This window comes from Strongylocentrotus purpuratus, unplaced genomic scaffold (genome assembly GCF_000002235.5).
Source record: "Strongylocentrotus purpuratus isolate Spur 01 unplaced genomic scaffold, Spur_5.0 spur5_scaffold_2, whole genome shotgun sequence".
NCBI lineage: Eukaryota > Metazoa > Echinodermata > Echinoidea > Camarodonta > Strongylocentrotidae > Strongylocentrotus > Strongylocentrotus purpuratus.
Genome location: NW_022145605.1, coordinates 9,122,572 through 9,177,491, shown reverse-complemented (window position 1 = coordinate 9,177,491; position 54,920 = coordinate 9,122,572). Strand labels below are relative to the sequence as shown.

General features: G+C 37.5%; 2 protein-coding genes and 1 long non-coding RNA gene across 5 annotated transcripts; 1 reads left to right on the top strand and 2 right to left on the bottom strand.

The window, feature by feature from the left end:
- Positions 1-8,541: 8,541 nt before the first annotated feature.
- Positions 8,542-17,864, bottom strand: LOC592643 (protein GUCD1). Of its 3 annotated transcripts, none has more exons than XM_030991603.1 (9): positions 17,787-17,864; positions 15,219-15,347; positions 14,646-14,720; positions 14,059-14,158; positions 13,561-13,634; positions 12,477-12,577; positions 10,879-10,945; positions 10,242-10,316; positions 8,542-9,016 (listed from the first exon to the last, which is right to left on the bottom strand). In XM_030991603.1, coding segments are annotated over exons 2-9 (576 nt in total). In that variant the 5' UTR covers positions 15,302-15,347; positions 17,787-17,864; the 3' UTR covers positions 8,542-9,015. The 3 variants fall into 3 exon arrangements, with proteins under 3 accessions (XP_030847463.1, XP_797248.4, XP_011670219.2); XM_792155.5 differs by lacking the exon at positions 13,561-13,634 and adding an exon at positions 11,882-11,987; XM_011671917.2 differs by lacking the exon at positions 13,561-13,634 and adding an exon at positions 11,882-11,987 and having other exon boundaries at positions 10,879-10,942.
- A 6,977-nt stretch (positions 17,865-24,841) lies between these two features.
- On the top strand, positions 24,842-33,171 carry LOC592625 (3-oxoacyl-acyl-carrier-protein reductase-like). The gene is made up of 10 exons (XM_011671918.2): positions 24,842-24,918; positions 25,228-25,338; positions 26,014-26,042; positions 26,608-26,700; positions 27,149-27,287; positions 28,245-28,285; positions 28,663-28,732; positions 29,876-29,912; positions 30,614-30,680; positions 32,304-33,171. Exons 1-10 carry the CDS (start codon positions 24,855-24,857, stop codon positions 32,469-32,471), a joined length of 819 nt encoding a protein of 272 aa, XP_011670220.2. The 5' UTR covers positions 24,842-24,854; the 3' UTR covers positions 32,472-33,171.
- A 7,303-nt stretch (positions 33,172-40,474) lies between these two features.
- Positions 40,475-42,728, bottom strand: LOC105441102. The gene is made up of 3 exons (XR_004065054.1): positions 42,666-42,728; positions 41,284-41,320; positions 40,475-40,538 (listed from the first exon to the last, which is right to left on the bottom strand). It is a non-coding gene; the product is annotated as an uncharacterized LOC105441102 (long non-coding RNA).
- Positions 42,729-54,920: the final 12,192 nt, after the last annotated feature.

The following is a 54,920-nucleotide window of genomic DNA, read 5'->3' as shown; positions in this document are numbered from 1 at the left end:
GTATAAGGTGCACGTAGCAACTGTGACAATTGATATTAAAATGGCACTTGGAATAAGTAAGGAAAGGGTGCGCACTACAGCGGCGGATCCAGGATTCGAAAATAGGGGCCGGGCGCAGCCCAAAATTTTGAAAAACGGGGGGGGGGGGCAGGCAATAGTTTTCTGATATTAGGCCTACATGTACGTGAAAATGTACGTGAAATTAGTGGTTTCCAAACAAGGGGGCGCAACAGATCTGCCACTGTATGTAGCGGAATGGGGGGGGGGGGGGGTATATAGACACACTATGCTATGGCTCTGTTTAACACTAACTTTTGTCGGCTAGTACCAAGGGTTGAAAATTCAACAAAATATGTCGGGTTTTTCTTTTATTTCTTTTTTTTTTATTCTGCCGGATCGACACGTCTTTTACTTGAGGAATTTTCTTTCTCTTCTTTTCTTCTTCTTTTTTTTTTATTGGCCCTTCTTAATTATCAGCTCGACCACTCATTTCTTTTTGTGTTGACCCCGCCCCCCCCCCCCCCACCCCACCCCGCATCTCTTTCATTTAAACTACATGTACATCGCGGCATGCAGCCCACATGCATAATTAGATTCTGTGATGAAGCCCGGTAATAGGTGGTTGACGTAACACGATATCATAATTATAAAGCAGCATTCAAACCAAATTAGAAGGCCTGATTAGAAAACACCCCGACATCTGCTTTTACAGGCAAACTAAGCCTATGGCAACAACTGCCCTTTTGCTAGACCACCCAGTCCCCGTCGCTTCCCGACGGCGCTGTCTATAGTTACTGTTTGTGGTCAATCATTGGCCGCAATTATCAACATATTTGAACAACGGGAATCTGCATTTCTATACAAGTTCTCAAATTGGCAATCGTTGGTGTAGCTAATTTGGAGAAGTTTGATTGGTTGCAAAGGCCGACCAGAATAGTTCATTTTGCTTTAGGGGTGTACCATGGCGTGTATTCAATAATACGTGAGCACGCACGCTCTCCGATGAGATTCGGAACGGATCGGCGGCTAAATATCCCGCCGATTGGTTCCACGGAATGAATCGCCTGGCCGGAACCGATCGCCTGTGACTAGCGGAACGAATCTACGAATCCGGAACAAATCGACGGGTACATATCCAGGCGATCGGTTCCGGAGGAACCGATCGCCTGCACGGAACAAATCGCCTATGACACCTGCCGTATCAATAAACGAAATTAACAAAAGACTTAACTCCGTTTCATTGACAATCAGCCGTAGACGAGAGTCTTCATGCATGGCTGATTGTCAACGAAACGGAGTTAAGTCTTTTGTCAAATCTGCTTTTTGCTACGGCAAGCACCCAGTGAAAACGAATTCGTTTGTTAAAATTATGAACATGTAAGGGCTACTTTAAACAAACAGAACTTTGTTATTCCTCGCTCATTTTTCCTGATTGAGGTGTCATATGAAAGGGCAGAAACTCAACTTTCTAGAAATGTGAACTTTTCTTCGAAATTCAGATACCGCCCGCCAAATGTCTTTTTGGTTTCCTTCCTTCAAATTGCTTTTAATCACTCATGCGTGAAATATGCATCATCGGAGTAGCATCAACTGAAAGAGGAGACTCTAAGCTTTCCAAATATGTATCATTCATTCATTATGGTTGTGATTAAGTTATGATAAAACATCGATACTTCTCGGTTTCGCTTTTTCTGGGACGCACTGTATTGTGTGTTATTGTTGCCATGGTTGCAGGTCGGGGCAGGCACAATTGTATTCTAGGCAATACTAATCCTTTTCTTTTTTCAGGGGGACGAGCAAGTGAAAACATTTAATACAAAATAGGCTAGCAAGCAGTTCGCGCCAGCGAAGAGTTTCTAATTTGTTATATCACTTATATTTTCCTATTTTCATTTGTTTTAATTTTTCAGGGCCGTATGCGGAATATTTTTCTGGTGGGGGAGGGGGAAAGATGCGTTAAAAGTTTTCGAAGAATCTCAAAAGCAAAAGGAGTGAAGGGAGTTCGAGCGACCGAACTGGTCAAGAGGGTACTTTTGCATTTTCAAAAGTAGAATTGAAGGATTTGGCGTACGACCATGGTCTTTTTTTAAAAATTTCCCCATTTTTATTCGTTTCCTTTTCTTTTCCCTTTTTCTTTCTTTTCTCTTCTTCTTCCTTTTTTCTCTTTCTTTCCTTTTTTCTTCCCTTTTCCTTTTTTCTTTTTCTTTCCTTTCCTTTCTTTTCTTTTCTTTCCCCTTTTTCTTTTTTCCCCCCTGGAGCCCGTCAGGGGGGGGGGGGGGCACTCTGCCCCCTGCCCCCCATAGGTACGGCAGTGGGCAACAGTTTGAGAAAGTGGGAAGGGTCATACAATATTAAATTCCCATTGGTCAACAGGTCCACTTCCTTTCATGTTCCCCCCGAACTTGAATTCAGGGAAATCCTACCAGTCCTACAGTATAGCCCGAATCATGACTCATAACTTTGATGGATTAGGCCATTTGACCAGTCTGTATTCCTGGCCGAAACCAAAACAATAATAAAATGGTCAAGGGTGTATTCCTCTTTTGTTATGTACATAACAAAAGAGGAATACAGCCATATAATGATACTGAGAATCATGACGCCTACTACTTTGAAAACATTGAGAATGGCTGTGTAGAAAGACATATTGCCCCCAGGGGTAACATAAACTCACCCTTGACCATACGAAATTTGAAAGGAAATGGACATGAGAAAAGCACCTAATTAGGAATAACAAGCACTACGTGCAAAACGAATGCGATTTTCTGACGAAGATAAGAAGAATATTTATGGGGCAGAATGTGAACGAAAACAAGGCAATGACGAAGGTCGTCATTGCAATAACATGCAGCCTTTTCACACACAGCTAAAATTCATCGTATCTAGAGATGATTAGTATAAACGTGTTTAACTCAACAGTTTTAAACATGTTTATAGAAAATTTTCCCTGTGTGAACATCGTTTATACGATGTTGGGATAGATAATAATTTTACCCCCCCCCCCCACCCTGAAAATGATCTCCCCTAAAAATTACCCAACTTATTATCGGGGTTGACTTCCCCTTTAATGAACAGGGGGTATTGTTCTTGGTTGTCCCGGGGGGGGGGGGTCAATGTCCTATAATAGGGGTTAAGTTTCAGAGATGGGGGTAATCGTCATCGGGGGTAATTTTCTGGGCGTAGTTTGAGTCGTCGAGGGGTAATTGTCATTTGGGTAATTATCCTTGGGAGTAGTTTTCTGGGGTGTAATTGTCCTTATTATGATAGGCGAATAAGGTGGGAGGCCGGGATTGAAGCCCCCCCCCCCCCCCCTCCCCCCGAAGAATGTTGCAATGATGTTTGGCCGTTCGTTCGAGCAACCGACAATTTCGGGTAACGATGTGGTCTATTGATTTGTAATTTAATGTAGGCCTACTAGTCATGAAGTTAAATTTTGTGACAAAATTAGATATGATTGATATTAAGAAATGCTTGAAGTTCGGTTCTCCGACAGTGATCCCAATGACAAAAAATAGGTCCGGCTTTTAAAAAAGTTGCCAGGGTTGGTATAGATTTGCAAAAAGTTTGTATTCATGTTGTGTCGCCTTTTAATCCAGCGTCGTGGCTTTGTAGCGAAAAGAGTGCTTGTTTATAATACGATACAGGATGTTTCTTCGATTACACCCCTCCTTTTCCCCATTTTTCTTTCAGTCTCCCTCTTCAATTTTATATCCTTCTTTCTTAATACTTCTATGCTTTAGGCTATAATTATTTTTCAATTTTGTTTTCAATTGTTTGTGTGTTATCTAATTTTACCAACATGACCAACATGAATCATGACATTTTCGCTGCCATAAATTTCCCTCAGTTGACTGTGAATAAAATAAATATAGGGGTAGAAACTAAAATCCCAGTCTGTTGTTTCATGTGAAATAAACCTATATGAATGGCTATCGAAAGAGTAGTATAAATAATACATTAAGGGCATACGCCTGTCAGGCCTTTCAAATTGCTAAGGTGATTCTTACGTTGTTAGTTTTGCGAAAGTTTTATGGCGAATAAAAGGTGAACATTTTTCATCTCTATCCATAACATAAATATCTCTCGGCAATAAAATGAATGAATATTGAATAAATAAATAGATGAATGGATGAATTTAACATGTAGCATTATGTAGAAAATGGGGGGGGGGGGGGGGGGGTGAGGGCAGTGGCGGATCCCGGGGGGCCCGGGCCCCCCCCCCCTTGAGAAAAAAATCATGTAGAATCACGTGATTTTTACCTTTTTGGGGGGTTGGCCCCCCCCCCCCCCTGGCGCTCAAGGGGGGGGGGGGTGCAAATTGAAATTTTTTTGAGGATCAAAAAAAAAAAAATGTGCTCACTACCCCCCCCCCCCCCCACCCCCCCCCCCCCCCCCCCCCCCCCCCCCCCCCCCCCCCCACATGGAAGTGAATCGACGACTTCGTTTTCAAGATCATTTCGGAAAGTTTTATCTTTCAAGTTGAACTATTATTATTGAATGCATAAAATACTGCATAATTTAGAACAACTAGAAAACAAAAAACACAACAACTTGAAGTCTTGAACAAATAATCAAACAGGAAACCACATTTGCGTCACATAGGCCTACCCTAAAATTGTAATGATGATGATTAAGACGATGTCGGCGATGATGATAATTCCTATGACGAAAATGCTATGCTTTTCCAACCAATATCCTAAAAATATACACTAATTTATTTTTTAATCAAGATTTGAGAGATGTCGAGAATAATTTGCAGTTTAAAAAAAAAATTAAAAAAATGAAGTGCCATTACTCTCTTTCCAAAGTGTTTACTTTAATAGTGGTAGTTTTTTTTGGACAAAATGTTGTTATTGTGGATTTTTTTCTTCTTCCCCTCTCCCGGTTAGCGATAGAACACTGAAGATTTGACTGAACACATTATTAAAACATCATAGACAAGTCGCAGGATTTTCCAAAGGCAGTAAAAAATTGTTTTTCCAGATCAGAAACTGATAAATAACAGTGCACTTGCATTAGGCCTACAGAGGCAAGGGAAGAAATAAAGAAAGAAATATCAATTATCAAAATAACATGTAGATCGAATTCTACTGGGAAGCAATTTGATTTGGCCTAACGTGTACCCGAGATGTTTCCTTTTTCTATACTTTTGATGCGCGCCCACCATCGGGCGGAATTAGGGCGGGTCTAGGCGGAATTAGGCAAGGAAAATGCCTCACGCAGACGGCGCGCTACGGACAATCGCTTATGATTTCGGGCGTAAGAATGGCATAGCTAGATTTGCTAGAATTTCGGCAACAAATTGGTATACATTAGCGCCTGTATAATTCATTTTCAGAGAAGTTATCTGAGAAAAACTGCCCATCGGGCGGAAACCGGGCAGGGTACGGTACCGGTATAGCACGCACACAATATCGTCGTACAGATATCCGAGAGTCTTAATACAGAGAATAGCCACTCACTGAACAAAGCACACACGAACATTATTGCCTGATCCGAGAATTAGAGGGATACGTACGGCCTAGTTATAGGTTCCTAGCCCCTTTCTTCTTCCTCTTAATTTAACTTCCTTCGTTTGAAGTAAAGGGTATATACTCGCCAAATGGCGATACAATCGATACAAAATTACGTCCCCTGATCAGATACGAATCAAATATAGCTGCACGATGAAGTGGCAGGGAGGAGAGGGAGGGGCGTCATGTCTTATTATTTCTTTTAATATATATTCCAATTTTGATAACCACACACATTGTTTAAGGAACCGTTTTACTCACACATTTTACTTTACGTGTAACACATTTCTATACACACTCACACTCACTCGCATACACCCACATCATATATTGGATGTTAATCTATAAAATATTCTCCCTGAACTCAATTTTAAATGATTTATAAACTAATGTTCCTATCATATTTATTCATGCATGGGAACCTACCACAAAAAGCTATGCTTTCCAGTAGGTTCCTGTTTCATTTCAAAATTTTGAACCAACTTTGTCAACTATGTTCTTTATTGTGGAAACAATTGATATGAAATGGAATACATTTGAATCAATCAATCAATCAATCAACTCCTCCCAGAGCATCCGACAGGTACCTGTTATAATGAGTAGAGTAATAAACAATTTGTGTCAACTCTCAACACTGGTGTATTGTACTCTTTGGAAGTACATATGTATATCAATTGGTCTTCACCAAAAAAAGTGGGGGGGGGGGGGTGGGCTTAAATATTATCATTTCAATTTCACTTAAACAATAAAAGTTATTTCAATACTATTATTATTAAGTTATTTAGCGTCACCTGTGCCTGGGAGGGGGAAAGCAAATTGAATTACTGAGATTTGCAGGACCTATCAATATCTTAAAGACAAATACCAAAATCATATTAGAATGTCATATTTCTCATCGGTAAGAAGAGGAGTGATGAGATGATAGAAATGGCCTGTTCTATCTAGCATCTCATTGCATTCTTATGATATCAAATACTTCTCTATTAATAAATATTAATTTTTTAGAAATTGGTTCACTTAAATTTAATCTATGTGTAGATTAAATACTATATTTTTGGTTACTGGTATCACAGGTATATAACCCCGCTTAATGGCATGTTGGAAAATATTTGGTAGTTCTTAATCTTGATCAATTGCTGCATAAATGACTCGTACATTGACATAAGTATTAGATTATACAATTTTATTCATATACTATACTATATTCACTACCATAAATGTTCACAGAATTTACAAAATAAGAATGTGTGAATTTCAATTTCACAATTATGTTGAGATCTTGTTGTGATATTGCATTGTAAAAGAAATCGTTCAGAAGTCAAGCTAGGTTAATTATGGAGATCTTGGAATCATCAAACATGTCCACAATGGTGAATAGTGCTAAAAATATTTTAAAAGAAAAAAAAGAAGGAAAAAAAGAAGGAAAAAAAGAAAGTAAAGGTACCTCTACATGTTCAATACTGGATACAAGTTAGTCATAACAAGTTATGTGTGGTTACAGTGCTGTGTCCAAACTCGAACGCTATTAAACCATATTTCTGACCTCAATCCTGGATCAAAAACTATACCTAACCCTAACCCTAACCCTATACCTAACATAAAATCCTATGGCAACCCTCACTCTACATCCTTGATGGATTAAAGCCCAGAGAAATGGTTGCCGCAGGAGATGTCCGATTACCCTCTGCAAATGCAATATCATAGCATTAGCATAAAGTAATCCTTTTCACCTTGCACTGCTGAGATGAAGTATCCACAAGAAAATAAAATTAGTGAAAGACTTGAAATAACAACTACCTTACCCATAGTTACCATAATAACTACCTTACCCACGGTTACCAGTACTTAGAAAAATCATTACTAGTGGTGCCTTTAAGAATGCTTTAAAGGCCCACTGCACTACTTGTAGCTACTTGCGCCCTCTATATAACAAACAATGCCTAATCGGTGACCATTGGTCCCCCATGATCCTCTTTTTCTTATGTTATTTGAGAGCTGAGTTGATGAGATAACCACCTGTCCAGTGACCTTGCAGGCTGGTCTAATCTCTCCTTTACACTAGTACTGATAAGCTTTAATATACCCGTTTATTAATAAATTTCAATTCAAGCTTGTGTCTCTCCCGAACCCTTGGTGACTAACTATTTGATTCACCTGCTATGCAAAATGGCATCTCCACGAATGGAATTCATTTTGCATACACTAGCTTTTCAAATTTTTGGCAAGCCAGTTGCAAGATTTACAGTCAACAATATAAACTATTGTTTAAAAAAGTATGCATAAAATTAGTAAACAAGTCTATTGGAACAGAATTCATGATTGGGGTATCACTTGTTACAAGCATTACGTCTCATTACATTAGAAAATGATAATATAACAAACTCTTATTACAAGAAGGTTATTTTGCTTGGTCCCAAATCTTTGTATTTTTTATTCTATTTTGAGCCCTAAGCCCTGTATTATAAAGAGTCGCGATTGATTCAAATCAATCGCAACCTGATCCTGTAACTTTGTCGCAGATTCTGAAACAAAATCCTGGATTTAGCTTATGCTGCAATGACAGTTATAAACCTTTAGGTCAGTCAGGAACCCCATGACTTTTACAAGCCAATTGCCTGTCTAATTAACAAGATATTTATGATTGGAAATCGAAATCAAATTTTCTGTTTTCCTAACGGTTTTGTTTGTTTGTTTGTTTGATTGATTTTATTTCTGCGTTAAAAAATATACAAATTCAAAGTCAAAGTACAAAATTTCGAACAATAACAAATACAATGAATACAATGTTTACAAAAGTAATTAAATGAAAAATCATGTACAATTATATCATTCGATAAACATGTACGAAGCATACAATAACATAAGAAATATGAAATATTTTCAATAAATTAGAGAGGTAATTCGGAACACAGGAGACCACCATTTTTCATAACAATGGGGAAAATGAGTACCTATGGTGAAACCCGTCACTCAAAGATTTTTATTTTTTGAGGCACTTCTTGATCATTTTGGAGCAAATTTTTTTTAGAGCTCCAATATTACACCATATCATAGACACTGATAAAATGTAGGGCCATGCATCTCAGATTTAACATTGTTTAACGATGCCTTTAAGTACACAGCTGTGATTAATTTCAAGTTGCAAATGATTTGAATCAATCGCAAGTCCTTAAAAGACGGGGCCCTGACATAACAAAGTTTCATAATTTTTACCTAGGTAATTTCCTTGGCTATACAAAATTGGTTATAAAGAGGTGTCACAGTCAGAAGATGTTTTCCTGGTATTGCACAGAAATATACATAGCCTTAGCACACACTTGGGTTCTCTTTCTAGGCAGAAGGTGGCAAGATTCCTCAAGAATTCGAAAGTTCAAAGTTCAAAGTTCAATGATGATATACTGAGCTCATCTCAAGAGGTCATCTATGGATGAAAAGGATATCCTCGTCTGTACCATGTGACTTCCTTGCAGCATCAAAGTTCTCAAATGAGCAACAGCACAGATCTACGAGATGATAAGCAGTCATGAGGTTAAAAAAGAGATTTAAATCAAAATTAGACGATACAAAGAGAAAATTAAAAAGTACAGGTACTACTGGTATACAACTGTGGTTATGTGGAAAATGCAGATTTGTAGGCCATTGTATACACGCAAAAGAAAATCAAACAAAAGCTATGAAGGGCAAGCATTAAACAACTACCAATGGATAACTATTTCCTACTGTAATTGTGTTTACACCTGTATTGATGTATCTCACACAGTAAAAATATAAAAATCTGCACAAGCGTCATGTCAGTATAGGCTATAAACATGGACTTAAGTATCCACTTTGCATGCAAATGTTTTTAAACAGTTTCATTTAACATCTGATTTCCTCTTCAACACAAATACGTTATCCAGTGAACCAAGTTATAACAAAATCATTTCAATACTACTTTATTATGTAAGTAGATAAGCAATATCCAATCCAATCCAAAAGGTATTTGATATATTACTTTTTCCTTGCAGTTACAAAGTGTTGCACACATTGCTCCGTACGTTTGGGCCACAAAAAACAATAACATATCACTTGGATTAAAAAAAGACCAGGTGAGTCGATACAATCCATTGTCCTTGGGCAAAATAAATAAATAAAATAAAATGAAATATTGTGGCAAAACCATGAAAACAGATAAATACTGTCAGAAGACTCCATTCTACCAAATGATGATCGGCTTCCAACTATCTGGGACCTACATGGAACTTGTTCGGACAAGCATGTATCGGATATCATAATACGGGTTCCGTCGGCTTTGTGCCTAGACAAGGGAAATGACAGATGTTGATCCACATGCATTCCCTTGCCGCTCTCCCTACAGGCAGGGTCTGTGTAACTGGTGTACTTGTATATACAGGGGGGGGGGGGGGGGGTGTTTCACAAAGATTCTAAGTCAAACTTAACTCTTAGTTGGACTTGAATATCATGGAGAGCCATTTGTAGCCTTATAATGAAATACATTCAAAAGCGAAAATTCAAGTATTTTAGACTTTTCATGAATTCCACATCAAGAACATAAAATCTCCCATGTTAATAGAAAATATAAATGATTTGAATCAACATTTTATGCATTTCAAAATAAATTTTACAAAATATTTTCAAGGATGCTAACAGCTTTCCATAACTGTTAAGTCCAACTTAGAGATAAGTTCAACTTAGGATCTTTGTGAAACACCCCCCTGGACTACTCACCAACAGGCCTTGCTGGGTTTTTGTAGAAAATTTGCCCCTTCTCCAGATTGCAGCCACAAGCAACTATAAAATGGCCTGTTGGTAAAGAAAGAAGAAATAGTATAACTTTAATCATAAGTAAAGCAATGTAAAGACTACCCATACCATATGATAGTAAGTACATGTTTACATCAATTTGTTAACCTCTTCGTTTAGGTACAGTATAATTGCCAATATTGAACACATCACATAAATGAAGAAATTTATCATATGTTTTTAGGTACTGATTCAGGTGTAAGAGTTACATGTCTACATGTACACAAGTCAGATAACAAGCGGTTCATCACATGAAATTGTGACATTTTTCTTTACAATGAAACACATGGCAATTGGGAATTACTGACCACAAAACATCACAAAAATCATTTATGAAGCCTGTTCATGGTATCATTCAAAGTGCAAATTAAGGTTTGGACCCTTCACTGAAAATATATGATTCAGACTGAAAAGTGTATGTCTAGTTACCAGATTGTTTAATATCAGGGCATGAAAAGGAACTCTACATTGTACAAAAGTTCATTATGGCAAACTATTACAAGGGTTATAATACATCACTACAAATGAAATGCAGGCTTAGAATATTTTCACATTCAATTACCTATATATCCTCTTTCCTCCTCCTCCCTGTCTTTGTGGCAGCACCCCAATTGAAGATATTGTTGCTGCTATATTAACCAGAAAATACAAAAGATGCATATCATAACTTTAGAGTGCACAATATATAATTATTTAGCATTTAGAGGAGTGTAAATGATTTCTACCAACCTAACAGACATTGCTCTATGTATACATTGTGTGCGGGCAAGCCTGAATCCGATGACCGGGGTAATAATATATATCTGTAAAGCACTTAGAGACATCATTGATGTATAAAAGATAAAGACCAGTTATGGTCATGTGATTGCATTGTGAAAGAAACGTGGAATCGATCAGAAAAGGTTGATCATCTAGCATATAAGTATTGGTGTGTACTGCAAGGTTCTAGAATCATCAAAACGATAAGAAATTTGGCCCAGTCTTCGTAAAGTTACAAGCACTGTACACAGAAAGATGTATATGGGACAACGCACACGTGCGTGACACATGCGTTTATCTCTCACAGTCCAATAGATAAACTAATTTACCAAATATATCAATTAGTAGGCGGTTTCCCGGCAAAATTGTTATCATCATGTATTAGTCAAAACATATTCTTTCACATGATTGGTAATAAGAGCTTCCATTTCATTTTTTTAAATTTGGGCGTTTCCAATACTGGTCTTTACCTTTAAGCGCAGTACAAAAACAGAATATTAGTATTATTTTTATTTGCAGCCATGTTCCAATATACGGCAGGTCTTTGTAGTTTGATCATGATTACTGATTCTTTTCTTCAAGTCCACTCTTCTGTGACATTTCTGGGATGATCATTGAATTTCAAATACTATTGCACCAACTGTTGACCAGTCATTAGATTTTTGAGTTGCCCGTCGGAATCGACAGGGTAGTGCATGGCTGCAACCAGGGACTATTTCAATGAAACTGTAAAGGGTCAGTTTTGACCATTGAATTAGTCAAAACCAGGAGGTTGATCAGCTGCAAACAGGCTTTTCTCTACCCACCCTGGTGCCTTCACACATCTGGCAATGAAGAATGCTGGCATCAATGAGGACTATAGCTGGTTGGCCCTCTCTGAGTCGGCTTACGACTTCATCTCGGACAAGTGATCTAAGCAGAAGAAATCATTGGATATGCAGCCTTTGGTGGGGAAACAAAATTAACTAAAAATATACCTAATTTTGAGATCATGATAATAATGAGATCTTTTGACACTCTGTGGGCTCAAGTACACTGTACACTCCTATGAGCGATATTTCTTTTTCACTAGGGGTACTGATGGTAAAAAGGTATACCCAAAAGTCCAAAAAAGAAGAAAAAAAAGAAGAAAAAAAGAAGGATTCTAACTCTTTCAAATAATAATAATAATAATTTATAATCAGTATCAGACCTGGCCCTTGTTAATGAAACGGCCATTGCAGCAATCGGGCGATGGAAGAACTTAATTTAATTTAATTAACTTTTAAATTAAGGAACTTTACATTACTATCTTGATCTAAGGAGACATGAACGAACGAACGAGTACCGGTAAATAAAAAAGGTACATGTTATATATATTTCTATGACACATATATAGGAGACAAAGGTAGTGAAACTTACTTCTTATATGCAATGATACCTTTGTCCTTTGCTTCCTGAAACAGATTATTAATCCTGAACTCTTCTCCAGAAAATTCAAACGTATTACTGTTGTAAAATTCCTGCAAAATGATCAAAGAGGAAAAAAAAATCATGTAATTTTATCAAAGCCTAAATGCCATATATGGGGCCAGTCACCACGAAATGAGTCCAGTGTCACATTAGGCTCAATCGTAGTAATAGCGATGTATATTGTGTATGTACTGAAAATTGACCCACCTACCACATTTAAGATTTTTCCAAAAATCGACTTATTATTTCTTTGTTTGTTGAAAGTTTCATTGAAATCGAATGATGGGAAGTGTGTTGTTGCTATGTTGTTGTTGACCAGACTATAATATGTTACGCATCGTTAACTTTACACCTAATTATCTCAAAACTGGGTAATCCCATTGTTATAAAGTTCAATTAGGTTTTTGTTCATATTTCTGGATATAATTTATCAATTTTAATGTGTGACCCCTTAATTTAAAGCTTACTTAATGTAGATTCATATAATACTTAAAAACAGGAATAAAATTTTTGACCAACTGGACTCGTTTCGTGGTGACAGGCCCCATAAAGATATCAATATAGGCATCCCTATATTTCTTTCTTTCTGTGTGTGTGCGTGTGGGGGGAGGGGCATCTACATTTTTATGTCCAAAAAGTCCTACAATTCATCAGAGTTGACTTTTCACACACTGGAGCAATGGGACGCTTTATACATCTAGTTCCGTAATCGATCTGACATCCCATTGACCAAATGGTGTTCCGGGCTTTATCTCATCACTGGTATAAGATTCAATTGAGTTTAGGGATAGGGTAAGGATTAGGTTTGGACAAAGGTTGGAATTCAAAAATTCACTTTGGTGTAAGTAAATTCTTGGAGAACCAATACCTTATAAGGATTTTTTAGTGAGCAAGGCCAGTGAAGGCATTGGTAGAAAAGTTAGAGCCAAGTTTGTTACATTTTTAAATATGGCTTCATGCATCTGTTCTGATTGAACAGATTTATGAATAATTACATGCACATGTAATACAACAAACTTTCAAATGGACTTACAAGTAATTTTTGATGCCTCCCAGGGAGTGGAGAATATGCCTTGTTACGTGCAGAATAGTAATTAAATCCAGTGACTGAGGGAATAATAATACTGTAAGTGCTTTGGCCAGTTAATGGTGAAGTGTTTTATAAGAAACGGGTATTAATATTAAATCTTTGTTGCATTGACGGCTTTATACACCCGTTTCATACCAATAGATTTATGGTTTACCAATAACAAACTTCCATGGGATAAAATTGAGGTTCCAAAGCTTTGTTTTATTGTTTACTTTATAGCGAATAAACAACTGCTAATTGTACATATATTTTATTTCATTAATGAAAAACAGCTCCAAAATAGAGAAAAGATAGCTACTTATATTACAGTGAGAAAATAACTAGTTGGTAATAATACATGCATTAATATTCTTAGGCAGGGTTTGCTGCCTATGATATGGAATTGGATAGTCACGTGTGACAGGGAAAATTTTGATTTGATTCAACATAGATTTAACTCACCACTGTCGAATATTTTGGATCTACCCCAAATGTGATCGTGTAGAAATCATGTTTAATGTTGAACTTTGACATTAGATGAGCCAAATCTATTGTCCACACACTGCATTACAAAAAGGAGGAAAATTACAGTTATATGTTTTAATGTTTCAATTAATACAATATGAAATATTACATGAATATGCATAATTGCATGCAATGTATTCTTTAAAAAATTCTTACTCTTATAATATAATTGTGGTTGTGGAAGGTAATTCAATATATTTTATTGCTGGTCTGTTTAGCTAAAGACTTTCCCCAAATAGTTTTAGATTAATAGATAAATAGATTAATTGAATTGATGAAAATTAATGCCAATGGTAAAGGATTTGAACATCATTATGGTTATTCCTGTATAAGGTTGACTAGCTGAAATTCTCTCAAAGAAGATGAGCACATGTACTGTAAGTATATTCATTACTTACAAAATACAAATATAAACACTTGGGCATTTACAAACTGTCACTCAATGTGTTCATGATGTGTAATAAAACAAAATTAAAATGGTCCAACATTCATTCTATGAACAGGAAAAACATTGTGTGACTCACGCTTTCTGTATTTCTAAATCTTTGCAGACTCTCGTCAACTCTGTGTCACCTTCACCCAGAGAAATGTTGCAGTATCTATGGGAGGAAATGGAACAACAACATTACGTAGATAGGAAACAGAAAGAACAAACTGGATACACCTTTCCTAGACACTATATACCACAATAAAAAATATAAAATTAGTACCTAATTAAAAACTTCCTTCAATCAAATATGAACATCATTTACATCTCCTTTAAGGAAGGTCTTGCACATTTCTTTCAAGGACAATTACCTTCCTTCATTTATGGTATGCACAAGAAAATTGTATTGAAAACATAACAGTCCCTTCCTACAATCTTTAGGATAAACCTGTACATTATCTACTGGGCTGTTTTCAGAGCACTCCTTCAAAACAGTGCTAGAAAGGAATTTATTCAATTGACAAATGCATCAATCTTTGCATAAAGTTTGCAAATAGCATTGAACACTTTCAAAAGTATGAATATGTTTTGATGATCATTCAATTACTTCTCTCTGTTCACTTTGGCAGTAAATGCAGTGATTGTTTACTCTTTCAGTTTCACTACAAACCTGAAAATCATCCTGGCACAGGCCAAGCCACAGTCCCACTCCTCCTGCTGTAATATATGTTGGACTTCTATTATTTCGCCCATCTTGAATAATGAGTCATCTGTATACCTGCAATTAAGACACTGTAAGCTAAGGGAGAAAAATCAGTAAACTTTCTTGTAACAGGTTCTTTAATATCAATATAACAAATATAAAGGAAAAACTTGTTCTAACTTCTTTTAGTATTGTGTAAAGAAGTCTTGGCCAAGGGCATCAATCTCAGCAAGTTATGCATAAAAATTAAAAAAAAGTACCGTAAACATTTTACACTTTACACTCTACATGGTCTAATATGATGGGTGTCCAAAGTGAGCCGACATTAAAAAAAATAATTAGGAATGTGATATTTGATGATTTTAATCCATGATTTCTTATAGTCCATGTAAATTCATTTGGATCAATTCATACCAAATGCAGTAATAAAAACAATGAGTCCTTAATTCACACATGGGAGAGATTTTAGGTAACTTATTCCAAAAACTGATCAATTAAAGGTGAGATAATTGCATAAATTGCGAGTAAAAACAAAATTCCATCAGTTGGTATTGTTTTTCACTTACAATTTTGATGAAATAATCTCTCAAGCTCTGATTTCTAAACCCTTGTCGCTAACATTCTAAATTCATACTTTTTCTGGAACGAATGCAAAAGACTGCAAAATTTGCTGATCTTTTGTCAATATTTTCATAAATTAACACTCCCAAGAAAATTGTAGGGAAAGTTCCTCTTTCCATTAGTCATCAGTTAGTTTTCAATATCTAACAGAACCATACAAAACAATAGTATTCATTAACAACAACATTTTGTCATGAATAAGTTAACAATATGATTATACTATAGATCTTTTTTTTTACATGAACTTATGTCTCAGTTATCATGAAGTGAACGTGATGATGAACATTCAACATGCTTAGGCCCTATTCAATTATGGAATTTGGACAAGTGCCACAGCCGCAGGTCATTAATTTAAATACTTGTACATGTACATAAACCTCATTGATCTGGTATTTCAAACTCTATAGTGAGGCTCAAGCTCATCTTAGCTTAAAAAAAGATGGGTAGATAAGCTTGGAATTGTCTTGGCAGATCTACTTACCCAATCCAGCAAAGCATAGAGAGTCGTAGACGGAAATAACCATCTGATATGGGTCATTTCTTTAATAAAACTGACATTGGTTGACATTCCCCATATACATACGGTACTACAGAGATCTCGTACCGTGGGGGTAGCTAGAGCCAGCGATGAACATCTTTTCGTTCACGACATTTTCTCCCGGATTTTCTTTATTTAGATCTAATTTTCTGATTTCTAAATCAGATGTAAATTAGGTCGGTATACATATCTCCTAATTACAGTTTTCAAAATTTTGCTAACCTATTATAGAATGTGAAATTTACGGACTTACTTATTATGAGTTATCAAAAATTTTATCTCGGAACCGCGAAGCAGTACGTTCATGCATTGGAACTATGACCCGGCGGGCGACATATTTCCGGGTCAACCTACCAAAACATATACAGAGCACTCGTTTAGTGGGAGTTCGTTGGTCAAGCCGGGCTGACTCGTACATAGCTACAGTAGCTATTGGACGTTCGAAAAGAAAAAATGAATATTCATCAACTAAAACCAAGACGGATAAGGTTGACGACGAGATTTTCTCGGATTAATCATTAATTTAGGATCTAAATGAGCAAGCTATCGTAAGTCAAATAAGCTATATATACGGTATGTAATTTTTTTTTTATTATAATTATTGTAATATTGCAGCAGTTATGAGTATGTAAAGAGTGAAAGTCTTGTTGCATTTTTCATTCATCGCGGTCCTGCCAAACCGAACCATGGTTCCGTACAGTCCCCATAGGAAAATCTTCAGTCTCTATAATCGGAGGTCTAGTGGAGCCAGACGTAGTCTCAGTGGAACAACCGACGATATAGAGAGACTGAAACTTTTGGTCTAAGAGAGTCGATGCTAATGCGTATTGACCTCTAGCACTGCATACTTGCTGTGAGGAAGGTGTTATTAGACCTGGCTATAGGTCTAGTAATAGTCTAGATCTACACAAATTTTTAAATTATTCTTTTTAACATCAGTAGACCTAGATTTCTAGATCTAACGTTAGGTTTAAGTTCTAACGTTAGATCTAAGTTTGAACAAAATGTATTTTACTGCTATTTAGGTGTCATCAATTGTCCCTAAAGTACCGATTTTGAGTGAAATCAGTTGAGTTTTAATACAGTGGTGTTTGAAATGTTGAGGATCAAAAGCACAGATTTTACTACACAGCCAGGATAGCTCCTATTGCTCACTGGCCACATGTGTTGTATGAATGATAAGTCCAACACAAAGATTAGTGAATGGGACTACAGCGACCTTTCGAGATGTCTTTATATCTAGAATTCTACTCATAATGCCGAAGCTTTGCATCGTTCCAAAATATTGTCGAATTCAACAGTCTCATTCATGTTAGACTATATCCCACGGCAAACTATAAATAAGAGAAAATAAATGTATAGTCCAGTAAACTTACTGTTCAAGCTCCAGTGAGTGGTCTCGATGTTTATCAAATACCGTCGATTTGGGGTCAACGCACTTTAATTATATTGAAGATTCAAGTTTTATTGTCCATACTCCATAATAATACAGAAATTTGTTTCCAATCGGTATACATACAGTATGAATAAAGCCATAAACATACGATGCTGAGAACAAAAAAGTTAAATAAATGTTGAACAAGAAAATGTACAAAGAATATGTTATTCTGAGGGGGTATGGAGAAGTTATATCTACAATGGATCTATGGATGTATTTTAAAAAATTGCTGAAAAAGGGCCTGCAACCCACGTAATAAGGAACTTTTAATTATCTCTGTAAAATAATCCTTCCTCGATTTTCCTTCCACATGTCTTTAACCTTGACTAGCAAATTTGTATTTATTTATGTGTATGATTATATATATTGTTTTTTGGGGGGCCCGGGGGGGGGGGGGCGGGGCAGTCAAATATATTGCTATACACATTCACGAAAAAAACAAACATGAAAAAGTAATTTTGTTGCTGGTTAATGAGAGGGACGCGACGCATTTAGGTTGTCAAACAAATAGGCAAAAATCGGGAAAAAAAAATCGAAAATGGAAATACATTTCTGTGGACCAGCGTTTTTCAACCTTTACTATGTCACAGCACCCTTTTGAGAAATAAATAGTTTCGCGTTGCCCAGATCCTAAATTCATCACAGAGTATCCTGTTTGCATCACTCTGGCAATCATCAGGTTCCATATACACACGGCACATGACATCGCTACACGAATTTGAGATTTTTCGGGCATCTCGTTGCTCAGATTTTATCCTGTTTCTAAATGTTACACGAGGGCTATTTAGTAATTTCTAAATAAATGAAATGAAATTGGGGCACCTGGCTGTCAAAATATTGCCCGCGCGTGAGGAAAAAGGGAATTTTTATCATTAAAATGCGATTTCCTCACGAAATTACAAATATACACTAGCAGTTTCGGATGTTCTTTTTTTCACGCCGAACTAGCTAGGCCTAGATGTTATTCCAAACAAAATTTGATTTAACTAAATTTCCTCTTTCCCAGGTTAAAAAACGCTGCTCTGGAGTTACAAAAACCAAGGGAGATGAAAGCACCAGAAAGTGGATTTTTTTTTTCTTCTTTTAACATGACACCGTACATATTATAATTACATAGCTTGAAGGCAGTTTGATTTTAAAATGAACTGTTGTACCAGAAAATATAAATTTTTACTTCAAAATAATAATAATAACTTTTACTTATATAGCCCTTTTCATATGGGATTTATATCAAAGCGCTTTACAATATTGATGCAAGTAAAACTAAACAGAGTAGAGTAAAATGACAACAAACATATACATAACTTGAAGGAAATTTTAATTTTGGAATATATCATGGATGATGACCATTCTACTGCACATATTATAACGGCAATTACATGATCATCTAATAAGAAAAACATACAGAGGATGCACATACATACTGAGATATTACAGAATTGAAACAACATCCTAACGTGCGTGCATGTTGAAAACAAAATGTCAGTGATAGTGATGGAAGTCGTTCAATTATTTTTTACATGTGATTAGAATGATGAGAGTATGTACAATCGTAATGGTAGCAAAATTATTCTTTTAAAGGCCCACTGCACTACTTGTAGCTACTTGCGCCCTCTATATAACAAACAAACAATGCCTAATCGGTGACCATTGGTCCCCCATGATCCTCTTTTTCTTATGTTAACTGAGAGCTGAGTTGATGAGATAACCACCTGTCCAGTGACCTTGCAGGGCGGTGTAATCCCTCCTGTATACTATGGCAGATAAGCTTTAACAAAGCATATGATTTGTAAGTATAGTTCACTAAAAACAGACCCCCAAATCCTCGAGAAATTAAAAAAAGAATTATAGAAAATAGACAAGAAAAAAAGGAATTGGCGGGGGAGAGAGGCATTGTACCACTTCACTTCAGAAAATGGGACAACTTAATTCCACATGCTTCTTTTTCAGACTTAATTTTTTTTCAATCATAAGGAAAAGGAAGAGACTGAATTTCCAAATACTGTGTAGATTTGACTGTGTTCGGGAAGGGAGGGGGGATTCGAAGAATTTGGGAAGCTTTGGGAATGGAGGGGGAGGGGTAAGATTGTATGTGTGTCTGAGTATGTGAGCGTGTGTGGTGTGTCTGTCTGTCTGTGCGTAAGGCTTTGATCTATAACATTTATTCAGTATAATTAATTTGAAGACATTATGTACTGTGTATTAAACTATATTATGTAGTTCTGAGGGATGTACAATTTTCTTTACATTTTGATATGTTAGGTAAATCAATGAAGAAGTATGATTGCTTTATTTTGTACTGAATGAATGCAATAAAGAATACTACCTAACGCAAAGAGACAGGTAGTAATGTCATAATTATAAAGAACATATATCATATATTATATAAAGAACAGTGCAGGCCGGTTGGATAGCAATTATGCACACTTTCATATGCATTTATATTAATGATATCAGTCAATAAGGGTAATTATCACGTTCATGCTTATGATAGTTGGCCTCTGCATTTATCTTGATTCCTTGACTGAGCTCCAAATTTCAAATTTTCAATTATATATACAGAGTAAGTCAGAAAAAATGTCCCACTTTTTAAATTGTTTGAAGTATGAATATTTAATCATGGAGTCTTGATAGAGTTATCCTCCCAGTACATTTAGGTACCATTTTCATGTGCATGACTGAATATCCATTCTTTACAAGACTGCCAGATCTCACTTGCGGGATGAAATAGTGTTTTGAACAAAGGCAGCCCGACAGACAATTACACACTTTTTTAAATATTTTTTTTAACAATTTTGTTTTATTTCTCCAGATGTGTAATACAAACCATGACATACAATTGAATAAAATAAACGTGTTCAATATTGATGCTTTGACATAAACATAATTAAACACAAACTTATTTGCAGTATAATATAACTTAGCAACAAAGTAAACGTATAAGTACCTAAACATAATATGTCAATTGTAAATGTTATTTACTTATATATTACAAAAAAAAAACTTAAACAAATCTGGAGGTAATTTTACTGAAACAATCCTGCCCCTTCCCTGCCCCCTCCATCACACAAACATACTCACCCTCTATCACACAAACATACTCACCCACCCACACACATACTCATCCACCCACCCACCCACCCCCACACACACACAGTACTCACTCAGTGGATGTCTGCCAACATTCTCAACTCAAGAAAAATATACTAAATAAGTTATCCAGGCCGCAAAATCGAGTTACGCTTTTAACAGGCTCACGGTGGAGAAGAAAGCAAATCTTAATTAATCTTAAGCTGCTCCAACTTTAAGAAATGTGATCCTAGCTTTCCCATTTTAATTGCTATTTTCTTTTCCTCATCCCTATACTTAAAAATGCTTTTTTTTCATCTTTTCTAAAGTTAGTACTCGCCCCCCCCCCCGATCTTGACATAAATGTAACATACTTCACCATGAAAATGATGGTATTACACATTTTTATTCTATATGAACTTCCTACCAACCCAACAAATATATCTCGCCATTCTAAATCTTTAATTTCATCTAACTCAAAAAGTTGTATTAAAGCCTGCCATATCCTTTGAACGCTCCCACAAGATAAAAATAAATGTTTGTATGTTTCTATTTCCTGCTTACAAAACGAACATAAATTATCACCAACAAAACCAAATCTATGAAGATGCTCATTAGTGTATATGGCTCCATGCAATAATTTAAATTGAAATTCACGTTGTTTTCTAATGAGTATAGTAATTCTTGGTCTAACAAATATTTCTTTTAATTCTTTATCTATAAAATCATAATCATTTTGCCCATCCCTTACCTGCAAATCATACGGTTGTTGCAGTGCTTTGATGAAATAATCATAGATTGTTCTTGAACCCACATCCACAAACTGTATCCACACACACACACACAACACACACGCTTACACGTACGCACAAACACACTGGTCAATCTTTTAACTCATGAATATATTCGCACTATTGAAATGAATTACCATTCATTATTTGTATAATAATGCACCCAGCCGTAACATGCAGCCAGTTCGATGGGTTCCTATATTGATAGATCATTTTGGTAATGCATTCAAATACAAGGGTACATACAATTTTGACAAGATATATTTGGATCAGCTTTTACAAACAGGTGAGCACTTTCTATTGTTCAGCACAATTTGGCATGCATAAGTTGTTGCTTTGTCATACAAAGCTCCTTCAATTACTCAAAGAGGGACACAGACGTTATTAAATAGAACTGCTCGTAGAAATCACCTGTTTGAGCCGGATGCGGGAATAACAAGATGGCTGATGTTTTGCACTGACGCTCTGCCTATACAATAGTCAGTAATACATGCAGAATCATAATCATTCTATGCAGGTCAATGCATACAAATATGTATGACACTGGCAGGTCACTAATTGAAGTAGGGTCCAGGGGGCTGTGTCCCATATAGCTCAGCGTTTAAGGCATTTAATCATGGTCAGGGCCCTTGGTGAGGTCCAGGGTGTGGAGCCCCCGGAAGCTCAGGGGTTTTAGGTATTTAATTACGGTCAGAAGCGCATATTTTGATACCTCATTTGTGACACTGGCAGGTCACTCATTCTTTCTTTCTCTCTTTCTTTCTTTTTCTCTTTAAAATACTTTTTTTCAAAAATGTGAGGAGGGCTCGAACCCTACCGTTCTGTAGGCCCTGACATGAAGGCTTCTAAATAAGCAATTTTTTTTTCCTAATTGAATTGAATTGAATTGAATTGAAATTCAATTTGGGAGACTTGTCATTTTCCAACAAAGGCATACAAAAGTGTAATTTACCTCCCATTTCAGCAACATGTTAAAAAAGACCATATGATTTATGGGGGGGGGGGAGGCAACTGCCAATGTCCAAATTTCCTGAAACATCCCAGATTACAGGAGAAGAACTTATCAATTGCACTCAGCACTCTAAATCCTTTGAACTTTCTGCACTACTTAATGTCTAATTACTTTTGTCCAGTTAATATACCGACATACTGGCAAAAATCAGAGGAATATCTACAACAAAGCACCTTTTTGGCTCAAATGGTGATTAGAGGTTTAAGTTCAAAGTTATCTTTAAAACTCGATGTAAACACACCAAACAGGTCTTTAATACACTTATGCACGTATATGCATACAGTTATTACACATGTGGGCAAAAATGTTGTCTTTGTAGAAATCAAATCAATAACTTTGGATTGCTATAACTTTTTATTGAAACGATATATAAACCTCTCCCTCGCACAGGATATTTTCGTCGTAAATAAGCAAATTCCTGGAAAGTTATGAAAAAATGCAATTGTCCGATTTTGATATATGGAAAATAATGTTTTTTGATAAAATTCAATTTGTCGAAAAAAATCACAAAAATCATGTTTTTTACTAAAATTTGCGATTTTAATAATTATTAATCCCAAATTTTTTGAAATCGGTATCAAAATGTAGATAATTTAACTCTCTTTCATATGACACCAAACCCATGGTGGTTCAAGGTTTCCTTAAAATATTATTTACATAATACTATTTTGTCGTCAAAAGGGACACTTTTTGGTGGGGGCGTCCCCCTGGTCACACCCACCACTAAGAACATGCCAGACGGTCAATTTGTTATGTGGAGCTATACGATCTTTACATCTGTGCACATGAAAATTGGTTTTCTTCCCAGATAGGTTGAGCCCCCCTGGCTCCCGGTCTAGGACCCCCCAGGAAATGAAGGAGGGGTCTGAAAATTTGGACCCCATCATTTTTGGCCAATTGGGACCCTTTTGAAGCCAAAACAGCAACAAAAAAAAATTAACTTTGGCACAAAAATCCTACGGGATTACATACCATATCGCACTATTAAATAATAACCGGGGCACGGGGTCGGCATGGTACGATTCGCCTCCGAAAGCGCTTAAGCCCCTTTCACGCCGGATCTGCGTAGAGTTGCGTAGCTTTGCGTACCGACTACGCCGAAGTTAGGCTGCGTACTCCTGAAAAATTGAAGCTTCGGCGTAGTCCCTGCGTAGGTTATGCGTAGGCTTGCGTACGATGGCGTATAGTTACGTACCCTATGCGTAGGTCTGGCGTAGGGTTGCTTACGGTTGCGTAGGGTTGCTTACTATGTAGTCAGGTCAATATACGGTAAAAAACACCCCAACCCCAAGAAAAGCTTCAGAAAGCTGTTATTTTCAAGATGGCGTCCAAGATGGCCGCCGATACCTAGTGAATAGCCATAAATCACTTATCCATCCTAGATACATAATTTTGGTGTCTATCCCATGGTTTCGGGGGTCAGAGAATCCATTGAGAGAAGTAAGAATGGTTTGTGATGGTCTAGGAAACCCCATAATCCAAGATGGCGTCCAAAATGGTCGCCATAACATAAACATGGCCATAAGTTACTTATTATCCATCCGAGAGACACGATTGGGGTGTCTAAGCTATGGTTTTCGGAGTCATAGAATCCATCGGAATAAGTTTGAACGTTAAGCAGTGGTTATAATTAATCAATAATCGTTGAATTATCTGACGAACTTCTCATGTGCCCAGATACTCCAGAGAGATGGAAACAAGTGGCTTCGACCACAACCCTTGCCCTTCTTTCCTGGAAATTTTGCAGTAATTAAAGCAGAAATAATTAAATCCTGCAGATATAGTTCAGCAGCAACAATATAGTCCAGCGGGACGAATAAAATTGTGTTTTTATATCAGAGCAAAATTGGTTATCTTGGTCAATTTTGCCAATTTTCTCGGAGAAAGAACGCATTGTAGTCCTCGAAATGAATTGGATATATGCAGTAGTGTTGTTAAATGCCACAAATGGCGCTATAACAATATTGAAGCCAACACGGACAGACAGTGATGGGTTCAAGCTTGGTGGTCTCCAATTCCCTACGGTCTCCAATTCCCTACACCTACCCTAGGTCTAGATACAAATGCCTATTACTTAAAATTCATACGGCTGCTTTTTTTTCGTGGATCATGTACAGATACAACTTCATCCAATATGGCGTCATCAGCTCCAGCATTGCTCGGGGGTTCGTTGAAGGGAAAAGTTGCCCTCATCACAGGTGATTCATAGCCCTACTATGTATAAATACTCAGTATTGTCATGATTGTTGAAATTTTTGTTGGTATTATGGTTATTGGTTCTATTGTTGAAATGTAAGGTGCTAACATTACAATAACGAATCATCTGCACATGATTTCTATGGGATATACAACAAGGTATCAAACTAGCCTTTGAGTTGATTGTTCCAAAGACTTTGCAATCAGATTAGTTTCCTGTAGCGTATGCTCGCAAGTCAGATGATGCATGTTACATAAAATGCCTTACAATTCAGAATGAAGCCTTATTGCCTTTTCTCGAACGTAATTAGGAGCCAGCTCAGGAATAGGAGCCGAGACTGCTCGTCATTTTGCTTCCCTTGGATGCCGATTGGCGTTGACAGGACGTAACATGGAAACGCTTGAGGAAGTAACCAATGAATGTATATAAAATCGAATTTCATACCTTTCCATTACCCAAATATTGTTTTTACTTCATTTATCAAACATGTGCCCGAAGTACATAATTGGGAACTTTCTTTCACTCGTCATTTTTTAGGAAAGTTTCATTAAATTTGAGAATTGTAATATTTAGCATAATCTAATATGTATTTTCCAAATAAACCAAATGCTGAGTGCAAGGAAATAATCAGTTTCCCATTTCTATCGGTGTCTTCATAATCTCATTACTATTTTCATTGATCATTACATTTTCTTCTAATTTTCCGTTTCTCTCTCTCATTGATTTTGCCTTTATTCAAATCGACTTAATGCAAGTGGGACCTATTTTGCATCACTGAACAGATTATAGTAAATTTTAAATATACAATCATGTTCATAACATTACACGAGTAATGTAGTAGAAAATGTATTAGGTCTTGGGCGCCATATAATTGGATAGGGCAGAACCAAATTTTCTCCAAAATAGGAAATTGGTGATTGTAATTTTTCTAATATTTTATCAAGCAATATGTGGTGGTGGTTGCCCCATTTGCCTGGCGATCACTACCAGATAGAAATGTTTTTTTGTTGAAAATAATAAATGAATTGTCAAATAATTATTAATTGATCGTGCACATATTAATAGAAAGTATTCTTATTTTTGCAAATTCGTTTAGGTATTAGGAGAGGGCTCGACAAAGACAAGGTAGGTTGGCTGTTGTAAATAAAGTCACTCAGAGTAGTGGATTTCCCTTCATAATTCTTTTTTAAATGCATTCTCAAATTACCATTACTACTCGTACTACTTCTTCTACTCGTTGTTTAGAACAATTATTTTGCGACCAGAATGTATTACTGATTGATCGAGTAAGAAATATTTGCCGTGCAGCCTCCTCTTTATATAAAATAGGAGAAATCAGACAGTTTTCAGATGAGAAGTTGACAGAAATAGACTATATTGTAGACTCGTAGTGCTTCAAATTAATAATTGTAATGCTCTTAATAGATACAAAGTTCTATAGGTCACACTCTTTTCAGGTTCCTCTCTCCTCCTCCTTCCCTCATACTACAACTTTACTGCTACAAGAGAACGTTTTATATTCATCACTGTTTGTGTTCTTTCCTTTGACATTTTAAAGCTTATCAATCTGGTATGCACCTGGTTTTCTGCTATTATTGTTATGTTTGTATTTATATTATTAGTATTAATAGTATTAGTAATAGAAGTATTAGTAGTATTTTTAATTATTACCTATTTAACTTTCGCCCAGATTTTAATGATCCAAGCAGACTTTGAGCTGGAAGCTGATGTGAAGAGAACTGCAGAAGAAACCATACAGAAATTCAACCAGATTGATGTGCTAGTAAGGATTAATCATGATAATAATGAGTAAAAGCTTCCTTCAAAAGCGCTAGCATAAATTATATAGGGCCTTCTGACAATGTTAAGAAAGTTCGCTAGACTGACATTATTGTTTTACAGTGAACTGTCGGTCTCGTGGGATATAGCCATTTTTTATGCTAATGTTGAAAGGAAATAACTTGCAATTTCACAGGAATAGATGTAGATATAGTTTTTAGACTTTGGATCAAGTTCTGATGCTGTATGATTCTTCGATGTATCCATATCTTTGCCCAGTGCTTCTCATTGTGATTGATTTCAGCAATATTTAGTCAATTGTTATTGAATTTCGATTAGGGTTCTCCTATTTGCTGCTCCTTATTTACTATGGCATGACCATGCATTACTCCAAATTATCTCAAGTTCTTATGTGATTATTTCTTCTCTTTCAACGTATTGTGCGATTACAGGTCAATAATGCAGGAATGTATGCAACAAACACAGTCGAGACCGTTACTTTAGAATGTTTTGATAAAATCTTTGCAGTGAATGTGAGAGCGCCCCTCCAGCTCACCCAGCTCCTAGCGCCACATCTGATCAAAACTAAAGGTAAGTGTACAGACACCACACAATTACATGCATTTTATCGAGAAAAAAGAAAAGGAAAATAAATTTAAATTTAATGAAACTTCCTTTAGAATCTTTCAAGCTAAAATATTTCAAAAGCATAAAAACTGGCATTGTCCACGTTGATAACTGGTACACAATAGTATTCGAATATCCAATAAATATAAAATATACAAGATACTTTATAGAATACTTAAACATTTACGAAATAGGGGAGTCAATTCGGGTTTATTATAATAAAGAGCTAAGGATTCATCTGAACCTACACCAAATCCAATGACCCCACGGGAAAACCATCTTTGAGTTTTCTGTTCCTAGGGTGAACATCGACTTGAAGAGCCCAGCGCACTTACCATGACGAGTACTGCTCCCTTCTCCGTCTCTTCCTACTCCTTATTCTTGTGCTTCGTCTTCTTCTTCTTCTTTTTTTTCTTTTTCCTTTTCTCCTGCTTCTTCTTTATCTTTTTCTTCTTCTTCTTCTCCATCTTCTTCTTTCTTTCCTTCTTCCTTTCCTTCTTCCTTTTTCAGTCTCCTTCTTCTTCTAGTAACTTCCAAATGACTTTGCAGCTAGCTGTCACCTAGATAAACTCTTGATCTGGCTTGCAATTGATGTATTAAAAAAGGGTTATATATGCACATTTAATGAGATTACAGCCTGAGATTTTCCAAAGAGTCAACTAGACAGCTCTTCCAAAAACATCTATGCTTCAATGTCCAGGTAATCTTTCGTCAATCTGCGGCACCTACTACTACTACTAAATGTTTTGATCTATATTGTTTTACTTGGTGGTGCTTAATGAAGTTGACTCCGCTCTGTATTGGATACACGTACAATAAGAGTGTAATACTGATTTTAATCTTGTGCACTCTCGGGTGCACATAATGAATTTAGGTTATCGACATTTAAATAGGTCAATACTCTATTTCCTTTATTGACAGGGACTGTGGTAAATGTATCAAGTGTGGTGGGCAAGGTATCGGTAAGTACATAAAACTAACTTCACGTCGTGAGAAAATCTAAAACAGGGTCACATGAACAAATTCACGCACTTCGATTGGCATGATGTCTTGCTCCCAAATATTGATACTGACATAAAATGCCGTCATGAAAGCAGTTTCCCCCAATTCCTATCTCTCATCCCCTCTTTGTGTGAAATTTATTCATGGTTGCAATGTTTTTCAAAATGAAATAATAATAATAATAATAATACTCAGTTCTTTTATAGCGCATAACACATTATATATATATATATATATATACCTCTTTCTACCACACACAAACACGCACACAGACGTATACCCTCACCCACCAAATTATGCACCCACACTCATGTCCTCCACATTATTTTTTGACTAGATGACTGACAACTTAGCCTATAGTATGTCTAAGACAGCGTTGGATCATATGACAAGGTCTATAGCTGAAGGTATGTCTGATTTTTGTTTTTCACTTTGTGCTATATGATTGTACTAGTGTTTTATATTCATATACACCCCAAGACCCTATCGCAATTTACCCAAACATATTTATATACATATATAGTATACATATATATTTTTTTGTATATACGTTTTCTATTACACTGTATTATTAATTTTCTATGTATTTCTATATTTGTATGTGTTTATGGTATTTCATATGTTTAAAAGTGTTTTTAATGGAATTATGAGATTAAGAAATAAATGGATATTAATCCAAAATGTTTGACAGTCAGTTGGCCTACATGGGTTTTCATTCTCTCCTATTTTGCCACATCTCGCTTAATCGCCATTTACAATACGCTTTTCATGCATTGCCGATAGTTTCTGAAAATCTTTGATTATCTGTTTCCGACGTATACAATTTTACCAAATATGGCTCTAAAAATATATAAAAAATCACCTGTGGTGCGACCAGTGAGAGGTTGCCCCCATTATCCAAATACAGCACTTCTCTCATGAACTGAATCGATTCCGGCAGGACATGACACGATGATTTCTGATATTTATTTTAAGACTTAATTCCTTGGTGCTCCGAAAGTCACTGGAATACCTCTTCCCATTTCATTAGTCGGGAATTAATATAGTCAAAATAACATGTAGCAACGATGTGAGAAAGTATTGGAAAGTTTCCAGCAAAAGAACAGAAACAAATTAAGTTATTAATTCTTGTTAAAGTGGTGATAATTGGTGAACACAAATGGGTTATAGTTTTCAAATAATGTTTCTCACCGACCGAGTTTCTATTTTGGCAGAGCCACGGCCATAATTGATTGATTGTATTAGAAACTCTGCCTTGTTGTTGTTGTTGTTGTTGTTGTTGTTGTTGTTGTGATAAATGGCGTTTCCATCGTCTTTGGATGATTTTCGCCAGGCAATGTGAGAGGGGCGTAGTTACTGGTCCTCTCTTAGTACTTCATTTTCAATATCTTGAGTATATTGGTGTCTAGGTCTTCAGACAATGTCAGTGTAATAATATCTTCACCCAGGCAAAAATATTAAAGTTTTAATTGAATTCCTATTATAAGTAATTATGGAACTTTATCATCAGTTAACATAACTTTTTGTCATTATTTTGGTTTAAATCATAGAACTAGCGCCCCATGGAGTTCGGGTTAACGCAGTGAAGTAAGTTGCAGATACATTTTTATTTACTAATGGGCACTGATAAGCTAATCTATTTTAAACACAGATAACATTGCCCATAAGGAACACGATCTTTAATACTCATTATATATGTTTGATAGCATCGTTAATGTGCGCTTAACGGATGACATCTTTTGTAGATTAATCTAAAGTGAGAATGTCTAAAGAAATGTGAAAAATTCCCAAGAAAAAAAATATCACGTTCTACACAAAAATGATTTGTAAATGGGGATGGGATGGAGGCATTCAATCTGATACGAAACCGTTTTCAGTGCACATAGTGACTAAAATGCCCGATGGCTAACTGACATTCCCGTGTGTCAAACCTTTTCGAGAAAAGGGCATGCTGAAGAGAACCTTAGCCCCTTCTTCGAAGTTCAGCGGGACCAGATTCTTTACTTATCTATAATATAAATAATCATCTCTGCTTCTCCGTATTTTATAACTTGCTCAGGCATGAGTCAGATCACTCAGATGATAATTTGAGAGGCTACAGACTATGAGAGAACACTGTGCTCTGGTCAAGTATCAATGTATAAATAGTTGAATATTATGTTTCTATCTAAAAATTCATTTCGATGAGAACTGGAACTATTTTGGAAAATATATTTTCATACGTTATTATTGAAAACAAATTTTTATTTTATGTTCATTGGTCAAAATTTGTTTCTTTGTCTTTGTAGCCCTGGTATTATTACGACTCCTCTCTTCAAGAGGTCATTCGGGGTGACTGATGAGGCAGTAGCTCAGGTAAATCGAGGTCTTTTATGTGATGTGCTCGGGGCGGTGTTGTGATGAGGGAAATTTTTGAATGTTAGATTTAGATCAAGCATTATCCCGTCCCGAGTTTATGATCGGAGTGTGACGAATATCCGGCAAAAATGTTTCGTTGACGGATTTGTTGACCATATCAAAACCGCTAAGGGAACCGTATTCGACGTGACACCAGATAATCAAAGAAATGTGATAATAATATAGGATTTCCCGGCGAAATTCACGAGTTTGTCATTCGAATTCATTTACTTTGCATTTAAGTTAGCGCAGATCGGCTTTGCCATGCCAATTATTACTCAATTTTCCCGTTTTGGTATTTAATTTAGGATTTTGGTCGAAGGGTTTCATAGATCTGTCATCTAAATTAGAAACTGCTCAACTAGCATTCAAATTAATCATCACTTGTCGAGGCGTCATTTTTATCATTCAAATTAACACCTGTCATTCGTATTCGAAATATGTTTATTCAAGTTAGGAATGTTTGGGGGAAGAAATGCAACACACGTTTACAGTTTTTAAAAAAATGCAATTAAATGCATGATTTGCCATTAGGGTCTTTTCTGTTATTCCATTTATTAATTTTGAGGACAATGCGTATGGGTGTAGTCAGACATTAGGTAAAGAAGGGGCCAAATCAAGAGATATGACATTTCTGCACGGCCATGTTAAAATTTTGGTCACATTGTAACTCAGTTTTGCAAATTTTATTTTCTATTTCATTAATTTGAATGAAACATACATAGATTCTAAAGACAACTTCATAGATTTGAAAACTAGAAAAAGGAATATAAACCCAAGATGTATCTTACATGTTAAAAACGTCGAATTTGAACGCAAGACAAATTAATTTAAATGACAAACTCTCGAATTTGGCCGGAAAATCCTATAATAGTCAAACATTTATATAGCGCTTAATACTACGTTTCTAAGCACTTTAAATCGCAATTATCATTACCCCACACACTGAATTCAAATGCTAATCCGCACGTGATAGCACACACGCTCAGCTCTCTGGGGAATATTCCAGCCAGGCGTCGTTTTACAAGCGAACAGATGCCAATCCAACGTTCGTTTGAACGTTCGCATTCTACCGGGTACCCTTTAACACCTGGGTGGAGAGCGGCAAATGTAGATTAATGTCTTACCGTATACGTAAGTGCCCCGGTGGGACTCGAATCGCGAACCATGTGATTTATAGTCCGTTGGAATATCCACTAGACTACGACACCCTACATTATCTGGCGGCAGGTCTAGGCGGATTTCGTACCGTAACATTGTAAGCACATCTTCAACGGCCATGAAGCATTGCCCCTGCAAATCAGATTTTGATTTGGTGATCACACGCTCTCATCAACTGAATCCAAACCCTACCTATCCATATACCTATTCTAATGTGTGCCTACTTTTGTCATTAAATGATTTGTTATCATTTTCCAAAAAATCTTTTAAAAACAAAGTCTTGTTTTTCTGAATCTTTACGGTTTTGTCGCTTTTTTGTTGTTTGTCTGTTTATAGCATGATTGTTTATTTCGCGTGTTAATCGAAAAACATAGATGTTTATATATACATGTATCATATATATATTTGTTTTTTTTACAGTTTTTAGAGGAAATGAAGAAGCATCATGCCATGCGAAGGACCGGTACCGTAGATGAAGTATCCCGGACGATAGCATTCCTCGCATCCAACGACTCGTCTTTCACCACGGGAGAAACCGTTGGGACTGAAGGAGGGTTGCATCTTTTGGTTACAAAAGTTCAGATTTAGACCTTTTTACAGATTTTAATTAGCCCGGTCTATCTCTCTATCATATCCTTTTGTTGTAGTGTATCTATAGGGTGCAAAAGAGGCAAGTCCCTTGGGCGGCACTTGACGTGGGCGGAAAAACGCAAATGAAGGAAAGAGAGAGACGGAAAATAATTCTTTAAAAAAAAATTCGCCCAACTAAAGCCAAAATGCATATTCAGGCTTTTGGGCCGGCCTTACTCGTTTGGGCTTAGAAAATTTAATTAAGGGAGCATATAATATCTCATTCCATTACTGGATATGTTGACGAACACCAACTTCTTGCCAACTGTCAATATGGATTTCGAAAACAATACTCAACCGAATCCCAGCTAGTCAACACCTTGGAAGAAGTCACAAGATCCTTAGACAAGAAGATTCAGACAGATGTCCTGATACTCGACTTTTCCAAGGCATTCGACACGGTAGCACATCAACGCTTACTGAAGAAGATTGCACACTATGGAATAAGAGATGAAACCAATGGATAGATCCAGACATAGCTTACTACACGAACACAGAGAGTAGTAATTGATGGGGAAGCATCGTCTACAGTTCACGTCGACTCGGGGGTACCCCAAGGTACAGTGTTAGAGCCGCTGATGTTCCTGCTGTACATCAACGACATCAGAGACAACATAAACTCTTCCATTAAAAGCAATTTGAAGGAAGGAAACCAAAAAGTCATTTGGCGGACGATATCTGAATTTCAAAGAGAAAATCACATTTCTAGAAAGTTGAGTTTCTGCCCTTTCATATGACACCTCAATCAGGAAAAATGAGCTAGGAATAACAAAGTTCTGTTTGTTTAAAGTAGCCCTTACATTTTCATAATTTTAACAAACGAATTCGTTTTCACTTGGTGCCTGCCGTAGCAAAAAGCAGATTTGACAAAAGACTTAACTCCGTTTCGTTGACAATCAGCCATGCATGAAGACTCTCGTCTACGGCTGATTGTCAACGAAACGGAGTTAAGTCTCTTGTTAATTTCGTTTATTGATACGGCGGGCAGCCAGTGAAAACGAATTCGTTGAATAAAATTATGGAAATGCAAGCACTACTTTAAACAACAGAACTTTGTCATTCCTCGCTCATTTTTCCTGATTGAGGTGTCATATGAAAGGGCAGAAACTCAACTTTCTAGAAATGTGAATTTTTCTTCGAAATTCAGATACCGCTCGCCAAATGTCTTTTTGGTTTACTTCCTTCAAATTGCTTTTAAATAAAATAATAATAATAAATAAATTGCTTTTAATCACTCATGCATGAAATATGCATCATCTGATTAGCATCACATGAAAGGAGACTCTAAGCTTTCCAAAATGTATCATTCATTAATTATAGTTGCGATTAAGTTATGATAGAACATCGATACTTCTCGGTTTCGTTTTTTCTGGGACGCACTGCATATAACTTGAAGGCAATTTTTTATGGAAAGAGGTTTCCAGTCTCAATTATCTAAATGGTTGTCATGTGTAGAGAATACATTAAATAATGCTGGGCTAGGAAATGTGTGGCAAATGCAAGGGGATGGATTCAGTAATACAGGGATTCTTCATGCTCTTAAGCTCAGGTTGACTGACATGTCAAAGCAAGAAATTATGTCAAATGTTTGGTCAAATCGCATTTGTGTTAACTACCGAATTATCAAGAACAAAATTTTATTTGAAAAGTATCTGGTAAAGTCGAAAAGAAGAGGTGCAATCACTTTGTGTCGATTCCGATGCAGGTCACACCGCTTACCAATTAATAATGGAAAGTTTGAAAATAATCCTGAAGAATGTAAAATTGAATGTCCTTGTTGTAATTTAAAGGTTTTTGGAGATGAATTTCACTATATTTTTGTCTGCCCTTTTTTCAAGAAAGAAAGGCAGTTATACTTAGACAGTTTGTTGTAAGTAACCCTAGCACATTTCACATGGACAAATTATTTAATAGATCTAGCGTTAAACAATTAAGAAAACTCGTAAAATTCAGTAATAATACCATTCTTTTCGTTGGTTCCTAAGGCTTAAAGCATGGTGCTATTTGTGTTAATAAAAGTGTAGTTACTCGTTGTGGTAGACAAACCAAACCACCTGATATTTTAGACTTATAACTTTAAACTGTATATGTCTAGGCTAGTGTATACTTAGTCTTTAGCTCATGTTTATTGTGTTTTAGAAATATAAAAATGTATGTATCATGTCTATGTATTTTATTATCATATTTTACTTTTTATTTATATATCTTTCTGTATTGTGTTGTAAATATGTTGTGCTCTCATACCCCTGAAGGGGGTCGATATAGTCAAATAAAATCTTATCTTATCTTACATATTTCAACATGACAATAAAAATAAACATAACTTGAAGGAAACTTTTATTTTGGAAATAACATGAATAAGGACCCATTATACAAACAAATACAATTATACGATCATCTGACTAGAACAAAAATAACTTTTTTTAAAATATAAATACTGAGATATCACAGAGTTAAAACATCATCCTAACGTTCGTGCACGTCGAAAACAATTCAGTGAAAGCATATACTAAGTAGGTCCATGGAAGTCGTTATTTTTTTACATGTTATTAGAATGATGAGAGTATGAAGAATCGTAATGGTAGCAACAAGAGACAGGTAATATATCAACATTATAAAGCACATAATCACGTATTATATAAAAGCAGTGCAAGCCGGTCGAATGGCAATCTGCAAATTTTCATATGCATATATATTAATGTAAATGATATCAGTCAATAATAATATAAGGGTATCTATTTATTACCTAAGTTCACAGTGATTACTATCGACTCAAGCATTCATGCTAATATGATAGTTTTCCTCTGCATTTATCTTGATTCATTGACTGAACTCCATACTTTCAAGTTTTCAATCATATATAATTATGCATTTTTGTTGGTGTATTTCAGTTGTCACTCTTTATGTAGATCAGTTAAATTATATACCAGTGTTGATATTTGAATGTTTTGTATTTGATTTTTCAATAATGCAGAAACATCTGCTAAAAAAAGTTGAGACGATGGGTTGTAATCGATCCGGGGGATAATCTCTAGTATGTATTATTGGTCCGAGTGTAATTTTCGGGATGATAGGTGCCCAAGGGCAATTGAGCAAGGTTCTACTTATTTTCAGGAGGTAATTGTCTTCGGGGCTCTTGTCTTAATGTGGAAGTTGTCTTAAAGAGAACTTTGAGTTCTGGAAGAGGTGAAAAAAAGTTTGTGAGCGTTATCATTTTTATTATGCAAGAAATAGTGTGGAAGAATATCAGATTAAAAATGTTCCCTGAAAAGCTTGGCTCTTCAAATGCCTTAATATTCTAAATATGGCATGTAGCGGGATAAAAATCGGGACGGATTTTTACGCCATAAGTATGTTCGTGTAGTCCCCTATACATATTCTTGTGTACAGTGCTTGTAACTAAGACTGGGCCAAATTTCCTGTCATTTTGATGATTCCAGAACCTTGCAGTACACACCAATACTTACATGCTAGGTGATCAACCTATTCTGATCCATTCCACACCGTTTTTTTCATAATGCAATCGCATGACCAGAACTCAACTTTATCTTCAACTTGGGGGAGGGTAATTGTCCTAGGGGTTCTTGGCCAGTCTCGTGCTCCTCTACTAATATGCCTTATTCCCTTTGATACTTCCTTTTCGCAACCCATGCCATGGAGTACTAAGTCATTGCTTTATATATTATGCCTATATAAGATGTGTATTGGGTCGCATGCCACTTGCTCGGGGAGGGGGTGACGCTTTTTGCCGAATATAAAATATTTTGTATTTAAATTCTCTGAGTTGAGTTCGGCCGGCCCGAATGCCCGAAAAAACTCTTAAGAATCAGAAATTATTATTTTCCGTCTTCTCTTTCCAGTCCCTCATTTGCGTTTGTTCCTCCCACCTCAAGTGCCGCCCAAGGGACTTGCCTCCTCTGCACCCATAGATACATAACTACAGATGGATATATATGATAGAGAGCTAGACCGAGCTAGTTAAAATCTGCAAAAAGTTCTTTAAATCTGAACTTTTGTAACTAAAAGATGGCACCCGCCTTCAGTCCCAACGGTTTCTCCTGTGGTGAAAGATGAGTCGTTGGATGCAAGGAATGCTATCGTCCGGGATACTTCATTTACGGTACCGGTCCTTCGCATGGCATGAATCCTCTTCATTTCCTCCAAAAACTGTAACAAAACAAATATATATATATATATATATATGTATATATACTTCTATGCAGGCTCGGATCCAGGATTTCTTAGGGGAGGGGGCCCAACTTTTTTTTTTGGCTCCCCCCTTGATCGCCAGGGGGGATTTTTTTTTCTCAAGGGGGGGGGGGGGGGGGGGGGGGGGGGCTTGGCCCCCCCGGCCCCTACCCCCCCCCCCCCTGGATCCGCTACTGCTTCTATGTGTATCGATTAACACCCGAAACAAACAATCATGCATGGGAAAATGATAACAAATCATATAATGAGAAAAGTAACCACACATTGGAATAATAATAATAATAATAATAATACATGAGATTTATATAGCGCCATTATCCATTTTAATTAAATGCTCAAGGCGCTTCAAAATATTAAGGAACACATTACATCATGACAAAAAATCGTGTACATTTACATAAGAAAGAAAATGCAAAATGAAAGAATGAATGTCTGTCTTCAAAACGCAAAATTAAACAAAATGGATTTAAGGTTGCTCTTAAAAGATGTTGAAGAGTCGGAGTTCTTCAGGAGTTCTTCACTTTCTGTGGAAGTGAATTCCATAGGGCTGGTCCGGCATGAGCAAAAGCTCGTCCCCCCCCCAAGATTTCTTTGAAAGCGGTATGTGTAGAAGACCAGAGTTGGAGGGTCGGAGGGTACGTGTGGGTTGGTAGAGGTGAACTAAAGACTGGTTGTATTCAGGAGCTGTTCTTTTCATGATTTAATAAACTAAAAGAAGGAATAGGTAAATGGATAGCTAGGGTTTGGATTCAGTTGATGAGAGCGTACGATCACCATATCAAGTGGATTACAGGGGCGATGCCTCATGGCAGTTCAATGTAACAGTACGAAATCCGCCTAGACCCGCCGCCAGATAATGTAGGGGTGTCGTAGTCTAGCGGATATTCCAACGGACTGTAAATCAGTGGCGGATCCAGGGAAAAAAGGGGGCAAAAAAGAGGGGAAAACGGGGAAAAAAAGAAGTGGAAAAAAGGGGAAAGATTTTTTTTGTTTAAAAAAAGTGTTCTCCCCCCCCCCCCCCCAAGCCACTGAACGAAATATCTGACGACATAATTTTTCCGTTTTCCGGGGCCAAACATAAAAATGTGCTCTTCATTTGCGGTTAATCCCGCCAACAATGTGTGGAGAAGGGGGAGCCGAAAGGACCTTGCCTCCCCCCCCCCCAGCAAACCTAAAAGAGAGAGAAGGTAAGGAAGGGAAAGGGAAAGAGGAGAGAAAGGGAAAGAAAAAAAGAGAAAGAAGAAAGGTAGGGGAGAGCAGTTGCGATTTTTCCGCCAAAAAAGTGTAGATCAGGGGGGGGGGGGCGGCCGGCGTACTGATCGGGGAGGGGGCTTGGGGGAAATACAATTCAAACGTGGTTTATTTCTAATTCCATAACGGGGGTTTACACATAATGCTGATATGACATAATTTTTCGAGATTTGTCCTCATTTTTTAGTAAATTATACTTTTGTATGCGTTTGTTGTAAAATGACAAATTCCTAAATTTACAGCCAGGCAAAAAATATGCTGAGATGCCTACATGTCAGGGCCCGCAAAACGGCGGGGATCGGGAGCCTCCACCTCCCCCCTCACTTTTTGTGAAAAAGTATATTAAAGAGAAATAGAAAGAGAGAGAGCAAGAAAGAAGAATATTTAACTGCCAGTATCATAACAAAATAAGGTATCAAAAAATGCTCATCTAACTGTAATTAAACGCCTAAAACCCCTGAGCTTCCGGGGGCTCTGCCCCCTAGACCCAACTAATTGCCCTAAGGCGGGCCCCTTGATACTCATCTGACCGTAATTAAGTGCCTAAAACCCTTGAGCTTCGGGGGGCTCCGCCCGCGGGTGTCCTGCCGGTGTCACAAATAAGGTATAAAAATAAAAATAATAACCCCCCCCAAAAAAAAAAAAAAAAAAAAACGCCGTTCAAAAAAAAAGAAAGGAGAGAAGAGGAAAAGGACGAAGGAATAAAAAGGAGCAGACAAAACATATTTTGAAATTCAGACAAGGATTAAGAGTCAAGAACGGTACAACGAATCGTCTTCTTTCTCTAATGATTTAATGAAATGTCAAAGCATCCGTGCTTCGCGCAGGAGGTGGGGGAACTGAATTTAGACAAGGATTAAGAGTCGAGAACGGTACGGTGAATCGTCTTCTTTCTTTAATAATTGTAATGAAAAGTCAAAGCTTTCAAGCTTCGTACGGGATGGGGGGGGGGGAGAGGGGGGGGGGACTGAATTTAGACAAGGATTGAGCGTCGAGAACGGTACAACGAATCGTCTTCTTTCTCTTTTAATTTCATCAAACGTAAGAGCTTGCGCGGAAGGGGGAAACTGAATTCAAACGAGGATTAAGAGTCGAGAACGGTACAACGAATCGTCTTCTTTTTCTAATAATTTAATGAAACGTCAAAGCATCCGCGCTTCGCACAGAAGGGGGATGAGAGGGGGAAGGGACTGAATTCAAACGAGGATTAAGAGTCGAAAATCGTAATACGAATCGTCTTCTTTCTCTAATGATTTAATGAAATGTCAAAGCTTCCGCGCTTCGCAAGAGGTGGGGGAACTGAATTTAGACAAGGATTAAGAGTCGAGAACGGTACGGCGAATCGTCTTCTTTCTTTAATAATTTTAATGAAAAGTCAAAGCTTTCAAGCTTTGCGCGGGAGGGGGGGGGGAACTGAATTCAGATAAGGATTAAGAGTCGAGAATGGTACAACGAATCGTCTTCTTTCTCTAATAATTTAATCGAACGTAAAAGCTTCCGGGCTGGGGGGGGGGGGGAGAACTGAATTCAGACGAGGATTAAGCGTCGAGAACGGTACAACGAATCGTCTTCTTTCTCTAATGATTTAATGAAACTTAAAAGCTTCTGCTCTTCGCGCGGGAGGGAGGGATACTGTATTCAGACGAGGATTATTTTCGAGAACGGTACAACGAATCGTCTTCTTTCTCTAATGATTTAATGAAACGTAAAAACTTCCGGCTGGGGGGGGGGGAGAACTGAATTCAGACGAGGATTAAGCGTCGAGAACGGTACAACGAATCGTCTTCTTTCTCTAATGATTTAATGAAACGTAAAAGCTTCTGCTCTTCGCGCGGGAGGGAGGGATACTGTATTCAGACGAGGATTATTTTCGAGAACGGTACAACGAATCGTCTTCTTCTCTAATAATGTAATGAGCGTCAAAGCTTCGGCGCTTTGCGGAGGATGGAGGGGGAAATCGCCCCTCCCTGCACACCCCCATTTAATACGTCAATGCTGGTCACCATTACGTACCAATATTTGGCTCGCATAATTTTCAATCTGGCCCCCCCCCCTAAGAAATCCTGGATCCGCGCCTGCTGTTAATAGCATGGTTCGCGATTCGAGTCCCACCGGGGTACTTACGTACTTTGGTAAGACATTAATCTACATTTGCCACTCTCCACCCAGGTGTTAAAGGGTACGCAATAGGATGCGAACGTTCAATGACTGCATGGGGTAATAATAATTACGATTGCTTAGAAACGTAGTATTAAGCGCTATATAAATGTTGGACTATTATTGTCATATTTCTTTGATTAACTGGTGTCACGTCGGATACGGTTCCTTTAGCGGTTTTGATTTGGTCAACACTCCGTCAACGAAACATTTTTGCCGGATATTGGTACACTCCGATCATAAACCCAGGACGGGATATGCTTCATGTAATTCTAACATTCCAAAATCTCTCTCATCACAACGCCACCCCGAGTACATCACATAAAAAGACCTCGCTTTACCTGAGCTGTTGCCTCATCAGTCATCCCGAATGATCTCTTGAAGAGAGGAGTCGCAATAACACCAGGGCTACAAAGACAAAGAAATCAATTTTGACCAATGAACATAAAATAATAACTTATGTTCAATTATAATATTATCATTTTTTTGTGCAAATATATTTTCCAAAATAGTTCCAGTTATCATCGAAATGAAGTTTTAAATAGAAGGAAAAAAAAAAACTATTTCTACATTGATAATTGACCAGAGCGCAGGGTTCTCTCGTAGTTTGTAACCTCTCAATTATTATCATCTGACTCATGCCTGATAAAGTAATAAAATACGGAGAAGCAGAGATGAGATGACTGTTTATCTTATAGATAATCATACGAATCAGGACCCGCTAAACTTCGAAGAAGGTGCTAAGGTAATCTACAGCATCCCCCTTTCTTAAAAAGGTTTGACACACAAGAATGTCAGTTAATAGCCATCGGGCATTTTGGTCACTATGTGCACCCAAATCATAACGATTTCACATCAGATTGAATGCCCCCCCCCCCCATCCCCATTTAAAAATCATTTTTGTGTAGAACGTGAGATTTTTTTCTCGGGAATGTTTCACATTTCTTTAGACATTCTCACTTTAGATTAATCTACAAAAGATGTCATCCGTTAAAGCGCACATTAAAAACAAGAGAGAAACATAGTATGATAAAATGATTAGAAGGTGATGTACGATGGTATCAAACATATATAATGAGCATTAAAGATCGTGTTCCTTTAGGCATTAGCTTATCAGTGCCCATTAGAAAATCAAAACGTATCTGCAACTCACTTCACTGCGTTGACCCGAACTCCATGGGGCGCTAGTTCTATGAATTAAACCAAAATAATGACAAAAAGGTTATGTTAACTGACGATAAAGTTCAATATAAATGGAATTCAATTAAAACGTTTATATTTTTGCCGGGGTGAGGAGATTATTACACGACATTGTTTGAAGACCGAGACACCAATATACTCAAGATATTGAAAACGAAGGCAGCGTTTCTAATACAATCAATTAATTATGGCCGTGACTCTGCCAAAATAGAAACTCGGTCGGTGAGAAAACATTATTTGAAATCTATAATCAATTTTTGTTCACCAATTATCACCACTTTAATTTTTTTTTTTTTTTGATGGAAACTTTCCAACACTTTCTCAATCATTGCTCCCTGTTATTTGTCTATATTAATTTTTATTCCCAATGAATGAAATGGGAAAAGGTATTCCACTGACTTCGGAGCACCAAGAAATTAAGTTTTAAAATAAATATCAGGAATCATCGTGTCATGTCCTGCCGGAATCCATTCAGTTCATGAGAGAAGTGCAGTATTTGGATAATGGGGGCAACCTTTCACTGGTCGCACCACAGTGGGAGTGGAGTGGTCGAGTGGTTTAAGGCGCTTGACTGGAGATGCGAAGGTCGAGGGTTCGAATCTCGACACGGCACTAATATCCTTTGGCAAGATATTTACCTGCAATTGCTACTCTCCACCCAGGTGTAAATTGGGTACCCGGTAGGATGCGACCGTCATTGTTGAACAAACAGTTTTTGAGCGTCAAGTAACGCCTGGCTGGAATGCTCCCCAGGGAGTGGAGTTGTGCACAAAGTATGTGCGGGCAAGCACTGAATCCAATGACCGGGGTAATGATATATTGTGTAAAGCGCTTAGAGACATTTGTATTAAGCGCTATATAAAAGCTAAATATTATCATTATTGATTTTTTTTTTAAAGCCATATTTTGTAAAATTGTATACGTCGGAAACAGATAATGAAAGATTTTCAGAAACAATCAATGCATTAAAAGCGTAGTGTAAATGACGATTAAACGAGATGTGACAAATTCTTCTTGGATATTTAGGAGATGAAAACCCATGTAGGCCAACTGACTGTCAAACATTTTGGATTAATATATATTTATTTCTTAATTTCATAATTCCATTAAAATACATTTAAAAAAAAAGAAATACCATAAACATATGAAATATAGAAAACATAGAAAATATATAATACAGTGTATTATGAACAAATAATAGAAAACGTATATACAAAAAATGTATATACATATAAATGTGTTTGGGTAAATGGCAATAGGGTCTTGGGGTGTATATGAATATAAAACACATGTACAATCATAAAACGCAAAGTGAAAAACAAAAATCAGACATACCTTCAGCTATAGACCGTGTCATATGATCCAACACTGTCTTAGACATACTATAGATTACGAAGCCAGGCATCTAGTAATGAACAAACAAACATTAGGAAGGCATGGGTGTGGGTGCATGATTTTGTGTGATAGAAAGAGGTTCAGGCGCGTACACAGGGGGGGGGGTTGGGGGGTTACCCCCCTTTGGTATTTTTGTGTGTGTTAACCCCCCCCCCCATAACCCCCTAAACCCCCCCTACCTAAAAAAGCTGACCCCCCCCCCCAACGGAGCAAAATGTCAAATGTTCAAATTTCGAGACCAATAAAAAAAAAAGTGTCCTCTTACCCCCCCCCCCCCCCCCCCCCCCCCCCCCCCCCCCCCCCCCCCCCCGCTTATATAGCGGTCGGCTGAGTCGTTGCGATTTTGGGGGATTAAAAAAAAAAAAAAGTGTCCTCTTACCTCTTACCCCCCCCCCCCCCGCTAATTCAGCGGCTGGCTGAGTCGTTGCGAAATTTTCGGCCCGATTTATAAATGTTAACCCCCCCCCCCTTGAAAAATCCTGCGTACGCGCCTGAAGAGGTTTATAATATATAAATCTCATTTTGAAGGACATTGCAACATGAATAACTTTCACACAAAGAGGAGATGAGAAATAGGAATTGGTGGAAACTGTTTTCATGAAGGATTTTATGTCAGTATCGTTTTGAGAGCAAGACATCATGCCAATCGAAGCGGGTGAACAAATTTTTTTATGAGATCCTGTTTTAAATTTTAAATTTTGATTTTAATTTCAATTTATTCATGTTTCCAACAAAACATTACACATCAATTATAAGCATTTAAAACAATTGTAAGAAATACATGTTGGAAACATAGGGGTCCACTAAAAAGCAATGCTAGTACAAGTGTGAACACCTCATATGATACTTGGGAATAATGAGTAATTAAATTAACTAATCCGTAACTACAAAAGGAACTACAAAGTAGGGGAAAGAGAAAAGGGGGGTGCCAACAGAGACGATAAAGGTGACGTGAAGGTACGTATATGAACTCACCGATATCTTGCCCAACATACTTGATACATTCACCACAGTCCCTGTCAATAAAGGAAATAGAGTATTGACCTATTTAAATGTCGATAACATGAATTGGTTGTGTGCACCTGAGAGTGCATGCACAAGATTAAAATCAGTATTACACTCGTATTGTACGTGTATCCAATACAGAGCAGAGTCAACTTAATTTAATCAGGTAAAATAATATATATCAAAACATTATGTAGTAGTAGGTGCCGCAGATTGACGAAAGATTTCCTGGACAATGAAGCATAGATGTTTTGAAAGAGCTCTCTAGTTGACTCTTTGGAAAATCTCAGGCTGTTATCACATTAAATTTGCATAGATGTCAACCGGTGTGTTGGCTCAGTCAGAAGAGCGTCCGTCTCACAACCGGGAAGTCGTGGGTCATAACAAAAGACGTTAAAAGACGGTAGTTGCTGCTACCTTGTTTGGCGTTCAACAATAAGGGATAGAGCAACGTCGATCTGGCGCTGCTCAGTGGCTGCCGGGCTCACGATCAATTGGGCAAAAAGAATTTCCATTTTCGGTTTAACTTAATACAATTTGGAGTGGACTTTAAAAGATTATTATTTTTATTATTATCATTATGTAATCCTTCTTACGCCATTTGTAAGCCAGATCAAGAGTTTATCTTAGTGACAGCTAGCTGCAAAGTCCTTTGGAAGTTACAGGAAGAAGAAGGAGACTGAGAAAGGAAGAAGGAAAGGAAGAAGGGAAGAAAGAAGAAGATGAAGAAGAAGGAGGAGAAAAATAAAGAGGAAAAGAAGAAGAAGAAGAAGAAGAAGAAGCATAAGAAGAAGGGGTAGGGAGTAGGAAGAGACGGAGAAGGGAACAGTACTCGTCATGGTAAGTGCGCTGGGCTCTTCGAGTCGATATTCACCCTAGGAACAGACACCTCAAAGATGGTTTCCCCGTGGGGTCATTGCATTTGGTGTAGGTTCAGATGATACCTTAGTTCTTTAATATAATAAACCCGATTTGACTCCCCGTTTTCGTAAATTTCTAAGTATTTTAAGTATCTTGTATATTTTATATTTATTGGATATTCGAATACTATTGTGTACTGTTATCAACGTAGGCACTGCCAGTTTTGATACTTTTAAAATATCTTAGCCTGGAAGATTCTAAAGGAAGTTTCTTTAAATTTCAATTTGTTTTCCATTCATATTTTCAAGGTAAATCTACACACAAAAATGCATGTAAATGTGTGGTGTTTGTACAATAGACCTTTTGTAGTTAGCACATGGGTCAAATGACCCCAAATATCCACAGATCTTTTACTCATGGAGAAGTCCCAATTTGTGTATTTTAGAATAATCAATGCCAAAGTCATGTATGTGCTTTATGACAAGCTTTTGTTTGCCCTCTTGTTTCATAGAATGTACTGAAGGTGCACACATTAATAATGATAACATATTACATATTACATGAGCGCATATTCATCTCGGCAGGTTTTACAATTTTATCACAAATGACCTTTATCTGACAATGGGCAGATAGTATTTACGAAATGGCTTATTACCATTAACTTTGATCAGATGTGGCGCTAGGAGCTGGGTGAGCTGGAGGGGCGCTCTCACATTCACTGCAAAGATTTTATCAAAACATTCTAAAGTAACGGTCTCGACTGTGTGTGATGCAAACACTCCTGCATTATTGACCTGTAATCGCACAATACGTTGAAAGAGAAGAAATAATCACATAAGAACTTGAGATAATTATAAGTAATGCATGGACATGCCAATTTCGGTGTGAAAGAAGTTACAATATGTTAATCTCTATAGTAAATATGGAGCAAATAGGAGAAACCGTGTATTACGAAATTTGATCCTCATTGGAATTCTGTAAGAAATGACTAAATATTGCTGAAATAAATCAAAATGAGAAGCACTGGACAAAGATGTGGGTACATACACAGTCGCTAATAAAGGTGGAACATTTTTTGTTATCCCAATTTATGGAATTAATTTAAAAAATAATTTAAAAATAATAGATCTAGGTAATAGTATACATTCTCACATTTTATTTAACAATAATTTGCCAATAAGTGTTTGCGTGACTGCTAAAGCATGTGTATGCTACTATGCTTATCAACTAGGGAATCTATGCCCTTAAGTCATAAATGACAGTAATGAGGATTAATGCCCCACAAAAGGCACTAATATAGCACATCGACACGGTTTTGATCCTGGGGCCTCACAATGTGTGCCCATGCCTTAAGCCATAATGCATGGCCGTCCAGAGGATTTTTGTACGTTGGGGACCGGGGTAAAATGCAATAAATTATTGAAAATTTATTGCATTTCTTTCTTTTTTTTAATTTATGGAAACTGCCCCCTACCCTAGCCACCGCTGCGTACAATCATGGTTCAGTGACAAAATAATGGCCTCGTAACTGTGAGGCCCCAGGATCAAAAGCGTTTCGATGTGCTATATTAGTGCCCTTTTGTGGGGCATTAATCTCATGTCATTAATGTCATTTATGACTTGAGGGCGTAGGTCCTCTAGTTAATAAGCATAGTAGCATACACATGCTTTAGCAGTCCCGCCAAACACAAATTGGCAAATTATTATTCAATAAAATCTGAGAATGTATATTATTATCTAGATCTATTATTTTTAAATAAATTGGGGCAAAACAAAAATATTCTACCTTTATGAGCGACAGTGTAGAAGAATACAACCATGCAACACCAGAAGTTCTCAAAACTATTTCTACATCTATTTCAAATAAGAGCACCTCCATATCAAAGATATATTTCAAAGTTTCCCGTGAAATTGCAAGTTATTTCCTTTCAACATTAGCATGAAAATGGCTACAGCCCACGACCGACAGTCCACTGTATATATAATCGGTCTAGCGAATCTTCTTACAAATGTCAGAAGGCCCTATATAATTTATGCTAGCGCTTTTGAAGGAAGCTTTTACTCATTATTATCATGATTAATCCTTACCAGCACATCAATCTGGTTGAATTTCTGTATGGTTTCTTCTGCAGTTCTCTTCACATCAGCTTCCAGCTCAAAGTCAGCTTGGATCATTAAAATCTGGGCAAAAGTTGAATAATAATTATTTAAAAAATACTACTAATACTACTAGAGTAAGTAATAATAATATTAATACAAAAATAACAATAATGATTGAAAGACAGGTGTATACTAGATAAGCTTGACAATGTCAAGGAAAAGAACACATCATCATCATTAGTATTATTATCGGTAGTAGCAATAATAGTAGTAAGAGGTAGAGGCCGATCCAGGAGGGCCCCCCGGCCCCCATCCCTGGGGGAAAAAAACTTGTAAAAACACGTTAATTTTACTTTTTTTTGGAGATGGGCCCCTTCCCCTGGCGCACAAGGGGGGGGGGGGGGGGGGGGAGAGATTTTTCAAATTTTCGTCGGCCCCCCAAAAGAAATTAGTGCTCACTACCCCCCCCCCCCCCTCCCCCTCCCAATGAGCGAATTATCGGCCGGCTGTTTCGCCTCTAAATATTATCTCACGAATTGTGTCCCCTCCCCTGCCGCCGGCTGGATCTGCCCCTGGTAAGAGGGGGAGGAGGAGGAGAGAAGAACCTGAAAACAGTGTGACCGATAGAACTCTGAATCTATTAAGAGCATTATAATTATGAATTTAAAGGATTACGAGTCTATGAACTAGTCTCTTTCCGTTCAACCCTCATCTGAATAACGTCTGATTTCTCCTATTTTATATAAAGAGGAGGTTGCACGGCAAATCTTTCTTACTCGATCAATCAGTAATACATTCTGGTCGCAAAATAAATGGTCTAAACAACTAGTAGAAGAAGTAGTAAGAATAGTAGTTGAAGTAGTATTATATGAAACGTATTTTTTATATTATATATTTGTTTGTTTGAGAATGCATTAAAAAAAGAACTATGAAGGGAAATACACTACTCCGAGTAAGTTCATATGAAAACAGGCAACCTACCTTGTCTTTTTCCAGCCCTCTCCTGATACCTAAACGTATTTGCAAAAGTAAGAATACTTTTTACTTATATGCAGGACCAATTGTGGTTAGTTGATAATTCATTTATTATTTTCAACAAAGGACATTTCTACCAGTTAGTGATCGCCAGACAAATGGGGAAACCACCACCACATATTGCTTGATACAATATTAGAAAACTTACAATCACCATTTCCTATTTTGGAGAAACTTTGGTTCTACCCTATCCAATTATATGGCGCTCAAGACCTAAAACATTTTCCTCCACATTTCTTGTGTAATGTTATGAAAATATTGTATATTTAAATATAATATAATCTGTTCAGTGATGCAAAATAGGTCCCACTTGCATTGGGTCGATTTGAATAAAAGCAAAATCAAAGAGAGAGAAAAACGGAAAATTAGAAGAGAATGTAATGATCAATGAAAATAGTAATGAGATTATGAAGACACCGATAGAAATGGGAAACTGTTTATTTCCTTGCACTCAGCATTTGGTTTATTTAGAAAATACATATTAAAGTAAGCTAAATATTACATTTCTCAAATTTAATGAAAATGTCCTAACGAATGACAAGTGAAAAAAAGTTCCCAATAATGTACTTCGGGCACAAATGAAGTAAAAACAATTTTTGAGTAATGGAAAGGTATGAAATTCGATTTTATATACATTCATTGGTTACTTCCTCAAGCGTTTCCATGTTACGTCCTGTCAAGGCCAATCGGCATCCAAGGGAAGCAAAATGACGAGCAGTCTCGGCTCCTATTCCTGAGCTGGCTCCTAATTACGTTCGAGAAAAGGCAATAAGGCTTCATTCTGAATTGTAAGGGACATTTTATGTAACATGCAGCATCTGACTTACGAGCATACGCTACAGGAAACTAATCTGATTGCAAAGTCTTTGGAACAATCAACTCAAAGGCTAGTTTGATACCTTGTTGTATATTCCATATAAATCATGTGCAGATGATTCGTTATTGTAATGTTAGCACCTTACATTTCAACAATAATAGAAACAATAACCATAATACCAACAAAAATGACAACAATCATGACAATAGTGAGTATTTATACATAGTATAGGGCTATGAATCACCTGTGATGAGGGCAACTTTTCCCTTCAACGAACCCCCGAGCAATGCTGGAGCTGATGACGCCATATTGGATGAAGTTGTATCTGTACATGATCCACGAAAAAAAAGCAGCCGTATGAATTTTAAGTAATGGGCATTTGTATCTAGACCTAGGGTAGGTGTAGGGAATTGGAGACCACCAAGCTTGAACCCATCACTGTCTGTCCGTGTTGGCTTCAATATTGCTATAGCGCCATTTGTGGCCTTTAACAACACTACTGCATATATCCAATTCATTTCGAAGACTACAATGCGTTCTTTCTCCGAGAAAATTGGCAAAATTGACCAAGATTGCTCTGATATAAAAACACAATTTTATTCGTCCCGCTGGACTCTATTGTTGCTGCTGAACTATATCTGCAGGATCTAATTATTTCTGCTTTATTTACTGCAAAATTTCCAGGAAATAAGGGTAAGGGTTGTGGTGGAAGCCACTTGTTTCCATCCCTCTGGAGTATCTGGGCACACGAGAACTTTGTTAGATAATTCAAAGATTATTGATTAATTATAACCACTGCTCAACGTTCAAACTTATCCCGATGGATTCTATGACTCCGAAAACCATAGCTTAGACACCCCAATCGTGTCTCTCTGATGGATAATAAGTGACTTATGGCCATGTTTATGTTATGGCGGCCATTTTGGACGCCATCTTGGATTTAGGGGTTTCCTAGACCCTCACAAACCATTCTAACTTCTCTCAATGGATTCTCTAACCCCCGAAACCATGGGATAGACACCAAAATTATGTCTCTAGGATGGATAATAAGTGATTTATGGCTATTTCTAGGTATCGGCGGCCATCTTGGACGCCATCTTGAAAATAACAGCTTTCTGAACCTTCGATTTTGGTATACTTTTAGTATGTTATTCCTTAGGTCGAATACTACTAGAAACCGTTAAAAAAACCTTTTGTTGCAATTTTTTGGGGTTGGGGTGTTTTTTACCGTAATTGACCTGACTACACAGTAAGCAACCGTACGCAACCGTAAGCAATCCTACGCCAGGCCTACGCAAGCGTACGTAACCCTATGCCAATTGCATACGCCGTAGGTACGCGGTGCCTACGCATAGGGTACGTAACTATACGCCATCGTACGCAAGCCTACGCATAACCTACGCAGGGACTACGCCGAAGCTTCAATTTTTCAGGAGTACGCAGCCTAACTTCGGCGTAGTCGGTACGCAACGCTACGCAACTCTACGCACATCCGGTGTGAAAGGGGCTTAAGCGCTTTCGGAGGCGAATCGTACCATGCCGACCCCGTGCCCCGGTTATTATGTTAAGTGACGATACATATTTGTATACATTGACCTGCATAGAATGATTATAATTCTGCATGTATTACTGGCTATTGTATAGGCAGAGCGTCAGTGCAAAACATCAGCCATCTTGTTATTCCGGCATCCGGCTCAAACAGGTGATTTCTAAGAGCAGTTCTATTTAATAACGTCTGTGTCCCTCTTTTGAATAATTGAAGGAGCTTTGTCTGACAAAGCAACAACTTATGCATGCTAAATTGTGCTGAACAAAAGAAAGTGCTCACCTGTTTGTAAAAGCTAATCCAAATATATCTTGTCAAAATTTTATGTTGAGCTAGTATACCCTTGTATTTGAATGCATTACCAAAATGATCTATCAATAGGAACCCATCGAGCTGGCTGCATGTTACGGCTGGGTGCATTATTATACAAATAATAAATGGTAGTGAGTTCAATAGTGCGAATACATTCATGAGTTGAAAGATTAACCCGTGTGTTTGTGCGTACGTGTAAGTGATGTGTGTAGTGGGGGAGGGATAAATCTATGAATATGACTGACAAAGAAAGCGGACAAAATATACTGTTCCTCAGGTAGACAAAGGAACATCCCTTCACTGCTATTATGTAAAAAGGTGAATATGCCTGTGACACCTGTTCTACATATTTTTACATAATAGCAGTGAAGGGATGTTCCTTTGTGTACCTGAGGAACTGTATATTTTGTCCGCTTTCTTTGTCAGTCATGTTCATAGTGTGGGCAGGGCGGGGTAGTACGAAGTATGAGAGGGATGGGGAGTTCAGGTGTCCTTGGGGATAGGAGTTGGGTAGATGTCCCTTGAGTTGAGGACATTTTGGTGGTCGAAGGAAGTAAGATATAGGAACTTTAAGTATTATGTTTTCTTTAATGTTATATTATGTTGCTCGGTTCCTTAACTAATTTGTCCCTATGTATTATTTATCGTTATGTGGATTTGAGATTTTGTTTTAAACTATTGAATTGTTTAATGAGGGTGTCGATTTGTATCTGTGGTTGGGGGGGGGGGGGGATGATAGGTGCCAAAATATTTTCGCAATGGATCAAAGCAACCGAGAGGTAGAAGCGTGTGGCAAGTTGCACCCCTCCCAAGCGCGTAGCCAGTATTTCGTTGTTGTTGTTGTTGTTTTTTTTTTTGGGGGGGGCGGTAGTGAGCACGCAAAGCGTCCGAAGCGCGGTCCCTATGAGGGTTGGGTGCAGGGAGGGGGAAGTCCCCCCCCCCCCGCGAAGCGCGGAAGCTTTGACGTTTCACTAAATTATTACAGTAAGAAGACAATTCGTTTGACCGTTCTCGACTGTTAATCCTTCTTTGAACCAAGTTCCCCTTCCTCCGCGCGTAGCGCGGAAGCTCTGACGTTTCATTAGATTATTAAAGAAAGAAAACGATTCGATGTACCATTCTCGACTCTAAATCCTTAATGTTTGAATCAAGTTCCCCTTCCACCCTGAAGCTCTGACGTTTCATTAGATTATTAAAGAAAGAAGACGATTCTATGTACCATTCTCGACTCTAAATCCTTATTGTTTGAATCAAGTTCCCCTTCCACCCTGAAGCTCTGACGTTTCATTAGATTATTAAAGAAAGAAGACAGTTCTATGTACCATTCTCGACTCTTAATCCTTGTTTGAATCAAGTTCCCCTTCGGAAGCTCTGGCGGTTCATCATGAGGGTTGGGTGCAGGGAGGGGGAGGCCCCCCCCCCCGCGAAGTGCGGAAGCTTTGATGTTTCACAAAATTATTACAGTAAGAAGACGATTCGTTGGACCGTTCTCGACTATTAATCCTTGTTTGAATCAAGTTCCCCTTCCTCCGCGCGTAGCGAGGAAGCTCTGGCGGTTCATTAGATTATAAAAGAAAGAAAACGATTCGATGTACCATTCTCAACTCTTAATCCTTGTTTGAATCAAGTTCCTCTTCCTCTGCGCGTAGCGCGGAAGCTCTGACGTTTCATTAGATTATTAAAGAAAGAAAACGATTCGATGTACCATTCTCGACTTTAAATCCTTAATGTTTGAATCAAGTTCCTCTTCCCGCGCGCGTAGCTCTGAAGCTCTGCCATTTCATTAGATTATTAAAGAAAGAAAACGATTCGATGTACCATTCTCGACTCTAAATCCTTAATGTTTGAATCAAGTTCCTCTTCCCGCGCGCGTAGCGCGGAAGCTCTGCCATTTCATTAGATTAATAAAGAAAGAAAACGATTCGATGTACCATTCTCGACTCTAAATCCTTAATGTTTGAATCAAGTTCCCCTTCCCCCGCGCGTAGCGCGGGACTCTGACGTTTCATTTGATTATTAAAGAAAGAAGACGATTCTATGTACCATTCTCGACTTTTAATCCTTGTCTGAATTCATTTTCGCCTATTCCTGCGCGAAGCGCGGAAGCTTTCACATTTTATTACATTATTAGAGAAAGAAGACGATTCGTTATATCGTGTCCTTCATGAATTCAGTTCCCCCCCTTTAACTTGTCAACGTTTTAACGCTTTAACGTTTCAATAAATTATTACTCTTAATCCTTGTCTGTATCGTTTTCGCCCATTCCGCGCGTAGCGCGGAAGCTTTCACGTTTTACTAAATTAATAGAGAAAGAAGACGATTCGTTGTACTGTTCTCTATATTAATACTTTTCTGAATTCAGTTTCCCCAATGAAAATAAGTTGTGTCACAAATAAGTTGTGACATAATAATCGTTCTCCAAAAATGAAAAATGTTTTAGGAAATATCAGGAAATAAAATAAAATAAAGATACAATGACGGGAATTTTAAAAAGGGTGAACGGAAACAACATAACAACTAGTGAACTATTTTATAAGTCATACTAATGTCCGAAAATCTTTCTCCTTGTCTCCGATCTCATCACGAAATCGGCTCTCATCATTAATTTTTCTCTTCATTTTTTTTTTTTTTTGATGGTGAATTATTGGGGGGGGGGGATGATTGTACAGGCCATCCCCCACCTGAAATATTGGGGGGATATATCCCCCACCCCCCCCCCCGGGATCGACACCCATGGTGGTTAGAGAGACCCCACCAGACTCCCCCCCCCCCCCCCCCCACCCCATCTCTCTCAGGGTTGGCATATTTTCCGCTTCGGAGGCTTATTTCCCGAACGCCAGGAAATAAGCGGTATTTACCGGTTTACCGCTTTATACCCCCGGTCCCCAACAGAAAAAAATCTTCTGAGTGCCCATGCCTTGCATTATGCTCCGGTTGTCTCATTTTCGCCAGCACAAACGTAGCTAGTTCGCGTATATAGCAGACGGCAATCGGCGGATCAAACGACACTTGATAGTGATTTTGTATTTGAGATTGCTTAGCTAAATATAAAATACAAGAACCTTTTCCATATCTTTCAACTATTATTGATATCTGATAATTAAACAGTTATTAAAATAAACCTACCAAACTAAATACAATGAAATACTTGACTGAAGGTAAGGGAGTTTGATGTAGTGCACAATTGCACTCCTCTGTTAATAATCGAATAGTCCATGGTGTCATGAATATTCATGTTTTTGCTTACCTCGGCAAAATGCTTGCCTATACTCAATGGAAAAATTACAGTGGGGGGGGGGGGGGTTGGCTGAAATGGACATAATGAACAAATCAGAACTGATCTATGATAATTCATGCTTGTTATCCTTCGTGTGCTTGACTTACTACCTTACAATCAAGTGGTAAATTGCGTCCAAAGTTTGACTTGTTGCACATGTGTTATATAGGCAATGGCGAGCTGGCGACCTATTTCGACCAAATTACGGTGGGTAAACTTTCAAAAGTCAATGGGACATGAGGGCTCCAATGAAAGAGCTAGTGATAACGTACGTCAGGGTGGATGTGCTTTTCGCTTAAAAAAAAAAGAATTGTTAACGATTTTGGGGGGTAAAAGTCCATAGGCTAACATGTTTATAGGCTGCTGGACTCTTACGATAGGGAGCGTTGTCAAATGAGACTAAACGGAGCTATATGAGCCTTAATGCATGGCCGTACAGAGGATTTTTATATGTTGGGGACCGGGGGGGGGGGGAAATGCAATGAATTATAGATAATTTATTGCACTTTCTTTGTTCGTTTTTTATTTGTGGGAACTGCCCCGGCCCTACTCTAGCCCCCGCTGTTTACAGTCACGGTTCAGTGGCAAAGAAATAGCCTCGAATCTGTGAGGCCCAAGGATCAAAACCGTGTCGACGTGCTATATTAGTGCCCTTTTGTGGTGCATTAATCCTCATTACTGTCATTGTTTACTTAAGGGCGTAGGTCAACTAGTTGATGAACATAGTAGCATACACATGCTTTAGCAGTCACGCAAAACAAACGCTGGTAAATTATTATTCAATAAAATCTGACAATGTATACTATTATCTAGATCTATTAGGAATACATCATTGTCAAAATAATTCCATAAATTGGGGTAAAAAAATAATATTTCAACTTTATGAGCAACAGGGTATGTGTGTGGAAGGGAGGTACGTAGGCGTGTTCCGAGTCTCTCTTCCTCTCTTACCACTTCCTCCTTCTATCTCACATTATTGTCTGTTTATCTTAGTTCAGTTCAGTTCAGTTTATTTCATTTTTGCACGGCACCAACTTCAGCCAAAGGCTGTTCTTCTGTTGGTCCGTGCGCAATATAAAAATTACATGTACAATTATAAGATAACACATATTATCATAACATATGAAATATTAAAAAAACAAAAATAAAAAACAAAAACAAGAACATAAGTATACAAAGAAAAATGAAAATTTACAAACCAAGATACTACTACCCAGCCCCCCCCCCCCCGTCGGCAGTTAT

What these genes read in the sequence shown, in the direction of transcription:
- LOC592643 (XM_792155.5), bottom strand. Translation starts at nt 15,301, where the DNA reads ATGGGCGAAATAATAGAAGTCCAACATATATTACAGCAGGAGGAGTGG. An exon ending in AGATGTGTGAAGGCACCAGG is followed by an intron (nt 10,946 to 11,881) that starts GTGGGTAGAGAA and finishes TGGTTAATATAG; the next exon opens with CAGCAACAATATCTTCAATT. An exon ending in GGAGGAAAGAGGATATATAG is followed by an intron (nt 10,317 to 10,878) that starts GTAATTGAATGT and finishes CTTTACCAACAG; the next exon opens with GCCATTTTATAGTTGCTTGT.
- LOC592625 (XM_011671918.2), top strand. Translation starts at nt 24,855, where the DNA reads ATGGCGTCATCAGCTCCAGCATTGCTCGGGGGTTCGTTGAAGGGAAAA. An exon ending in TCAACCAGATTGATGTGCTA is followed by an intron (nt 26,701 to 27,148) that starts GTAAGGATTAAT and finishes GTGCGATTACAG; the next exon opens with GTCAATAATGCAGGAATGTA. An exon ending in GACAAGGTCTATAGCTGAAG is followed by an intron (nt 28,733 to 29,875) that starts GTATGTCTGATT and finishes TTTAAATCATAG; the next exon opens with AACTAGCGCCCCATGGAGTT.